We start from the raw sequence: 72,089 nt of genomic DNA, 5'->3' as shown, positions 1-72,089 counted from the left end.
ATGTCTGCCTACTAATGCTATGTAACTGTGTCCAACGATTGTTGGCTATACTCAAGGAGTATCTGTCTATTTGCAGTTCACTTGCTGAAAAGGTCATATATATATCAACTTTATCTTGAGTTATTTGGAGCTTAGTGCCCAGTCTGGCCAACTCATCTGCCTTACAGTAACCATCAATTTTCTTGTGGCCCGGCACCCAGAATAAAGTATATAGAGAAAAACTGTGCGAGTATTCTTAGTTGTTCATAAAACTCTACGATTACTCTCAAATAGTCTTTTCATTATTGAAGTAATTTCAAAGTTGCCTGGCTATAGGAATATCAGCAGATATTTCTGACAGTAATGACAATAAAAGTGATACTACTCTCCAAGAAAAGCTTGAGAGGTTTTTGTTTGGGGCAATCAGTTACACGAAAAACCTATACTCACACACTCGTTTTGCATATCGTCAGCGTTTGCTGAAAGGAATCGTTTTAGGTCCACAGCTATTCCTTCTTTATATTAAAGCAATGACGAATTTTCATATGACAACTTTTCATTAAATGTCGATTATCTGTAGTTGTTTGCAATGACTACAAACTGATTGATGCGTCCAATGTCCACACCCCAAAACTCCCACTTAGAGTTCAGTAATAAACAAAATTTAAATGCTACTAATAGGCGCATCCTTTTCCTTGTTTTCCGCTGGTCTCATTTTCGCAGGCTGACTAGCTGTCGTGCGACTTCTTTAACCTGATGTTGGAAAGAATCGGACGATGCAGAACTTAATCGCTCAGGCACAATATTTTATAAGAGCGCACAATTGTTGGCGTATGCCGATGATATTGACGTCAACGGTCTTAACAACCGCGCTGTTAGTTCTGCCTTCTCCAAACTGGATAAAGAGGCAAAGCGAATGGGTCTGGTTGTGTTCTGTCATCAAAAAAGCTGGCGGCGCACTCGCGTATCGGCACCCACGTCACTGTTGACAGCTATGATTTCGAGGTTGTAAAAGACTTCGTGTATTTAGGAACCAGCATTAACACCGATAACAATGTCAGCCTTGAAATCCAACGTAGAATCTCTCTTACCAACAAGTGCTACCTTGGACTAGGAAGGCAAATGAGTAGTAAAGTCCTCTCTCGACGAACAAAACTAACGCTCTACAAAGCTCTCAGCATGCCCGTCCTAACGTATAGCGCAGAAGCGTGGACGATGACAACATCCGCTGAAGCGACGCTTGGAGTGTTTGAGAGAAAGATTCTGGGGAAGATATGTAATATACGATACTATATATACTATGCTCGACAAGAGCACACTAAAAATGTTTAAGTTTCATGCAGAGTAGTCGGAAAATAATTTTTTGATTTTCGTTTGAATCTCTCGTGTATAGTCCATCACTTGGCTTGGGTTCATATTAATATCAGCAAGATGGAATGCAATACTAGGAAGGTGGCGTTAAGACATAAAATAAGTCTTTGTTGAAAACCAACGGCCAACTTAAGAGTTACAATTTTCTCTCCAAATATTATTCACCCTATCTTGAGTAAAGAAAAAGAAGGTTAAAAAGCATTGAAATAAGTAAAACAACACCAAAACTACAACAGTTTTGAGTATTCAAAAAAATTGGAATATTTTTTCCATAAGTTTGCAGTTTGAAGACTCGAGCATATTTTTAAAGCAAAAAGTATCGTCCAAAGATATTTTAAACTTAGTTCATTTAGACTTAGATATCTATTTTTTTGTTTTTGATCCAATATTAATTTAATTTTGGTCCAGCTCGTAACACTACGGCGTTTTGGCGACGTCTATCAAAACTTCTGCTTATATGGTTAAATATATTTATTGATTGCATAGGGCGCAACTTCTTTTATGAACTATTTAAGGCAGCTGGAGGTGACATGAATTAGTAACCAAGATTTATTGCTGCTAAACCCCTTTTTGGCGGTTGTCTGAAGTCAAGGTTGGACATCAATGTAAGCCAATGTGATATTGCAGAAATTCAGTCGGATATACTTTATTGTGGCTGAGCAGTGATAATTGAGCCTCTTAATGCAGTATGGCCTGACTTAAAATGAATATTTCAATTAAAAAACAATTTCCTTAATGTGCCAAACATAACTGGTTTTACTCCAATTCGACATCGAACTGCCCTTTTCGAAAAACCCTATATACAAAAGATTTCCCTGCACAGTATAAAATAAATGATCCGCATGTGCAAAATTCTTTAAAGCCTTTACATTCTTGCAGTTGGCACGTAAACTTAAATACACCCACCGTTTAACTGCTTCTTCTACCTTTATATCCTTATTTTGCACATCTAATTCAGCCCGAGAAAGACGTATTAATGTGTGAACGAAAATGTTGTGACTGAAAATATGTTACAAAGTGTGGGCGGTAATGCATACATCGCTGGTATAGAAAATTTGTATGTTTTCGTCAAGCAAAAAATTGAACAAAAACCATTTCTACGTTGAACTCAAGTAGCTACACTCCTTTTGCACTCGGTAAGCAACAGCTGAACACCACAGCTGCGAGATATGTTCGCATACCACAAAGCAATAAAAACAACAAGTGGTCTTGTCACTTATTACTGTAAAGTATTTTCTGCCCTTTTTGGGTTTTTTGTGCATCCCACGCATCTTCTTTTCTGCGATGCCATCAGCTGCGCGACTAACACAACACATTTGCTACGCATTTCCGCACCCATTTTGTAAGATAGAAATTTCTTAAGCTATCTCTCTATGATAAGGGATCTATGCTGTAGGAAGGCGGCCAAAAATATGTGCTTCTTTCTCTTTGGACCAAATTCAGTATGGAATGTACGTGGGATTGATTGTAAAGACTCTGTGCAGCTAATATGGACGTTGAACAGAAGGCACGCTGCGATAAATTTCTCATTGAAAATTTGAAAATCGTGGTGCATTTCTTAGAAAAAGAAATATTAAAAAATGTATTCCTAAACATTTGTTTTGACTTTTTTCGATTTTTAAAGTATGCCAGGTACTAAATAGACGCGTTTGGAATCGATGTATACCTTTGTGGACTACCTGCGATTCAGTTACGTTATTCTTTGAATACTCGTATTATTCCATTTTGGATAGCTGAAAAGACGTAACAATTTTCAAGATATCTTGCAGATTGGCTTACCTACACAAAACATGCTTAATGATGTGAAAAATTGTAACTTCAAAAGTTTTCCAAGCAGCCAGAGCTTCTTTCAAATTTGATAGGTAATTTCTAATAATTGACTTTAACTAAAAGCAGAAAAAATGGCACTCTTGAACTGACATTTAAAACAACTGAGCACAAAAAAAATATTTTTTTAAATTAATATTTAAAATCGTTTTTTTAATAGGGCTATGAATAAGTTCGTGCGGTTTTTTTCGAAATTTGAAACTTTATTGACGTAAAATGGTTACAAATTTAATATTCAAAATATTGTCCATCGCTTACTACTACTTTTTCCCATCTTTCTGGCAATTCACGGATTCCCTTTGTGAAAAATTCGGTCGGTTTTGCCGCAATCCACGAATCGATCCATTTTTTGACTTCATCGTAATTACGGAAGTGCTGGTCAGCCAGGCCATGTTGCATCGATCGGAAGAGATAGTAATCGGATGGCGCAAGGTCTGGACTATACGGCGGGTGGGGTAGGACATCCCATTTGAGCGTTTCTAAGTATGTTTTGACCACTTGTGCAACATGTGGCCGAGCATTGTCATGTTGCAAAATAACTTTGTCGTGTCTATCGGCGTATTGCGGCCGTTTTTCTCGCAGTGCTCGGCTCAAACGCATCAATTGTCGTCGGTAGACATCCCCCGTAATCGTTTCATTCGGTTTCAGTAGCTCATAATACACAACACCCAGCTGGTCCCACCAGATACACAGCATAACCTTCAGGCCATGAATATTCTGCGCCGACGTCGATGTTGAAGCATGGCCAGGGTATCCATACGTTGCCCGACGTTTTGGATTGTCGTAATGGACCCACTTTTCATCGCCAGTCACAATTCGATGCAAAAAACCCTTTCTTTTGTGCCGTTGAAGCAGTTGTTCGCATGCCATAAAACGGCGTTCAACGTCTCTTGGCTTCAATTCATACGGCACCCAATGGCCTACCTTTCGGATCATTCCCATGGCTTTTAAACGTTTGGAAATGGTTGATTGATCAACTCCCAAAGTTTTTGCAACCTCTTCTTGCGTTTGAGCCGGATCTTGATCGAGCAATTCCTCCAATTCGGTATCCATGAACTTTGGCGGCGCACCCTCGCGTTCTTCGTCTTCCAAGCCAAAATCACCACTTTTAAAGCGTGCAAACCACTTCTGGCACGTTCGCTCAGATAGAGCATGCTCACCATAAACTTCCACCAAGATACGATGACTTTCGGCTGCTTTTTTCTTCATATTAAAATAATGAAGAAGAATTCCCCGCAAAAACACATTATTTGGCACGAAATTCGACATTTTCAAGTGTGGTAAAAATATTGTTGTTTACGCTTCAAATAAAAAACTTATACTGACGTTTGTGCCTTACGACAGTAGCTCTCCAATGAATGTTTGGAAATGTGGATCGATGGAATAATAATCAAGTTACGCCATCTGTTGTAAAACCGCACGAACTTATTCATAGTCCTATTAAATTAAAGTCTTACCCATAATATCATCTAACGAAACTAATCAAAAATTACTCAAACAATAATCGACTCAACCTTCGAAAGCCACACTGGGGCGTGAGTTACCCCACAAATATTTGACGGGTTGTAGTTTGTTTATTTCTAACAGATAGAAATATACCGATAGCTGAGTTTTAGCAACGCCGATTGTACTCTTTGAATTTATGCAGTAAATCCTCAGTAGCTGGTGAGTACCGAATTCATACAGACCTAAAAAGAGAAAGAGTGAAATTTACCCCAGTTGTAGTTCGCGTACTTTTTTTGCACACACAGTGAACGTCAAAGGAAAGTGTACGCCATATATTGAGAAGGTCCTAGACTTCTAGGAGAAGATCCTAGACTATCAGCGCCACCAAAATAAATTATTTCATCATCTAAACCAGATAAAACAATTCCCACTTTCCATTTTTTATTTGGATACCGACTTCTAAGCCACATTGTCGTTATTGTTCTGAAAGAAAATCACTCCACTAGAAATCAAAGTAATACAGATAAAAATTCTCCTTTGACAAAACTAAGCTAAATATACAAGGTGAAGTTCAAAATCAAAAAGACTGAGCTGAAATATAAAGGGAGCTTTGTCCTGATAACTTCAAGTTTATTTATTCAAAATAGTCCTCCCGACTTCGATACACTGTTTCGCGCGATCTAAAAGCTGTTCGAAAGAGTGTTTCAGGTCATTGACCGGAATCCGGAATGTCCTTCAGAATGTCGCTACAAGCCTTTTTGGATAGACTCTACGGACGCACAAAAGTTTTCCTTTCATGGCCAAATGCAATTTTCCGAATAGATAGAATCCACAGAGAGCCTATCAGGCGAATACGGTGGGTGATTGATTTTTAAAATACGATTTCTAGTCAAAAAATTGTGGAACAAAAGTGGATCGATTAGAGGGTGCGTTATCAAGAAATAAGCGCCAGTTTCCTCCTTCGCATTATTCAGGGCGAGTTCGACAAATGCGATGCATCAAACGCTTCAAAACGCCAAGATAGAAAATTGCACTGACGGTTTGGCCCGTTGCACAGTGGTCCCGCCGCGTAGGAAGTGCGGTCATAAAAACTTTTGGCGTGATAAATGACTTTTTAGTATAGATTGACATTGTAGGAGATAACTACATCTATCTATAACGTGTTTGTCTATTCCTGTGATTTCGGATGATATGGTTGAATGAAGGAAACATTTTCGTGCTGTATTTCCATCATTAGAGGTGCCACTTCCTCCACTTCGTGGTTTGTCAACTATCAAACCTAATTGTTCTCTAAACTCCCTCTGAACAAATTCCTTTCTCTTAGCTAAAAGTACTTTTTCCTCAGATGAACGTGCTTGCCACCTTTTAAATTCGATTCTATATGAAACATGAATAAAGTATTCAAAAAATCTAATCCAAAAATGCAGGGGTAATAAACAAAATTCAAATCTACTGGAGTTTACTTGTTTGTTTCTACACTTTTCTAAGTCATTCATTTCTTTAGGTGTCGCACCACAAATATAACATTTACTCGTAGATGAGTCACATAGGTACAGATTAGACCCTATATCAAGCGCAATTGCAGGTCATCGCAGCTGGAAATTATTTTTCCTTAAAGAGGACATATGTAAGAATATTTTAATGTATGTTTCATTTGTGCAGATTCGTGCGAACTTAGTTAAAACTTTACAAACTTCTTATAAAAAAAAAATAAACTGCAAATTTTAAAGTACGTATTTCGTACGGTCTGAAAACCTATTAAATAATAATTAAAAAAGATAACAAAACGTTTAACATGTCGTACATACCTTCAACTTGAATTTCCATTGTACAACAGGTCATAAACACAGTAATGCTTAGAAAAATAACACTTCCCGGAACTGCGTAAGTACGGAGCGGAGACCACGCTAACTATCACTTTTCAAATTCTCTTACTTGGGAGGCATAATTATAAGTGAATTGTTTGTGCAGTTGAAATTTCTTTTGTACTCTAAGTTACTATGACTAATGAACTAACATTTAGCTAAATATTGTTGCATAGGTAATTTTAACATGACTATTTTCATTCAATGTCCTATGGCGGAACCACTGTGCGTTGGCATGGGGCTTGTCTGGGGCCTTCCATTCGGCACTTCGACTCATAGTTTCAGGTTCATGTTTGAAACACCACTTTTTATCATCAGTTCCAATGTTGTAAAGGAAGTTCTCGTCTTTTCTCGCCTCTTTAATGAGGTCTTTCGAATGTTAAATTTTGTGCAATTTTTAGTCCTCACTTAACTTGTGCGGAATAAAACGTGCACAGCCCTTTCGTAAGCAAAAGTGATCTGTTAAAATTCGATAAATCAATGTTTTGGAGATATTCAACTCCGATTCCATGAATTTAAATCATCGTTTATCGGTTGATTTTTAATAAATATCCGAATAATTCGAGGGAGTTCTCTGCGATTACTGATTGGGGGTGGCCCACATTGTTCATTGTCATTTATGCCCTCACAACCATCTGTGAAACGTGCAACCCACTCATGAACTCTAGTACGAGATAGACAATCGTCGCCATACACTTTTTTCATCAATTCAAATGTTTCGGTAAACGTTTTACCGATTTTAAAACAAAATTTTGAATTAGCTCCTTGTTCGCAACTAATTTTTGTACCGATGGCACAAACATACTGACACTTTAGACGCAATAACTTCGCTTCCACTGAACCGAATGCCACCAAGCTTTCACTGGAAGTCAGCTAGAAATGTAACTTCCAGCGCAATAACTCATTAAAAAGATGGTGCTATCAAAAACATTTTTATAACACCAGTCTTGTTTATTTTGAACTACACCTTTTAGGTACGTACATGCGCCACCTATTGGCAAGTGTTGACTATTCATTTATTTTTTAATTTTAATTAATTTTATACCAAGTGCAATTCAGACTATTACAGAAACCATATAACGCAACTAACTCATTAATAATTCACTAACTAATTTTTATGAATTTGCTATTTTTTGTACTCTTGCCATCTTATTTTTAGTTTATATAGTTTTCTAAACTCCGAGATAACCTTCTGATACAGTTTTTGCTTTAGAATGGAGAGCTTATTTCTGATAAAAATTGTCTTTTCGTGAGTAAAGTCTAACAGTTTTATTATATAATCTGATATCTTTGAAAATTAAATTAAACAAGACATTTTAAATTTGCTTTATCCAAATACTCAAAAAAAAAAGTATGAATAAAAACAAATGCAGTTTGTCGGAAAAAACTTATATTCTGGGGTCCAGTATGTCCTCTACGTCGAAAAAGATAGGTGTGTCTACCGTACGTTAAGTCGCTAGTTCGACTTTCCCGTTAACCCTGTAAATATAGAAATTTAAGTAGATTTCCTTAGATGTAAGAAACTTTACGCTGTTTGTATACACAACAATTTGTGTGTGATTTCCACAACACACACCTATGCAAGTACTATATGTTATGTACGAGGTGTGTTCAAAAAATAAGGTAAATTATCAAATTTTCGCGGGCTACTTGCATACGACTTTCGATTATTATTATTTTTTGAGGTTCGTACACTCATCTCGAAGATATCCTCACAGTTTCAGCACTTAAGTCTGTTTAGTTTGTTTATGAGAGGCATAAATAAGGCAAGTGTACGGCGATTTTCTGGTATCGAATAGAATGGGGATCAAAGAAATTGCATCAAATTTTATGTAAAAAATGGAATTAAGTGCTCAAAAAGGCATGAAATGGTGACACTGGCGTACGGTGAGAGTACTGTGAGTCAAAAATATGTTTACAAGAGGTACAAGCTTTACACAGAAGGTCGAGAAGATGTGAATGACGGCGCTCGCTCTGGACGCCCCAGCAAAATGTTGAGAGAGTGAAGAAAATCCTCATGAAGACTCCTCGAATCACAATTAGAGAAGTCTCTGAGGATCTCGGCATATCGGTTGGCTGATGTCATGCAATCGCTTCGCAAATTTTGGGCATGAAGCGTGTGGCAGCGAAGTTCGTTCCAAATTTGCTGAATTTTGACCAAAAACAACGTCGCATGAACATCGCTCAGGAATTGTTGAATGACGTCAACGATGATCCAGATTTGCTTAGAAGGGTCATAACTAGTGAAGAGTTATGTGTATATGGTTATGCCATCGAAACAAAAGCACAATCGTCCCAATGGAAGAGTCCAGGAAAGTCAATACCAAAAAAAAAACATGTCACGCTCGATCAAATGTCATGGCTTTGTACACTATTTTCTTCGATTACCATGGCGCAGTGCATCAGGAGCTCTTTTACCACAAGGTCGAACGGTAAATAAGGAGCATTACCCTGAAGTTAATTGATCAAACGAGATCATCAGAAGGGCAGTTCATTGGAACTGGTAATGCTGCCGCCGCAGAGGAAGACCGTCAAGCACATGGAGTCGGATGATAGAGATGAAGATGGAGAAGACGAATAAAACATGGAACGAAATTAAATTACTGGCACAAAATCAGGTCCAGTAAAAACAATTGGTTGAGGCCCTATGTTCCATATAGGAATAAAAGGACCAAATATAATTGCCATTTGCGTGAAGCAAAACGAAAAAAATGTTCAGAATTGTGTGAAAAAATTCATGGTTTATGCATGACAATGCAACTGCTCACTCATCTTTGATTGTGAGAGATTATTTGGCCAAAACAAACACCGTTATCATGCCTCAGCCACAGTATTTATCAGATTTGACCCTTCGACCTTCAACTTTTTCCTGCTCTCCAGGATTAAAGAGTCGCATGAAAGGACGGCGCTTTGCGACGATTGAGAAGATAGAAACCGAATCGCTGAAAGAGCTCAAGAACACTCCAAAAAGTGGTTATCAGAACTGCTTCGAGGATTTTAGAAAACGCTGGCACAAGTGTACGAGTATTATAACTGAGGGGCACTACTATGAAGGAGATAAAATAGAAATTGATGAATAAATAAATATTTTGTAATAAAAATGAAAATTCACCATATTTTTTTAGCACACCTCGTATGTATGTTCGCATAGACTACAAATGTGTAAGGTATGATAAGCATCTGGATATTTTCCTATCGGTTTATCCAACGCGAAAGTGATGCTTCAGTATACATCTACCGCATTTCAATTTTTTTAGCATTGGTGTGCACGTCTCCAATGTATGTGTGTATGTGTTAACGTGTGTATATACGTTCATATAGATGCATACATTCTTTGTTAGTTGCTTGGCCGAGTTTCTCCTCCAAATTGTGGTGTGCGCCTTAATGTTGCTATTAAAAATTGAGGGACCTACAGTTGTATGCCACTACTGACGGTTTTCTTGAGCAACTTTTTACTACCAACAGAAATGCACTGCCAGGCCGCGTTCGCTAGTAGATACAACTTTTTCCATAAGAAAACCGTCATAATCTCTGCATTGAGCATCGAACCCGGAACTAAACAAACGATAGTCAAGTATGCATCCACTCCGCTACGGCGTCCACTACAAATGCAAATGCATTTCAGTATGTTCGTATGCAATATTTGACTACAACGCGTTGGCGGAGATCGATGTGCACTGTAAAGGCCGTGTGAGTTTTGCTTTCTCTTTCACTCACCTCTCCACAATGTCAATATAGGTGTACAATATACAACTGTATGCAACTACTCTTGTATATGGCTTTGATTGGGCAAGCGAACTTTTAACGATGGCATCGCATCCTTGAAATCCTTGTTTGTATTTGTATTGAAAATTGCATTCAATGCAAGCATGAAGCTTCAGTAACGACGATAGCAACACGAAGAGAACAAAAAAAGATACCATGAACATCAAAACAATTTCACCAACTGATTTGATGATGAAGCATAGGCAAGTTGCCCGACAACAGTTCACTTGCTGTCAGTTGCTGTCTCTTCAAAGCGCCGGCTGATGCTCGGGCTATGCGAATTTTCAACGCCTGCTAACTTTACCGCAGACAAACATGTAGACAGTGTATTTATTCTGTGTCTAGATTTCAATTCTAAAATCATTTAGCTGCGCGCAACATAGCTTCAAATCTATTTAAAACGCAATAAACTTGACGTTCTATTGAACGTGTTGCATCGTGGGCGTGTGGTTGTGTGTGGCTTTGTGTATTGCAGTAGAAAATTGCCCACAGTTAGTAGCGGATTTTTAGTGCTGAGCGCCACCAGCTATTCAATTGCGTATATCAGTTTATAGTTGAAAAGAAAAAAAAAGGGGAAAATAGTTTCTTTTTGTTTTTGTTTTTTCTGTTCTTTTTTTTTTTTTGTTAAAGTATGTCTATTCTGTGAACGGCTTAGATAACAAATTAAAGTTAGTTTGTTTGTCCAGTGGAGAGTGTCGCATTCACTGTAGTCTGCGCTAGCATTAGAGGTACTGTGAGAGAAGACAAAGAAAGTTTTCTCGGTAAGCCTGTCAGACTGCACAATTTCTGAAAATTATTGCCAGTTACACTATGTCTGTAAAGTACTTTTCGAAAGCATTCAAAACTGCATATCTTTTACGCTTCCTGCTGTGTTTTTGGCGCTAAATTGCACTACAAATGATATCTAAGGAACTAGGAAACTAATAACATAGGACACCAAGGATATAGTGACAGAACAAAGAATAAAGAAGTTTATTGATTTCTTGTTTGTATTTGGAAATATTTGCATGCAATTAATATATATTTTAAACATAGTTTATTCGGTAGGTAAAATTTGTCATATATGAGGTATGTGACCGACCTTCACAAAGATGGCAAATCGCCTAGGCGAATGGAATACTTAAGATGGTGCCTTCCGATAACAGTCACTTTATTTTTCGTGATTTTGTCAAGTGCGACGTCATGCACCATAATAATACAAAACAAACAAACGCAAAGAAAATCAGCGAATTCGAAAGGCGCAATCACTCATTCCATCTTTCTCGCGTTTAGCCACCTCTTAGATACATTAAGATAACTTTAATGAGTTCAAACACAAGGTACAGCAACGCACATGCCTATCGAAGTATTTTCAGTTACTTGAACTGAAATAACGAGTCAAGCTCGTATGAATCTTATTGGGCAAACTGACAATGATGAGCTCCACGCGCCAGAAGTTATTGGGGTTGATGCTTTTTTTAGAAAAGTTGATGTAAGTCATGTTCGGCCGCCACAGCCGAATGGATCGGTACGTGACTAATATTCGGGAGAGCATAGGTTCGAGTCTCCGTGCATGAAAACATTGAAATGAAACAAAAAGCTTTTTCTAATAACGCTCGCACCTCGGCAGACAATGGTAAACCTCCGAGTGTATTTCTTTCTACATAGAAAAAACTCCTCATAAAAAACCAATTGTCGCTCGGAGACGACTTAAAACTGTAGGTCCTTCCACTAGTGGAGCACGCCCAAACACTTAACCGAAGTGTGATTATTTACTTTATTTATATTCGTCTATAGAAGTTATTATATTTTTCTGAGAGGAGTAGAGTAATATAGATATAAGATGTAGAATTATTACCCGATATGGCTAAAAGGGCGGTCGATTTTTTAGGGGAAAGTGACACTGATAATCTTGAATTGAGTGAATATGAACAGTCAGATGAATAAATAATGGCGTTACTTTGTACTCACATAATGCCGATAAAAAGAGAGTCAGCAGTGAAGGCGATAGTAGTGCTGTCAGTGATGTAGCTGCACCTATTCGATAACGTATGCGACAAGTAAGCAGCGAAAGTATTCAGTTCAGTCGAAGTGAACCTTCAGCCAATGTAGGGATATTTTGGGTAGAGTGGAGTTGGGGAGAGAAGGATAATATTCCGATAATGTGTCAATTAACAGAATTTTCGGGTGTGAATGCTATAGTTCCTGTTGTTTTTTTTTTTTTTTTGTGTTCCTTGTTCACTCCACTCGGAAGCATAGGGCCTCGATAAGACTCAGTCTTGCATTGGTTTCGTTAATCTATTTTGCTTTCTGGCAGAGTAGGTGATTAGTAGAATAGGGGATTAGGTTCCTGGTAGATTAGGCGAAAATCCCACACCTCTATGTATGTTAGAAGAAATATTGACTGAGGACTTTTGATAGATTATATCAGAAGAAACAAATCGCATGCAGAACAAACGATAAAAATGGTCAATATAAAAATTTCTAAATTGGCGCATTATGACTTCCTGATAATCTTGATGAGCTAAAAGTATATTTTACATGATCAAAATTCTTACTAATCAAAAGTCAAAAAAACTTCTACTGGTCAAAAATAGCAATAGTTGATACCTTAATATATAAAAATACTATGCCTCAGAGAAGATCTTTAGCTATATCTCGTTTCCTGCATTTTAAAAAATAACGCAGAAGACAATAAAAGTGAAAGAATACAGGTGAAGTCCAAAATAAAGAAGACTGGAACAAGGACATAAATGACAATGAACAATGTGGGCTGCCCAAAATCAGTAATAACCGAAAACTCCAGCGAAATTGTTCGTAAATTTATCAAATATGAACCGAAATCATAGTTGAAATTCATGTAATCGGAGTTGAATATCTCCAAAACAACGATTTATCACATTTTAACATTTTTAATTCGATAAAAAGTGTCATCCATCTCCGGTTAATATTCCATATCAATTTTCTCTCAGTTCTCTCAGTTAAATATTCAAGTTTCTGGTCCAAAATTGATTGCCGAAGAATTGTAAAAACTTTCGAAATTACTTTTCCTCTGTTTCAAGGAGAAACCAAAAAATGTTGACAGCAAAATGTATTGACAAGATAACTCACTTGCCTAGTCTGAACGCAGCTTAATTTTCTTGTTATTCGCCAAGTCTTAATGCACGCATAACTGCGTCTTGCGGCTTAGTATTAGAAGTGGCGGTTGGTTTTGTCCACCCATCGTAATTTGTGGTGGCGCGATGAGTGTTTCGCACTAATTCGTGTCTATTCATCAGCATTTGGCGACTGTGGCCACGCAACTTCTTCGCTAACAAATTAAAGACATTCATGCAGAGTAAACGTGGCAAACGTGGTTCTATATTTCTATGTATGTCTTCACGCCTTGTACAAATGCCATTTAATTACGTGTGCTACATAGGCGGGGTAAAAACAAACGAAAAAGATATGTTTGATGACGTTGGAAGAGTTTTGAAATAGTTTTTCAAGCATCATCATGAAATTCTATGCTAATTACAATATATTTTAAACGTAATTTAGTGGTTTGTAATGTAACACAGTTTTTCCAGAATTAGTTCACAGACTTTAAATGGTTTTCGGCTTAATATTTTATCAATGAGGCAGCTTAGTTAACCGTCGGCAAGCCAATGCTCAAGTTCATCAGTATAAGTGATATACAACTTGCGTTGAATGATGGTACAGCAACATTCTGGCGGGTGTTGACTATTTTGTTGTTTTATGAATATTCATTATTTTTTTATAAAAGTATAGCTCTTTGTTTAACAAGAGCCTTATAAATCCATAGAAAAAACTCCACAAGCCTTATAAATCCAAGAGAAAAAACTCCACAAGCCTTATATCTAAATTCAACGATTTTAATTAATAAAAATCTCTCTGCAGTTTTATAGCTTTTGCCTTAAATTTGTTTATCACAGAGTGCAAGTTTGAAGTGCTGACAAATTCCGTTGATGTTTCATGATTTTTTTCATTGCTGGTCTTGCTCGTTTTCATAAATTTTTCCCAAAAAATGTTTAAAAAAAACTTTTAACAAATGCATGCAAACATTTTGGAGATTCCAGGAAAAAAAAAATATATATAAAAAATAGACAAAATTTTAAAACAATTTCAAATTTGCCCTTTATTTGCAAAAATCGAATGAGCTATAAAACTGCATACCAAAAGTCTCTCTAAGAATTCTTATTAAGGTCAGTGGAAATGGAATGAATAGTTTGTGGAATTTTTGCATAAAATTTTAAAATAAAATTTAGATGGTTTTTCTTAGACAATGACTTTGAAAAATAAATTATAAACCAAAAAAATAAAAGCAAAAATAAAAAAGGCAAAACTTGTGAGCAGATATGCACAAGGAATACAAAAACAAGAAAGAAAGCCAAAATCGGTCAAAATGTTGATATGCTATCGTTTTGTTGCTGGCTGTATTATTAAGAAAAGTCGTGCGATAATGTTGTTGCAAATGGCTACCTGAGAAAATTGCAATACTAGTCACGAGTGTTTTCAAAATTTCATAAGCTTTCGCTCAGGCTGTAGTAACACAAGAAGTTAGTAATCAAGCAACATGGAAGTAGGTTAGGTTAGGTTAAGATGTCCCAATGGTCTAAAATTTTCCAAAAATCGATTTCTTTTTTTTGATGCTTCGAAAGTATAGGCTTTTAAAAACATACCGTTAAATTTTTGTAAGGATATCTTCAGTATTTTCGATTCTACAGCCGTTTAAGCAGGTAGAGTTAGATTCGTTACGCGGCGGCATCGCATCTAAATGGTCATCACCTTAAACTCAATTATCTCAAAACTACTTTTTTCGGCCTGCTGTTGTCAAAAAAACTATTCTACCGAATCATCTGAAATTTTAATATAATGTTCACAACATCAATGGCTATCGCCCGTACTAGAATCATATTATTATTTCTGATTATTTATTTTTCTGATTAAAAAACTGAAGAAAACGGAAATTGATTTTTACAGTAAATAAAAAGCCTAAAAAATTTAAATATCGTTTGTAAATTTTTTTTATTGAAAAAAAAAATCTTGAAAATACCCTAAATTTTCGAGCTCTAGACCACCGAGACCCACTTGAACTAAAATTTAAAATTTGTTCGTTGTGTTACCGTATAGGGGGAGGGGAGGGAAAAGGAAGAAGTGAGAGGAACCAGCAGGTCAAAAACAGGGGTAGGGGCTTGGATTAAAGGGTAAGGACCAGCAGTGGCGATACGTAACGTGGAATGTGGAAGTGCCTTTAAAAACATTCTGAAGTGCCTTTAAAAACATTCTGACTTACCAAATAAATTAACAAAAAAAAAAACAACAAAAACTAAAATATAAAAATAAATTACATATTACACATTCATTTACATACATTTCTAGTAATCTAATATAACTTATGCTTTTTCTTCTGTTTTACACTCTATTTACAACTACCAGCACACAACACTGCAGTGGCTTTATTCTAGCTCTTCACTTCCACTCCACTGATCTTTACTAGTATAGTCTGCTGTTGGGAAATTTTCACGCTTTGCTGAAACCCTGCAATTGTTGCCGTTTTGCACATTCTTATGCACTCACACATTGCCTTGGCAATATGGGTGTACGCCGTCGCCGGCCTCATCGTCGTCAACGTCATCTCCGTCACCATAGCCGTCAGCTTGCAGTCCACATTCATCTACGTCTGCCAGCCTGACAAGTGGTTAGCCAGCTTTTTCATCTTCTACTCCGATTTCCATTCTTACTTCGGCCAACTTACCCACTGAAAGTTACTCTGCTGGCATTGCCTATATCAGGCTTACTCGACACTTGAGCATCTTCACTAGTCTACTCGCCACAATTGCTTAAATGATGCTAAATAGCTGTTTTGTAACAAGGTTTTTTTTTTTTTTTTTTGCAATGTTCGTGTTTGTTGTTGCATCACGTTAACATTTCAAACTTGATGTTGATTCCATTATCAATGTTCGTTGGGCTGCTTCAAATAACAGCAACCAAGTTTTCTTATTCACCTCCATTTGAAGTGTGGAAATTTTCACTTTTGCTAATAATTAAATTTGTATACAAATTTGTAAAATTTGCCACTTTTTCAACAACCAATGCAAATACCACTACTTTACGAGTATTGCTTTATTTCTTAACAGCTGTTGTTGCTAGAAATTTAGATTTTATATATGTACATATGTAGGGTTCGAAAAGTTCGACTCCCCGCACTATGGACGATAAAAGGCATTTTCAGACCAAAACTCTTTTACATTTGCAAAAAACAACACAGTGCCGAATAGTCTTCAAAAAAATTATGTGAGTAAAAAACAAAAATTAAAAATTTGTGTTATTAGAAAAGCTTTGTTGCAATCTGTGGGCGCCGTAGCCGAATGCGTTGGTGCATAACTAGCATTCAAAGGTGCAGTGAATCAAATTTACGGATGTGAAACATCAAAATGATGTTTTCTAATAGCGACCACCCCCCGGTAGGTAGTGGCAAACCGCTGAATATATTTCTGCCATGAAAAAGCTTCCCATAAAAAACATCTGCCATTCGGAGTCGGCTTAAAACCGGTAGTCCTTGTATTTGTAAAAACATCAAGAGGTATGCCATAAATAGGAGGAGTGGCACGGCCATGCACCGGAAAAGTGTTTAAGCACCAAATATATACTTATACACATAAGTATTTCTGCAATCTGCTACTAGAAATTAAATTATTTATGGCTTATTTGAATTAATAGGCCATTATTGGTATTAGGTTAGGTTATGGTGGTAGTCGGTCCGTATGACCAACTCACTTAGATCTCACAGGTCCGTTGTGATACTACTGTGCGATACGGGAACCTTGTTTATTTACTTTCCTGAAACCATTTTGAGGCTCTTATGAAGCGCAGGATTGGTGTAATCCCCGCGCCAAATAGTTCTGTTCACTTGCAAAGGAAGTGCTCTACTGTTTCTTCCACCTCCTCATCTCTACAGCTTCTACAATATTAATAGGAAAATACTCCTAGGAATGCCTTCCAAATAGCCAATGGCCGGTGACATAAGCCACGACCTTCGAGATATCTTCTCTAGAGAGGCTGAGCAATTCCTTTGTCCTTTTCTTGTTTATTTGCGGCCATAGTAGCTTAGCTGTTACGCATGTATCTTCTTCTTCCCATGGCCTATTGGCCTCTTGGGTAATGTTGTTTTTTATTATTAGTTTACTCGTGGCCAAAGGTATTCCAAAGGTATATTTTCACGGAACAGTTGAAGAGTTGTACCTTTTCTGACTAGCTCATAAGCTTTACAGTTTCCCTTAATATCTCTGTGTCCCAAATAAGGCTGACCTTTAATAAGACGCTAATATCATTTAGGGTTGCTCGGCATTCCTGTGCAACCTTTGATTTTAGCATAGCCGCATTCATTGATTTAATGGCCGCTTGGCTATCCGAGAATATATTTATAGTTGGTTTTGTTACGGCATGAGTATTTAGATATGTAGCCACTTCTTTTATGAATAGAACCTCTGCCTGATAGACGCTGCAGTAGCCGGGTAGTCGAACGAATAGTTTCAGTCCTAATTTTTTCGAAAATACTCCATAGCCAATTTTACCGTCTAGCTTGGAACCATCAGTATAAAAATTTAATTCCCCCCTTCTCCATGGCCTTGGTGTCTGCCACTCCCTTCTTGACGGTCTTGAAGAGCTTTTCGAAGGTATTATTGGTATTACTAACTAGGAAAAGTGCAGGTCACCTGATTATCTCAAATTCTAACGTAATTTTGACTTTATTTCATTCAGTGATCAACAAACACTAATCAGTTGAATAAAAGAAACTTTTATTATTCACCGCCTTTAAAAATGTGTTTATGATCAGGATTTGCACCAGTTCGTTTCATAGTGCGCCGGCTGCATAATTCGTCTACTGCTTGCAGCTTTCGGTTGTTTTACTTTTTTACTCTTTTTTGATTTTTCTATATTTTTTATGTGTTTTTGTTTTGTATTTAGCAACTTCCTTAGCCTGATTTTTGCGGCAAGTCGTTTCCAGCCGCATCTTTGTGGCTGCTTCTGGTACTTCTTTATTTGGTTTTATTTTTTTGTTTTTGTTATTATCATTATTATTATATACCTTTTATTATTTTTGATTTTCGCTTTTTGTTTTTTGTTGTTTTCTTTGGCACGTTCTATGGTTTCTTGTAGGCTGTGGCTTAGGTTGTTATATTTTAATACTTTTATTCGACTAACGAGCCTCCTCCGCAGGCTTCATCCACCAACTTCAATTAGAGTGCGCACTTCATTCACATTCAAGCAAACTATGAAGATTAAGGCAAAGAATTTTGCGTTGAGTGTTTAACAATAATTTAGTTCATCTTGCGTTTCGAATTTTGAGCACGCAAGTGCATTGAATTAAAGTTTTTAAATGAAGGGATTTCAGAAGCTTTGTTTTGGTTATTTCATGCCAACGATATTTGATTTACAAATTAGCTTGAAGCCGCTTTAGAAAGAGGATTTTGAAAAGCTTTAAAATCGACACCTACTATTAACAAGTAGAGGAATAATATACAAGAAATTTATGCAGAAATTTAATTTTCCATGTTTCTTTTGAACACAAGAAACATGTTTATCAATGTCAAATGATACTTTGTTTACAAAGCATTTGAAATTGACGGATAAGTATATTGAAAAATTCAACAGCAACAGAAATTAATAAAAAAATAGCAAAAGCATTAAAGGAACCTACTCCTCAATTTCTAGCTGCGAATTGATGCGTTTGAAAGTTAAAAAGCCGCAAATGAACTTCCAAAAGGTGAGACAACAAATTTGGTATATTTCAACGAATAATCCTCAAAAATTTCGTACAAAAAGTTTGAAAAACTTGCTGGATCTTTTTACGAACTGACCAAAATACATTAATACACTCTCAGCACTTGAGTTGGCAAACGGTTTTAATAGGCTATATAATATGGGCCAAGTATCTGCATGTTTCGAAACAAGTCTGATATATCCGCTCTTTAAAAAAGGCGATAGGAAATCTCCCTCCAATTATAGAGGTATCTCATTCATGAATTGTGTTGCAAAGATAATGATGGGCATTTTAAATGAGCGACTCACAAGCTGGGTAGAAAATAAAAATATTATATCAGAATTTCAAGCAGGTTTCAGAAAGCGACATTCAACTGTAGATAACATATATAACCTAGCAGCAATAGTCCATATTAAGTTTAGGGAGAAGAAAAAGTATACGCGTTTTTTGTGGACTTTAAAGCCGCTTTTGATACTGTCCCTAGACAACTATTGCCATACAAGCTTCATGAAATAGGAATCTCCACCAAAATGGCAAACTTTATCGAAAGTTATTACAGAAATACATGTTCGATAGTAAAAGTAGGAGATGAAATGAGTGAAAAATTCAAAATATCGTCAGGAGTAAAGCAAGGGTGCCTGCTTTGACCTTTGCTCTTTGCTCTTTACTTGAATGGCCTACATGACTCCTTGGAGGGGGGACTCTTTATAGATGAGTTAAATATCCGTTTGCTATTATATGCTGACGATATCGTCATATTGGCAGATGAGGTTAGTGCTAGTGGAATATGCAAGTAAACTTATCTAAGTCAGCTATAATGATTTTTCGGAGAGGCGGTAGAATAGCAGAAAAAGAAAAGTGGTTTTTTCACGGCGAAGTTATACCAATAACAAAAGAATATAATTACTTGGGTGTAAAGCTAACATCAAAACTCAGTTTCAAGCAACATATAGAAAATATAAATGTTGTAGGGAAAAATAGCATAAATGCAACTTGGTGCACATTTCTTAGTAAAAATACAATTAAGTTGTCGGCAAAATGGAAACTGGTTTTAGCGGTGACTAGAGCAATCCAGAGTTATGCTGCTCAGGTATGGGGAAACTCGTTGTTTGAAGAAGTAGACAAAATTCAACTTTATTTTTTAAAAAGGGTACTTCATCTTCCGAGTAATACGCCATCTTATTGCATTCTTTTGGAGACAAATGTGTCAAGTTTTCATTTGTATACACTGCAGCTTCACTTAAAATATATATTCAAAACGTTATTGGATATGATGATAATAGATTGCCTCATATACTATCAAAAAAGATTTTAGAAAAACAGATATTTTGGGTTGAAGAAATTAGAAATCTAGCACAAAAGTTAAATATAACATGTAACTGGGGCACTTCAAATAAAAGAGAGTGGAATAGAAATATAATTTCAATACTAGAAAATATTCATGATTCGAACTTTATGGGAAAGGGCACACCAAAGCACCCGATATAAGGAATTAGACCATAACAACGCCAGAAGCTATTTAAACGATAATACTGGAATCTATAAAATTATGTGGATTATGAAAGCCAGATGTGATTTAATATACTTGGGAAGCCAAAGGGATTTAAATTGCACTTTATGTAACTTGCACTTTATGTAACTTAAATGAATTAGAAGACATCGCACATTTCTTAGGAAAATGCCCGATACTTAGAAGAATTCGTCAAAGATTTTTTGGAAAATATATATTAGTTTAAACCGAGATGAAATCATAGACATTTTAGATGGTGTTGGCCCTTCTGGATATAATAACTTATTTAAGTTCATCACTGGTGCTATAGAATATAGAAAATTAATTTTAAGCGAATTCAATACATAGTGCCATAGCATCATACATATGTACCATAAAATGTAAGATTTTTTTTTATCTTTTTTCTTCCGACAAACGACCTATTGTCACTGTCGTACGTTCTAATGTTAATGATTAAAAATGAAATGTAATGTTTATTTAAAAAAAGTCGAACAATAAATAATAATAATAATAAAATAATAATAATAAATACACTCTCAGCAGCATGCCTTCTTTTTCTTAATTGGCGCGAAGCAGCTCGCCCTAGTGAAGTTTAAAACAGTAAGTCCACATGGAAAGCAGCAAACGATGAGAAAGCCCACAAATGGAATGGAACGCGTTAATCAAAGTAAAGGAAAGAAACTTCTCTAATACTCATGTGGACAAATTTCAATCCCGTATGTCACTAAAGAAGCTTTGCATTTAGGTGTTTATGTAAAATAAAATCTTCAAAAACGTCAACTACCCCTTTTAGTTAAAAAAAGGTCCAATCGTATTTTGATTACATTACTACAACCGGACTTGGCGACTCAAAGCTAGCTATGTGCTTACGTGGAACCAAAGAGGGGTTTGGGGTTTCCAAGCCCAGGCGCACGATTTCTGAAATATTAAATATTGAAGCTTTTTATTGTATGTATATATCTGCATATGAGTATATGTAGTATCATTAGATTCGTTTATTCGCAATCTAAAAAAATGATTTTTAAAAATATATCTTTCCTTGGCTTTCAAATACTTTTTCCTAATAATACTACTAGTCTATACAAAATTGCTATACTAAACTTAAAATACCTTTATAAGATAGATAGATTAATTTATTTTTCACAAAAAATTTTACGAGACTATTTACAATGTTTTTCTACTCCATTTAGATGAATATACGGCAATCGCTTTGAAATTCGTATGCCGGAAAAATTAGGTAGGTTTTATTTACAAAACTTTGCATTCATAATATTGGTCTGGTTCGAAAGTATGAAATATGGAAGACGTTATTTGTAAAAATTATAAATCTTTCAATAGGGTGAACAAATTTGCACCACCTTGTAGAGGACTAACTCGATACTTTATTCCTATGAAGCATTCATTCGCTACCACTCAAGCCGATTATGATGGCCAGAAATAAATTTTTCTATAGAATCACAAATTCAAACCATTAACCCAACGTCAGTCACGCTAATTTTTACTATTGCCGTCCAGCGCTTGGAAGTTTGACCCCAAATTTAAATTAATTGCATATAAAATATTTTAGATTTTACTAATAACAAAACACATCGATGCACGTTTAAAGTGAACTGACAAAAGAGTCCGTAAATTGTGAAATCTAAATGTGAAATCTCTGATTGTTTTGGTAAACTATATAAAAAGCTCAGAGGTAACGAATTCATATATATTTTGTTTCTATAACTTCGAAGTTTTCAAAACTGAAATAGTCATGAAAAACAAAGACATTGGAAAAATCAAAACCAAACATAAAAGTTCCCTGGCCAATATGAAATATTTTTACGCTACGTTCTCCAATAAAATTGATTGGTAGTGACAAATATTTTATTCTCTAGGTATCTCTTGTTTTTTTATATTTTCTGTCTAAATTCTGAGAACAAAATTCACAGCTACGCGTTTTGCGTTCTGCTTCTGGGATAATTTCTTGTTCGCAAGCAAATTGTGTATAACATTTTATATCTATTCTGCTCCATATGGAAAGTATCAAATTATATGTGAATTCATAAAACCAATATCGGCGTAGAAAAAAATTAACGAAGACACATAAACGACACCTGGAGCAAGAACGGGCTGCTGAATAGTTAGATTTCATTCTGTCGACTACGTCAACACCTTTTTAGTAAGATTTTAAAATTAGTAAATTCAATAATTTTTGGAAGCTTTTTATGCGACAATTTTGTTACAACATTGCAGTTATCATACATTATGCAAAGTTGAGACTAGCAGCCTGGCAACATGCATTGCTACTTTCTACGGAAAAATTGTGAATTGCCTTCAATTGTTAATCATTCTTCATATCATTGCCACCATCGATGCCATCAATTGTTTCATCATCGTTTTCCGCTTCTACATTTTCACATTTTCTGTGAGGTTCTTGGTGCTAATTCAATTTCAAAGTAATAAAGGAACGATGTAACATAAACCGTTGAGTGGGGCGAAAAAATATCCGATGAAACTGAAAATGACTGCCTTTTATGGCAGCGATGTAATAATTTGGTGAAGGCCTATAGAATATGTTGAGCATAGCAGCACGTGAAGCTATAGACTGATTTGTAAATTAGTTTGATGCAATTGAAACTTTTTTGTGAAAGTGAAGATTTTTTTTCGCTCCACGCGCCAGACGGTGGGTTAAAGGGGTATTCTGGTCTAGAAATTTGAAAAAATCGATATTTTTTTTTGCATATTTTCGAAGTTTAGACTTCAAAAATATGCCCTTCAACGGATTTTTCATAATTCGAATTATTTTCGGTGGTACAGCAGATTTTGTGACGTGGCGTCTAAGCTGGCCGAGTGGAGCGAATCGCACAATGGACGGCAAATGTTACCGGACGACTTGAGGATTCGTTCTTTTCAGAAAATCTTTTGTATCCATGTATACATATACAGGTATGTGTATATACTTCATTCTTTATAATATTTATATACCTGGAAATATATCGCCGTTTAATCCAGAGTGAGTAGTGAATATTATGATCTAAGTTATTCTATTGGAATTGGAATTGTTGCTCAAACTTCAAACGCGATTTTCCCAAAACTACTTTTTTTGAGATGGTCGTCATGATATCTCAAGTTCTACTCGACCGATCGCTTTGAAGTTTGATAAGAATTTTTATTATACATGCGTCTATCGTACCTGCCTCGGATTTTGAAAAATTTAGGTTTGAAGTATTTTTAAAAAATTTGAAAAGGTAAAAAAAGAGGGTAAAAAACAATTTTTTTTTTTAAGTTGGCGCCATTTTGTGAATTTTTCTTTGTTCTATGATTTGGCGTAATCCGATAGCGACATCCTAAGTAATGAAGAATTTTTTTAATTTGTCTTAGATCACTGCAAGGGTTGGCATCATGTCAACTGTGGAGCACCATTTTTTTTGTAGCCTTCCATCCGCCGGCCTGTAATTGCACGATTTTTTAATTTTTTTTTTATTAATTTTTTTTATACTTTTCCAATATGAATGAAAACCATAAAAAAAGGATGGTAAAAATATTTTTCATTCTTTTATCTTTCTTCAAAAAGTGCCTAGAATTAAGGCGTCTAGACCAGAATACCACTTCAAAACGCGTAAGCTTTCGAAAGTGTAATCCCTTAAAATTATATTGGCGTAATAGGGATAAGTCTGGCTGGACTTTGTGCTCTTTTAAAAATTTCACTCAATAGTTACAGAGACTCCTTGAAATATCAAAGCAAAATTTCCTCAATCTCATCCCTTCATACCCTCGGAACACTCCGATCTTTTGACGGCGAATTAAAGTCATTCATTTAATGAGACTGTTTCTGTTCTATCAAAGTTCTGAAAAAATGATTCTGTGTTAATCGGAAGCGCACTCTTTAAAGTGCGTGGCATATCGGCATTAATTTTTAATAATTTTGAAGCGTTGCTCGTACGAATACGAGAAATTAATATAAATTTTGATGATCCAAAAGAGCAAAACAATTATAATTATTATTATTATTTCTTTTTTATTTTTGATGGGTGAGGTAGGGCTTAAACTGCCTGCACACTTACAGCAACCGTCGTCTACTGAGTTGAGTGGTGGAGCCAGTAACAAACTTCACCTCCACTTCTGGGGATTTGACATTTAAATACAAAGTTGCTATGTTCCTTTTGAAATACTTATATATCCTATACCTGCTTTCCATTCAACTTCCATTAGCTACTGATGATCCCAAAAGTATTTTCCCTATTTAAATGATTCGCATTGCACAGCTACCATTTTTTTACGCAGTTGATAAAAGCAAGCAAATCTCTCACTAAAGTCGAGTCGAGTTAAAAAAAAAAAATAACAGCGGTTACTTTTGGGCAGACAATGGCAAACCTCTGAGTGTATTTCTGCCTTGAAAAGCCTCCCCATGAAAAAATCTTTTGCTGCTCGGAGTCGGCTTGAAACTGTAGGCCCCTCCATTTGTGGAACAACATCAAGACGCACACCACAAATATGAGAAGGAACTCAGCCAAATACCTAACAGAAGTGTGCGCGCCAATTATTTATTTTTAAAGTCGATAATTCAAACTCATTTGTCATGGCCTATCTCGAAAATGTGACATATTAATGCTGGAGAATAAAATAATTTGTTAGATTTATTGTCGGAAATGCAAAATTGGCACAAAAAAAGGAAAAATGCATACATACACACAAAGTGCAGTAAATAAAAGAGAGCGTGATGAATCATTTAATCGGCAGCAAAAAAATATAAATAAAATATATGAAGATATTGCAATGCAGAAGCGCCGCCAGAGCAAAGTCTATTGAATTCAAGCCGCAATGAAATTGCAGCAAGCAAATTTATGGGCAGACGCAAATGTGAATACAAACACATTTGAATTATTAAATGGGAAGTGGCCGCTGCAGACAATAACCTGCCAGACACAAAGCGTAGAAAAACAAAAGTAAATTTTCTAAACCAAAACCAAAAGTGGACTTGTGTAACACATTTTGACCGGACTCGGTACTTTACTGCAGGTCACAGAGCTGCGAAGACTGTGAGGCTGTGCAAGCACAAGGCAAGCGTCAACGAAGAAAAGTTGTGTGAAAGCAGAAAAGCCGAAAGCAGTGACACCAATAAACTTTCGTCGGCGGCATGAAGCAAAAATGCCACCGCTGGCATTTGGTTAGGGCTGAGACTTTCTTGTCGCCGCCGCTGACAGCACCATTGGCATCAGCTGTCCTAGCTGCTGCCGCAAACGTAGACTCATATTATTTTCAAAACAAAGAAGTAGAATGTAAAAACAAAAGAAAAAAATATTTTCTTTTTACGAACAGTGGCCGCCGGTGCGACTCTTCACGACAACACACCCACATTTCATACTAAGCATTCAATCTCGTCCACTCACCTGGTTTGTTGCTGCTATTGTTGCCGGCTGAAATTTGCTGTTGTTGCGCTTGCTGGGATTGCTGCTGCTGCTGATTTGGTGGCGGCTGCTGTTGTGACTGCGGATGTTGACCGTTGTGCTGCAGATGCGATTGCTGGGCGCCACCTATGCCGCCGCCATTTGCAGCAACAGCTGCCGGATGTATGGCGAGCAATTTCGTTTCCGGTGGCTTATGTGGACCCATAGCGATCTGCGGCGCCCCCATCGCTATGGTGGGTGCTGGCATCATCAGTGTTGACATGGCCAGCATAATTTGCGAATGAATTTTGCCGGTTTGCTGGTTCAAAATTGCTACTCGAAAGAGAGAGAGAGAACGAGAGTTGCACTGCTGGTCTGCTGGTGGTGTGGAGTGTTCAAAATTTGAGGTTGCTTGGTGGCGGTGACTGGGCGCCCACTGGCAGACTACTAAAATATGTGGACGCTTATATGCAGTGCTGAGATAAAGGTCACTCACTATTAACTCGCTGCCTCACAGCCTCACAGCCTCACTGACTCGCTTGGCGCGTCTGGACGTTTGCTTCAAAAGCAATTCAAATGCTGCTACTGCTTTGGCATTTAACACTTCTGCACGCTTGTGTAAATGTGTGTGTGTGTGTGTGTGGGTGTAGGTGTACGATGTGTGGGTGTGTATGTGTGTACGGTTGCACTTGTACTTTTCAACTTATTGATTTGCTCTTAGTAAGAGTGTCAACAAACGTTGGCGACGGCAACGATAGCAACGACAACGCCGCACTTACAGCTTGCAAGGTGAATCTGTTGCTAAATTTCCTTACACTTTGCTGTTGGCTCACCACTTTTTTGCTGGTTTTGTGTGGACTTTTGCTACTGCCTTTGTTTTTGGGTAGTCTCTGAACTCCTACAAAGGTCGTCGCACTTTAATTTATAGCATTTTGAGCGTAAAATCTGCTGTCGTCTGCTGCAGCTTCCACTGTCTCACTGCCACCTTCCTTTGCTTTGCTTTTTTGTTTTCAAGAATTTTCGTTTGCAAAATGTCTGCGCCGCTAGATTTATAATGACAATTTTACCAATATTTTTACTGTCTCCCTTCTTGTTTTTGTTATTTTTTCTCGACCCGTTTTACATTCGCACTAAAATTTTCTATAGTAAAATTTTCACTTTTCTTTCAGTTTTCAATTGGTGGTTGCCTCACTGGCTGGAAATCTTGCTGGCTGTTTGGTGTGTATCTCGACTTGCAACGAGCGCCGCATACACAGAATTCGTTCCTGGCTGCACTCGTTTGCTCGACTTTTTCTATATACTACAAGTGTGTAGACCACTAAGTATGAATGAATGAATATGTGTGTATGTGTATGTATGAGTATGTTTGTCTTTCCGCCGTATTTTCTAGGTTGCTGCTTGCTGCCTTTTGCACTCTTTCTGCCTTGCTATGTTTTTACGCTTATTTTCTTCACTCACTTTCTCGTAGTGTGCCACACACACAAAAACATTAACACACACACACGGATGTACACTCTTTAACTGTATATTTTTATATATATAACGAGGGCAACAACATTGCAACGTTTTATATAGTCATTCAACCGGAAGGATGCTGCAACTCAGCTTTTATTACGTATACGCACCCGCCTCCGCCAAATGCTATACTACTCAAGTATATGAATTAGAGCGAAAATTTGCGCTGTCGAATTTATTATATAAATTTTTATACCTTTTTCAAGTAAATTATATATTTTTTAGCTTATCGATTGCTTTTCTTTTATAAAACTTTCTGTTTCTTTAGCCAAAAAAACGGAGCAAAATCAAAACACGACAGCGTTTGACGCGTTCTTTTGCAAAAAATTTCTCTGCATACAAGCGCGTCTAGCACCACATCAGCAGCATCTGCTGTCACTAATCACTGCCAGCTATTGGCGTGTATTAAAGTAAATGTCTGAACAAACTGGTTTTATTTTTGGCGCCCTCAACAGCACAAGTGTTGTGCGCCACCGGTCAGCTGTAGTTGTTAAGGCGGCGTTTATGAAACTTTTTTTATTTTATAGATTTTCCTGCGATTTAATTTACTTCGCGTTTTGCTGTTAAAATTCAGTGAAATGGGGAAAAATTTTAAAAAAGCAACGAAAAAAATACAAGTAAATAAATCAAAACTAAAGGTTACTCGAAAAAGAAACTTTGCTTGAAATTATTGGTCTAGAAAGTTTGCACATAATTAAATTTTAATAAAAAGCAAATGTGATGAAATTAGAAAATAAGTAAAAAAATCAAGAATTTAGTTTGCCAAATCTGTTGAATTTAAGGTAGCCTTTAATTGAATATTCTGAGTCACGAAAAAAAAAATTCAGCGTACAAATTTCATGAAACAAGCACAAAACTCGTTCAATGAAGTCTCCTTAAACCTAAGCATTCAAGTCGGAAATAAAATTCGGGAAAATTTAATATATTAATGACTATTAATTAAAAAAAAAACTTCACCTGCGCTTAACTTATTTCAGTTATAATTAATGGTAAAATTTTATTCACAAAAAAATGTTAGCAGCCTGATTTCGACTTCTGCAAACTATGAAACTTCGACAATAGTTTCAAGCTCGCTCGAATTCACTCCAAAATTTAGCTTGCATTAAAGTGAAAACCATTTAGGCAGATCGCAACTTGTAAAAAATTTTTGATAGCTTAAAAAGATGGCTGCAATAAGGTATTTTTCCCTAACCACTTAACATTTGCATAAACAAAATGCTTTATATTTATAATTTATTGATAAAAATAGCTCCAGTGCTTATATATTTGCACTGAAATTGTTTATGAAATAACAAAAAAAAATTTCAATAAAATCACACGAAGCAAATAAAAATTTATGGCCAAAGGAGGTTTTCCGAATGGCGCACGAATTTAAAAAAGGAGTTGTAGTTTTAAATATTTAAAAATTAAAAAATATTGAATCTAAATAGTTAACAAAATGAAGAAAATTAAATTTAAATAATAAAAAAATTAAAAAATACTTTATATAAATATTTCATAGAATTAAATAATTAAAAAAAAGCAAAAAATGTTATTTCGGAAATTAAAAAAAAAGGAATATCTTTGTTTACTCAGCATAAAAACAAAAAAAGTATTTTACTTACAAAACTAATAAATATATAATATTATTAAATAATTAATTTTATTATTTTATTATTAAATAATTAAATTAATGTCAATTTTTTTATTCAATTTAAAAAATTAAAAAAAAAACTATTAAATTTAAAAAGTTAAAAAATGTTAATTTTTTAACAAAAATCCAAATAACATGGTTCCAAAAAATAAATAATAACTCAATAACATGGCAGTTATAAATAAATTACTTAAAATATTATGTTTTATAATTCGTAGATATTATATAATAAATTTCAAAATAAATTCCTCTTCAGTCTTCACACTGTCGTATGCACTTTTTAGACCGAAGTATAAGCGGAAATCTAAAAAATTAAACTGTTTATATTTTTGTTTAGTCCCGTTATAACTATACTAATAAATATTTCGAAGTCCAGCTGCTTAGCTAATCTAAAAAAATTATTGAAGGCAAGCACTATTTTTTTTTTTTTTTGTATAGCAGAAGGCCTTTGTTGCCAGCGCTGTTAATAATAATTTGTTAAGTAATTTATTATTGCGCGAATACTCACAAAAAGAAATATAAAAATATATACTAAAATTTTTTTAATTGTTCACTCGTAATGGCACTTTGATAGTGGCGTCTTTTGAAGCTTTATTTATATTATTCATTTATTTTTTTTAATTAATTTATTTATTTATTTATTTATTTATTTATTTATTTATTTATTTATAATACAGGAATGAAGCTATAAATCGCCTAACTACAACATAAGAGCTCGAGTAACTAGAACCTTCGGCTTAATTATTTTTTATGTGCAATGAATAGCAAAAAAAAATTTTAACGAAAACTTCTTTGCACTACTATTCATATTCACTATGTCAAACTCTTAAGACATTTTTGTGACAATTAAAACTGTTTTTTGCTCTTCGATATTTTACTTTTAAGAATTTGATTTGAAAATATGCAGTTTTCTTGTTCTATGAGTTTATGATTTGCTCATATTGTAATACATTAAAACTCAGAGGGTTTTAAAAATTGCTGTTTAGGTATAGACTCAAAACTTTTTATTATTTTTATGTTAATAAGCTAAATGTGCAAGTAAAATCCCTTGATAAGTATATATGAAAATAAAAATATTTTATATAAAAAATATATATGAAAATAATAAAAATATATATGAAAAAATATTTCTGTTAAAAAAAAAATATTTGTAAAAAATATAAATAAATATTTCTATTTATTTTTTTATTTTCGCAGACCTCGTAAAAGTTGTGTCGTGCAAAGGTTTGTTGAACACACAAGAATTCGAACCCACTAATTTTTTTTGATAATATTTACTAAAAAACTGTATTACATACTTTTAGTTTTGGGCAAAATATCTTACCAAAATACTTTTCACACAAAATATGTTTTGGAAAAAATTTAAATTTTCTCTGTAAGAACACTTCTTACGTATTATTTGAATACAAGTATTATTTAAAAAAAAATTTTAAAGATGAAAAAAAAACATGTGTTTCATAATAATATAAAGTAAAAATTTAAGTTTATTAAAAACAAAGCAATAAATTGAAAAATTTCAAACTAAAAAAAAAATTAGTAAAAATGTAATTGTAATTTAGTTATTAAAAAAATTTTATTAAAAAAAAAATTTCTTTGAAAAAAATTTTATTTATAAATATATTTCACAAAAAAACTTCAATTTAATAAGAAAAATTCAATTTAGTAAAAAAATTAAGTTCATTATTTATTATAGATTTCCTAAAAAAAATTGTATTTAAAAAAATTTTACCCTTCATTTAATCTTTCGCAAGTACAATTATATAAAAAAATTCAATTTAGTAAAATAATTTAATTTATTATTTATTAAAAACTAAACAAATGGTATTAAAAAAAGGAAACTTTTTACATAAACTTTAAAAAATACAAAGTAAAAAAATTAAATTTTTCCATCTTCTTTAAAAAATAAAATTGTGTTAAGGAAATTCAGTTTAGTAAAAAATTAATTAATTAAATAGTATATAATTACACTATTTACCAACAAAAGTATTTGGAAAAAAAATTGTACTTTTTATTTAATCTTTGAAAACTATAACTTTATAAAAAATTGAGTTTAGTAAAAAAAATTACATTTATTAAAAAGATACCATATCTAAAAAAATTTTATTTAGTATTTGAAAAACACAATTTTTTAAGGGAATTCAATTTAGTAAGCAAATATTATTTATTATTTTTTATTTTCTAAAAAAAAATTATTTAAAAAAATTGTGTTTATAGAAAAGTAGACATTTTACATTATCTTTGAAATATACAAGTCTTCTAAAAAAAAATCAAATTTAGTGAAAGGATTTAATTTATTTTATTTTAAATTTTATTTAATATTTAAAAAAATATTTTTTTTTAAGATAATACAATTTGCTTCCTAATATTATTTTTTTTTTTTTTTACTAAAGAAAATTATTTTAAAAAATTGTATTAAAAAAAAAATTAAATTTTTAACTTTATCTTTGAAATATACAAGTCTTCTTAAAAAAAACTCAATTTAGTCAAAGAATTTAGTATATTTTATTTTAAATTTTATTTAATATTTAAAAAATAAATCTTTTTAAGAGAATTAAATTTATTAAAAAAATTGTATTAAAAAAAAACTAGACTTTTTACTTTATCTTTCAAATATACAAGTCTTGTAAAACAAATCAATTTCATAAAATAAATTTAATTTATTAACGATTGAATTTTTAATTCAATTTGAGCCTTTGAGTTTGAATTGGATTGATTTCTTTTTACTTTAGATATAACTTTTAAACTTTAAGATATAACATTAAAATATTTCATTGCATGAAAACTATTTTTTAATTAACAAAAAGACAACAGATATTCAATTAGCTATGTTTCATAAAAAATTAAATATAGTAAAAAAAACAATTATTTTAAATCGTATTTTTTTATTTAAATATTTTTTTTTATCATTGACACGAAAATATTCTTTTGCATTAAACATATTTTCTTTACTTAAGAAAAAGGCAGCAGTAATAAAATTATTTCTGTCAAATATTTAAATTAGTTTTGCCTCATTGCCGTGTCTCGTTTGTTGATTTAGTTTATTAATAAGTGTGTTTTTATATCGCTATTTAATATCTTTTTATTATTATAACACATTACGCCGTTTATTAAAAAAATAATATTTTCGTATTTTTATGTTAAAGGCCAAGACCAACCAAAAACCTCCAAAAAATAAATTTAGCTTATACTTAGACTTGAAAACTATATAAAGTATATTTTCTGCTCATTGTGCGCTCAAATATCTCATTTGAATGTAAACAATTTTTTTTAAAGCATGGAATTCTCTGCACCAAAACAAAAAGTTCTGAGTAAACAGTTTCTCGCCTCTTCGCAGTACTTTTAAAATCTATGCATTTTGTCTTGTACTGTGCGCTACTTCTGGCTCATCATTTCAATGACGCGATTTCCGCAATTAGAATGCAAACGAGCGTAATCACATTAAAGTACAAAATGGCGGTCAAAGAATGAATGAAAAAAAAAAAATCATAATTGTAAATAAATTTTAATGAAATGAAATTTTTCACGCTGCCATGTCATTGCTGGTTTCTAAGCTGTTGTTTTATTTTTTTCTTTTTTTTTTTGCTTTTTTTCAATACGTTTTATTATTACTCTTCAATATTATTATTTGCTATGATACCAGAGTGATAACTATTTACGAACGCACGAACAAACCGCAAAATTACCCCAACTAAAAACGCAAAGCGTACGTACTAAACCGTTAGGCGACGCTTTTCTTACTGAAACGCAACGCATTGGCCAAAATTGCAAAATCGTCATATCCAAGTCAAAACACACACGTCCCCACATATAATGCCAGCAGCCAGTCAAGCTGCGAGTTGTACGCTCGTCGCCAGCTGTGACGGTGACAGCGACGTCGACAGCGCAAAACTCTGGCTCGGTTCGTAACGAGCGTTATTTCAAATACTAACCAGTTGAGAACTTTTGTATAGCAAGCGAAACGCTGCGGTCTTCGATGCACACGAATACTGGACATCGTAAGTCGTGAGCCGTCTATTGCAAGCATAGAGTTTGCTCGACGTAACGGCTTTCGAAATTCGAAATGGCGGTTGCACTGCTTTCGAATGGTATTTGAAAGGATTTGCGAAGATTTTCGCCGATATTATTTGAATTCATAAGAGAAGCAATGGCAAATTGCGCGCAATACACTACAATTTGATTTATTCGAACTTAGAAATTTCGAAAATACATACAGTATTTTCAAATTCACAATTTTGCTGAAGCTCGAACTAAGTATTTATATTATTTGCTGCTCACATATCCGTTTTTCATGCACTCGCCTGATGCTGCCAGCGTTTCGCTCCGCTGTCGCGCGCTCTCACTCTCTCTCTCTTTGCCTCATAGACATGCTTCGCTCTATCTCCTCTTACCGCTGGCTGCGCTCATAAAATATTTACGAATTTTCGCTCTCATTCTCACTTGCATTGTGATGCGCTCACGCTCTCTCTTTTGCTCAAATTCGAATGGCTTTCCGTGCTTTCAACAACAAATATCACCATTGCCAAGCGCCCATCGTTCGTGTGTACCGTTAGTCAACAACATTTCAGTGTTTCGCTATTTCACCGACATGAAAGTGGAACAGGATTTGCATTGCCACACATAGCCGTGGCAAGCAACAATCATCATCGGTTTTCTACTTCGTTGCTATCAACTTCAACGGTTGGCTGCTAGCGGTTACTGTTTATACACTGCCGTTTTGTTGTTACATTTCTATGGGTGTACGTGTGCGTGTGTGGGTTGTGGAATGTTGAATCCTTTCGGTAATCGATTTCATGCAATGCGCCGACGCCATACCGAACCAAAGAGACATCGTCACTGTCATCACTGATCCAACTGTAGTCGGCTGGCAATATATGAGACGTTCCGCTTGCCTACCGACCCTAAAAACGAATAAACGAATTTCCAAAGCAGCTACTACATATAGCATGTCGTATGTGTACGTGTGTGCGTATGGTGTATTAGTCTATCCTATCGGCGCGCTTCTACCTCTGTTGCTTTTGCTGTTGCCATTGCTAGCTGTGTGGCTCGTTTGTATCCTCTTGGGGACTCAGGCACACACATTTGCTAGGCTTCGCAAAAAACGCGACTTGGTTTCGGCTCAACGGGTATTTGTTGCATTTCGCCTTTTACCTTTGCTTGCCACCGCTTTCGCTTCGTTCCAATTCTCTTTCATAGCACACTTTTCCCATTTGTGTTGGCTTTGGTTTAGTTTTGCGGTTCGGTGCCACAAATTCGCAAACGAATGAAATATACTTAGTTTTCGTCTTTGAATGCATGCAACCCCACTGAGATATGTACATGTGTGCGTGTGTGTGTTAGCCCCTCAGCGCTTGTCTGCACTTATGAATGTATCTGAATGTGCCACACGAAAATATTAAGTGAAAATAATGCAATTCTCAAAAGATTTCCATGCATTAGCATAACAAATGCCAAAACATTTTGTAGACTTTCGTTTATATTCGAGCCCCTGCGCTTCAATGCCTCTTCTCTTTGCACTTACACTGAAACGGAAAATACAAATGCATGCATGCATAGGCGCTTACGTTTGATTTATGCTTATTTACTTTTAATTTTTTATTTCTTAGATATTTCGTTAATTACAAATAGCCAAATGCATTTTTAGCTCAGTAAAGTTCGACTATTTTCCTTTTGATTTCTCTTTTGATTCAGTTCATTTCTGGACGTTCCCTACTCACCACAATTCAACACATCAGATTAGATGCTTATTCTGGGATGCAATATTTCCCCCTATTTTAGCCATTTGATTTCCTCGTCATGATTTTATAGCAACTTAGTGCGTCCTGCTATTAGGCAGTATAACAGCTTTTGGGTCTTCTGATTTAAATTTGGCGGTTTATAAATGTAGATAAAACTTCAACAAAAAATCACTTGCAAATATCCAATGGACTTCAAAGTACTTTCGTAGTTTTTAATTTATAATTTTAATTTAATTTATGTTTAAATGATTTTATTATTGTTTTGGCGGAAATAATCCATTCTTTTTGAGTAAGATTTTTGCGCAAATGGTTTCAAACTGTCTTATGGGGACTTTCAGCTCCAAACATGCGGGTAAACTTTGATCATTTCTGTGATTTTATCGACATTTTCGACGACGGGTCTGCCTGTGCGAGGTGCATCTTTAACATCGAAAATGCCTGAAGGGAAACGACGAAACCTAAATGGCACGTGATTCGGTGTTGCAGTATCAGCACCATAAACACCATTCACAATTTCAGCGGCCTGGCTTGCATTTTTTGCATTTATCAAAGAAAAGCTGTAAAATGTACCGAATTTTCTCTTTGTTGACTTCCATTGTTAACACCCTGTAACTCACCACTGAATGGAACAAATGAAAAGTTCTCTAAGTTCTCGCTGTTTTTTGATGAAAATATAATTTTATTCTGAAAAAATGGTTACAAGTGAATCATTGAAGGTATTGCTCATCGCTGGCTACTACTTTTTCCCATCTTTCTGGTAGATCTCGTATACCGTCGTGGTAAAAATATTCTTTTTTTTTGATGTCTTCATATGAATGGAACTGCTAGTCAGCTAGACCATGTGCCATCGATCGGAACTGGTGATAATCGGACAGCGCAATATCTGCGGGTGGGGTAGTATTTCCCATTTCAGTGTTTCCAGGTAGGTTTTAACGGGCAACGGCTTGGCAACGTGAGGCCGAGCGTTGTCATGCTGTAGATTCACTTTTCCTGGCCTCTCCGCTTATTGCGGATGCTTCTCGCGCTGTGCTCGGCTAAATCGCATCAGTTGAGGTCGATACCGATCCCCAATGATGGCTTCGCTTGGTTTTAACAGTTCATAATAAATAACTCCAACTTGGTCCCACCAAATACAGAGCATAACCTTCGCAACGTGAATACTTGGCCGAGGCGACGACGTAGAAGCATGACCGGTCAGTCCCCATGACTTTATTTTCTTTGGATTACTGTAATGAACCCAGTTTTCATCACCCGTCATGATGCGAAGAAGAAAACCCTTCCTTTTTTTCCGCTGCAGCAGTTGCTCACAGGCGAAAAGACGACGTTTAACGGTTTTAACTCATAAGGAGCCCAAATCCGAAACTAATCTCGGCACATTGTTTCACTTATAGCAGCATCTCCATAAACTTTTGTAGCTCTCGATGCGCTTCAGCCGCAGTCTTTTTCGACACAAAATCAGAAATTCTCACAAAACCAAAAGTATATGATACCAAAACAAAATCACTAATGTGGCGAATCAGTTTGCTTACCATATATCTGAGCTTGGTTCATGACATTAAGGTTATGTTAGAATCAACTAGCCCAGACGGCTGGCGGCATCTATTGATAATCAGCGGGAATTTAGTTGCGCACCTAATATCTGGAAGCTACCTTCTGTCAAAAACGAAGTTCCTCCATTTATATGTGGGGCATGCTCAGGAGCATACTTAACGCCCTTTTGCCTAAACTGTAGCTCGACACAAGCCTACGAAGTTTTCGTCAATAGTTTGAGAACTTGTATGGCTTGAAGGCTCCCATTGTTAGCCAGTGTTTCGCATTTAAAAAGAACGGAGAATAAATGAAGTCTGCAGTGTGAACGCTTCGCAAGTTATACAAAGCACGTTTTACTATCGTTAGTTTCTATAACTCCTCATTGGATCATTTCTTGACCGTAAACAAATCATCAAATTGAATTCTCGTTTAGTTCAATAGAATCGGTATTTCATTACCATTTGCTGTGAATTGTAGGCAATTTAAGATGCACAGATCTTACACAAAACCCAATATTTGTTTTGCTATTTAATTTGTTGCCACTAATTTTAGCCTTTTCTCTAACAAATATAATATGAGAATATAAGTCGCATGCCTTTTGGCTCGACACAAAGAACTTTTTATTTGTAATAAAACATTCAGAGGTTAAGTATTTTTACATTTCCGCATAAAGAAAAAAAAATTAAAAATGAAGTACGCTAAAGGTTTTATTTCAGCCTTTTATTTTAAAAATGTAATCATTTTCGAGGGCATGAGGGGAAATAGGTATATGAGGCAAAACTAATACTAAACCTAAGAATATAATAAGGCTATTCAACTGGCGGCCGCGTTTATAAACTTGTTTGTTAGGAATGCTCACGAGGTTCTCCACTCAATTTAGGTCTGGAATAACTACTGGCCCCCTTAGCACAGCAAATATTTTTCGACGCGGAAGACTTCTTTGTATGCTAAGTGCTGTGGTTGGAGCATTAGTCTGCTGATACGTTCAAGACTCGCCGTGAAATTATTTGGCGAAATTCACGGTAGCTAAAAGCACACCAGGCCATAAGAGAGAGACCGTAGAAGTTTCGCGGTTGTCGTGGCTCGCGAAAATCTCTCTCCAATACGGTTGACAATCATCAGACCCATCGACGTTGAAATTTTTTGCATTGCTAAAATTCATCACCTCAGAATTTATGATTACCAGCGAATTCGACTATATATGCTTTGTGACGTGGTGTAAGCTTCGGTTTAGCCTGTCTAAATTCGAATCTTCTCTCAAAGTTTGCTCTATTCTGCTCTTTGTAATATTGATAGAAAGTTTAAATCTAATTTGGTTAGGGCTGGTGTTTATATTGGTAGGTAGGTAGGTAAGATGGTAGGAGTACCCCAGGCACACTTCAAATAGCACAAAGTTTGGGAAGAGAAAACCATCTACAGCCATCTAGTGCTGCTGATGTAGTGGAGGAGAGGAAAGGGATCTAGACTGCAGAATTTCTTCAAGTCATCCCCAAAGGGCACACTAAAGAATCTCAAGGGCCTCGCCGCCAGAGCCGGACATTTGCACAGAAAGTGTTCAGCCTCTTTCAGTGCAGGATCCCCACAGCTTCTGCAATAGGGCTTGGGCGGAATTCTAAGCTTCTCCGCATGAGTACCGATCACCCAGTGACCAGTGAACACCGCAATAAGTTTGGAAATTTAATGGCGCGGGATTCCCATCACCTTAAGCGTTCTTTTTATATCGTATTGAGGCCATAGTGTTTCCGAAATAGCACACGATGAGACAGATGGAGATCTGTCTTGCGCTTTTTTTAGAAAGAAATTGTGTAATTTCTCTTTAACAACGGTCAAGGGGACACCGACGTCTGAGAAAGGGACAACTGAAACCGGTTCTGTCAACCCCTTCCTGACAAGCTCATTGGCGATTTCATTTCCCTCTATATTCCTGTGCCCAGAAACCCAGATAAGGGACATGTTTAATGCACTTTCGGGACGTTTGAGTTCCTCCTTACAGGAGTTCACCAGAAGAGAACTGCAATACGTCGACGACAGGGCATTGATCGCTGCTTGACTATCGGAAAAAATATTAATGTCTCCCACCCAACAGCAATACCGAAGTATTTTGCATGCTTGCAAGATAGCGAAGAGCTCTGCTTGAAAAACGCTGCTCGCTTCCGGCAGTATAAAGTATACCGAAATTCTGGCTGATTTAGAGAAAACTCTTGCTCCCACTCCAGATTCCATCGTGGAGCCGTCAATGAAAACAAATGTACCTATATCCAATCTGGCCTGCTCTGAAAGATAGCCCTAACACAACCCTCAAACACACAGTTTGCGGATGAAGAGATCAGTGCGAAGAACAAAGAAGGAAGGACAGATCTGCTTCAAGATGCTACTATGCCCTACAAGAAATTATCTCCAGAGGCCAATCTCATTCAACCTAATACAGAGTTTGATTGAAAAGTAATGAGCCATATTTTTTTAAGCAGTTTTATTAAACCTTTTGGCTTATACAACTAATATTCTGCAAAATAGGACCTTTGAGCGTCAATATACCGCTGGTAGCGGTCCTTCCACTGCAGGAAACATTTTTTTAACTCATCCGCCGGAATCGCGTTCAATTCGACTGTCACAGTTTTTTGGATCGCCTCGATGGAGTCGAAACGCCTCCCCTTCAGCTTTCTTTTTAGGCGGGGAATAGGAAGAAGTCCGGAGGGGACAGGACTGGACTGCAGGGAGGGTAGGGAAGCACCAGAACCCCGATCTTGGCCAATGCAAAGGTGCAGAGGAAGGCGATGTGCGCCGGCGCATTGACGTGATGAAGGGTCAAATTGTTGACGAGGTCGGTCCGGGCGACGCGGTTTTTCAGCCGAAGGATCACTTCTTTGTAAAATACCGCGTTTACAGTCCTGGAAGTACAAACTTCTTGTGGACGATGCCTCAAGAGTCGAAAAAGATGATCAGCTGCATTTTCGCCACTGCAAAATCCTAAACTCTTTTAAAACAGCTTTCACGCGCGGAACGATGTTGACTGCATCGCTGTTGCCAGCGAACTGGGACCGGTTTCTAGTAGCAGGGGAAGGTCCAACGATCATTTTCCCCCACCAGCCGCGTCTGCATTCTCTCTAATTTAGTGGTGTTGTAGCCTTTCTGAAGAGCTACCCACCAAACTAGGCAACCATATGTCAAAATTGGCAGAACCACTAAGTTTTACATCCAAAGTACGGCACGTGGCTTGAGACCCCAATTTTTGCCCAACATAGATTTACTGACGTAGAAGGCTATACTGGTCTTCTTAACTCGATTTTCTGTGTACATTTTCCAGTGGAGCTTGGGGTCAAGTATTACACCAATATACTTGACTTCCGATGCGAGCGTAAGACACTGGTTGTTTAGTCTTGGAAGCTTGAAAGGCGGAAGCTTGTATTTCCTGGTGAGTAGCATCAACTCCGTTTTGTCAGAGTTGACTCTGAGTCCGCAACTGGCAGCCCAACTACTGCGTGTAGTCAGTGCACCTTCCAAAATTTCAGCCATTACTAATGGGAAGGGTCCTGTGGCCATTAGGACCAAGTCATCAGCATTTGCTAGCACCTTTACCCCTCCCCTGCTTAAGCGAGTTAAAGCTTCATCAATAGGTACTAGCCAAAGGAGAGGCGAGAGGATGCCGCCCTGCGGTGTACCTCGATGTAAACACCTTTATGATTATATTGGCAGGCAACCAACGTTTTATATCTCCGTTGCACCAGCCGTCAATTTTCGAACCCGGTCGTTGAATTTTTCCATATCCATCAGTATTTTTCAAAGAGTTTGTGAGCTGATACTCCAGATTCACTATAATCTAGAACACTAGGGTGCTCTGAGGCAGAAAGCTGGGCTCCACTTGGCATAGTGGCATAGTTGGCATAGTTCTAAAAAGTTGTTTTCTTTGCATGAAAATTATTTACTTGTCAATGAAAACTACGCAACTTGTCTTAAAGAATCTTTTAAATAGTGAAATGTGTATGAAAATATTACGCAATTGACACAACAAGAAATAAAATTTTAACGAACGCACGTGTCCCTTAAACTGTTTCCATTAAGAAACTCAAATTTCAAGCAACACTAAAATGTAATGAGACTTGAAGCAAAACACCAAATAATTCACAAAACTACCGCTAGTTGTGGCACACATTTATACACATTATTAGGCAAATATTATGCAGCTATTTTTGAAAAAAAAATTATGAAGTTGCTTTGTCCCATACAGCTCTTTCGCTTATTGTATCTCCTGATGTTCGCAACCGACTTTGAATCAACTTTGTTTTTTTTTCATTGTACCCTGAATATCTTATAATCGTCGTGATATTAATTAACACATCACTTAATGTGTTCCAACCATTACCTTTTCACCCCTACAATCTCCATATTCAATTCATACGAATTTATATTTACATATGTATGTGTGTCAGTATGTACTATTTATGCGCCTTTCACTTAACCTCCAGTTAATTATCCAATTTGCTTGTCAACTGCATAATTTCTGTCATATTCTTAAATACACCACTACATACAAGTGGATATAAAATGTGAAACAACTGATGAATTTTCGCATTGGTACTTGCCTACATTGTCAATTGTCACTCATACGTCATGTAGGCCCCATATGAACGAGTCTGAATGTAGTCTGTTTGTACATTGTCATTCACCACTACAATGGCTACACACACAATAAATGGCTGGTGTGAATGTGGGTGCATACGAAAACACATATCCAAATGAATGCTTAAATGCACACTTGCATTTGCGTGGGTGCCATTCACACATTCATGCATACGTACATGCGTCCATACGTATACTGTGCATGCATTTATATTCTGCATAAAATCACGCCCATGCATCGGTCATTCATGACAACTCCATAAGCATCTATTATATGCTTTTCATATATTTATTATAGCAACAATTGTCGTGTGTCGTTGTTGATATTGTTCTTTGTCACAGTTACATTAAACTGTTGAAATGTGACAACAAAAATAATACAGCCACCATAACCACAACCACACCCACACTAGCCATAATGAAAGCTTTAATGTTGCAATGTTGCATTTTGCTTGTTTCTCGTTCATTTCACCTCTGCTTGTTGTTCTTTGCCGTATTTGTATTTGCCTACGTATAGTGCCACGTATAGTGGATGAATTCAGCACCTAGTTTTGCTTTTGTAGCGTTGGCTTATAGCTACGTTATTATAACAATAATAAGATTTCTTTAAGGCCATGCGAGTATATACATACATACATACATATGCATAAATACATACATATAGGTAACAAAATATTGCATTAACCGGCACAGTGTGTTTGTTGAAAACTTTTTTCACTCTGTTTTGCATATCAAAGTGCCCTGTCACTTTTACTTTGTTCTCTCGCAGCCTTTGTTTTTTTCATATTCTTTTTGATTGCGGAAAAAAGCGGCATTTTAGTAGATTAACCGACTACTAAGCTTCGTATATATTTCTCAGACCCATATTGTTATAAATAAATAAAGGCTCGTTTGAAGTCCTCTGCATGCTTTTGTGAGCAAAAAACCAACTACTTTCAAAACAATAAATGCATTGCAAAACTGGAATGGCAATTTCCGAGGCATGTGGCTAAGCTCTTATAGTGGGCTTTAAAAATGTTCAGGACATATAAAAATTATGATTATTATTAGTCGCAATTATAATAATTATAAAATTATGGATAAAAGTAAAATGTTGATTACTACTGAAGTATAAACTAGTATTAGAAAAACCTTGACCAATGAAATTACAATTGACCTAGCATTTAAAATTTCAATCAAAATTGCAATTACCATTACCATTATGATTATAGTTACAAATAGAATTACATATACAAACAAAAACACAATTACAACTACAGATACAAGAATGGAAATTACATCTTTAATTACAATAACAATTACATTTTAAAATAATTATAATTATCTGCTCAGTTCAAAGCAAAGAAGTTAATGACTTCTTCATTTCCTTAGAAGCAATTATAAAACTATTTTTTTCCACTACAATTCATTTCAAAAATGCATTACCAGTACGTAGTTAATTTTAATTACAAAATACAACTCCTTGTACTGGAATGAACAAAAACTACTTTAAAGCAATCGAAGCAGTACGTAACGAATTCCTCTGCTGTGAACTGAGTGAATTGATTATTAATTCCTTGCAATTTGGGATGGAGAATAACTAAATTACTAAATGCACTACTTTGACCAAGCGCTAGTTTTTATTTATACGATAACATTTGCAACTGCAAATGGAATTATAATTGCAATAAAGATTACAATTACAGCTAAAATTCCAATATCAGATACAATTCATATTGAAATTTATTACCATTACAAAGGCAGATATAATTTGTATGCAACTTATAATTACAGTTTCATTACTAGTATATAGGTAATTACAATTTCCATTACAATTTATTTAACAATTACTTTTTATGTACGAGCTTATTACTTTAATATAATTGAAATAAGAATATTAGTTGAAATAATAATTACTATTACAATTACAATTGCAGGTAGAATTACAATTCTAATTACATTTATAATTACCATTGCAATTACAGTTACAATTCAAGCCACAACTACTATTTAGCTACATCTATAGTTACAATTACTAAAATAACTACCTTATATGTTTGATTACACTATTGCAATTCAAATTACAAATACACTTTAAGTTAATATTCAAATTGTTACTGCAATTATTTTTATACATTCTTGCAGAATATCATTCACATTTACAACTACAATTATAATCACAATTCCAATTACGATTACAATTATAATAATATAACAATAATAATTATAATTTACGTTAGCGGTATAATTACAATTACAATTACATCCTTAATTACCATTTCATTTACAATTACAATTAAAGGTACGATTACATACGTAATTACCATTACAATTACTAATATAAATACTTTTTATTTTCGATTACAATATTAAAATTCAATTACAATACCAATATTCTTTAATATTATATTGTAGTTACCATTACAATCACTTTTATGTATTCATTACTACAATTACAATTGCAATTCCAATTCTGGTTGCTGTAGTAATAACAGTTAAATACAGTTACAATTAAAATTTTAATTACATTGTACTAACAGTGTAATTACAAATACAGGTATCAGTAATTTCCACTACAATAACAACTACTAAAGTAATTACTTGCTACGTACGATTACACTATTATATTATAATTAAATTACTACAATAATAACCGCTGAAATTACAAATTAGCATTACAAGTATTTTTATGCAAATTTGCAGTAACAATTACAATTGCAGATACAATTAAATTACCATTACAGTTCCAATTACAACTAAAATTACAATTACAATTCCAATTCTCATTACAACTGCAATTACAATTACAATTCCAATTCCCATTAAAACTACAATTACTATTCCAATTCCCATTACAACTACAATTACAATTACAAGTACAATTACAATTACAATTACAATTACAATTACAATTACAATTACAATTACCATTACCATTACCATTACAATTACAATTACAATTACAATTACAACTAGAATTACCATTACAATTACAATTACAATTACAATTACAATTACAATTACAATTACAATTACAATTACAATTACAATTACAATTATAATTATAATTGCAATAAAAACTAAAATTACAATTACATTTCCAATTCCAATTACAACTATTGTACAATTACATACAAATCCTAGCAAAATTTCACATTTTGTCACCTTTCAGTCAAGTATGCGCACATCTACACCCTTATGAATACCCAACTCAGAACCTACTTGTCACATAGCCTGCACGCAGCCATGTGTTGGTATGTATGCGAATACTCGAATACTCGTACGTAAACATACCATACATACATCCATACACACGTATGCATGTGTCTGAGTTTGTGTTCATAATTATAAGCGCCATTGCCGTGGTAACAATTGTTTTTCAACATTGTTATTCTTGTTGTTTTAATAATACATTTTTAAATACATGCAATGCCTCTCCGCTTTCTCCTTCACTAATTACTACCTCTCACCGCTGATTTCATGGTGTTCGTTTTTTTTTTTTTTGTTCGCCACTCACTACTTGCAACAAAGTGTTGGACGCGCCATTGTGCCGCACTCACTTTATTCTACCCACTTTGTAGCTATTCGCCCCTCTCAAACCGCTTCACCTAGAAATCAATTGTGTACCGGCGCCTGCTGTGACACCGCTTCCCCAGCTGCGTGCCGTGGCGCACTTCGTGCTTTCAGCTCCGTAAGTGTGTGTGGTTGTTGTGCCACATTTCTTATTTTCCATTTATGATAAATATAGCAATGATAATGCTCCCCGCTAAATTGCATGCAATTATATACTTTGCATTTTTTTTGTTGCAGTTTTGCCTCTTTTTCCTTTGTCGTGCAGGTCTTTTTGCAGTGGCACCTTTCGTAAAGCATTTTTGTCATATATCTGCCCCCAAACCCCTGAATTTATTTGGTTTTGTTTAATTGTAGGGTGACAACAAGTGTACAGTGCTGCCGCTTACATATTCACGCTCACATATGAAAGTGCTTAAGAGGCTCCTTGCCGTGCGAGTCAACCACAAACAGCAAGTCAACTAACCGATCTGTCGGGTCGAGCCGAGTCTCAAGCAAGTTAGGCTGCTCAGCTGGTGGGTCCTGTGCTTGCTTTGTTCGTTGCCTTCTTTTATTGTGTTGCCTTTTTCATTGTTGCTACTTATTCTCATTGTGTTCATTGTTGTTGTTGTTGTAGTTGTTTCATTGTTTTTGCCTTCTTAAAAGCCATTGTAATGGCGTAAAGTGCTTCATTAAAATCAAATTGCATAATGTGCTAAATTTTCTTGATTTACCTCTGCGTCGCCTGCTTCCTGAAAAGGTTAAGGTTCTTTATGGAAGCGAATTTCGACATAATTGGATAATATAATTAATTTTTTAGCGTATTTCTGAACATGTATATTCTAGATGGCGATTACGCGCATATACACGTTTTTATAGAAAATCTGAGTAGTATGAGAATTTGACAAATAAAAAATGCTAAAACATTGGCATTTTGGTAAAAAACTGCGAGCAATATTTGTATCCCAAAGATGATAGTTGCTTAGTGCCAGATCTGTTTCTTGTTCGGCAGTCCTGTAAGTAACCAATTTTTTTTATTGTCAGTTATCATCTACTTCACTATAGGTGTGTCTTCTTTGCGGTTCAGCAACAAATTGCATGTGTCATTTACATCCAAAAGTTCCTCTGCATCAATTTGTGCAATCGTCAGGAAATTGAAATTTGAAAGAGGTGAACCAAGAAGCACCGCGAGATTGGTAACTCCTAAAATACTCAGGCTAACAAGCTCGTCGTATTCAAAGCTCTGGAAAGTAAAAGGGCAGATAGTCAATGAGGAAAGGAGAGAAGTGACAGAGAGAAAGAGATAGATTTGAATAAAGGCAGAGACAGAGAAAGCTAGTCCTGTGAGATTTTTCCAGATTCTTTGGCAAATCTGAAAATATCCTCCAGTTTTTTAGAAAGAATTTTACTCATTCTAATGACATCTGACCTTAAAATTTATAGCAAAGGCAGGTTGCTCACAGAGAAATTGACGAGTGCTACTCTTATACTTAAAGTTTCAGTTGAGAACAGCCTCATACTAATAATTCCAAAAGTGTCTAGCTAATCTCCAGTTCCTCTGCAATGGAACGCATATTCGCATGCCGATCCAGTTCTCATGGTCTTCGACGAATGGCCTCATCTTTGCCGCTCATATTAGCAAAATCGAACCTTGGGAAACCCTCTTTATTTTTGCATTCAACGCTGCATAGAATTCATAAGCATCAGAAATTTTTTGGTAACTGGTTTTATTTGTTTTTTTTTTGCAAAGAATACGTTTTAGCTTAGCTAGAAAGAAAGGCAATACCTCCACTAAGGCGATTTTTTCTTCGCCTAAGTGGAACAACATCAAGACGCACGGACTTAAAATATGAGGAGGAGCTCGACCAAACACACTAAAAGGGTGTAAGCGCCAATTATGTTATAAGTTCTCGCTTTTTTTTCATGAAAATATAACTTATTCTGAAAAAATGGTTACAAGTGAATCATTGAAAGTATTGCCCATCGCTGGATATTACTTTTGCCCTTCTTTCTGGTGGAACTCGTATACCGTCGTAGTAAAATTATTCATCTTTTTTTGATATATTCATATGAATGGAACTACTGGTCAGCTAGACGCACATGGTCTATCGATCGGAACAGGTGATAATCGGACGGCGCAATATCTGCAGAATATAGCGGGTGGGGTAGGATTTCCCACTTCAGTGTTTCCAGGTAGGTTTTAACGGTAGAATCACTTTTTCATGCCTCTCCGCGTATTGCGGCCGCTTCTCGCGCAGTCTCAGTCGAATCAATTGAAGTCGATGCCGATCCTCAGTGATGGTTTCGCTTGGTTTTAACAGTTCATAATAAATAATACCAACTTGGTCCCACCAAATACATAGCATAACCTTCGCAGCAATATTCGGCCGACGCGACGTCGTAGAAGCATGACCGGGCAGTCCTCATGACTTTCTTTTCTTTGAATTGCTGTAATGAAACCATTTTTCATCACCCGTCACGATGCGATGAAGAAAACCCTTCTTGTTTTGCCGCTGCAGCAGTGGTTCACAGGCGAAAAACGACGTTCAACATCCCTTGGTTTCAACTCAAAAGGAGCCCAAATCCCCTGTTTCTGAATCATTCCCGAAGCATGCAATCGCTTGGAAATGGACTGTAAATGGATTGGCGGGTAACTCCTAATACTGAAGCAAGCTGTTCTTGCGTTTGACACAGATTCTCATTGAGCAATGCCTGCAATTCAGCGTCTTCGAAGGTTTTTGGCCTTCCTTAATGGGGACGGTCGTCCACATTAAAATCACCGTCTCTGAAGCGACGGAGCCAATCTCTGTACGTTGTTTCACTTAAAGCAGCATCTCCATAAACTTTTGTAGCTCTCGATGTGCTTCAGCCGCCTTTTTTTCGAATGAAAGAGAAAAATCAGCACTTCCCGCAAATGACGCTGGCAGCATCTATTGACAGAGAACTTAGTTGCGCACCTACTAGTACAAGGTGGCCATCGGGCACAGTCACTTTTGACATGCGAATTGGCCTTGCACGATCTTGTTAGCAAGATTGAAGCCGGGCTGGAAGCTGATGAATACACAAAGAGCATGTTCGTGGACATTGAGGGGGCTTTCGTTAATTCCACTTTAGGCTCAATAAGTTGCCCTACCGAACGACACGGAATTGATCAAACCCTTTAAAATTGATATATTCCATGCTCTCTGAGAAGGAGGAACTCGGATTTCAGATCCAAGCCTTACATCTGATAAATTCTTAAGAAAGTTTTGCATGAAAGAGCAGAGAGTTCTGAATAAAACCGACAACTGGTGCAAGAAAAACGGTCTTTCCATCATTCCCTACAGAACTACCTTAGTCTTGTTCACGAGACAACGGAAATTGGATGGACTTAGCCTTCTAGCACTGAAAGGCGTGGCACTAGATCTCTCTGAAAAAGTTTAATATCTAGGAGTAATCTCGGATTAGAAGCTGACTTGGGAAACATATGTTTCGCTCAAAGTGGATCGCGCATTGAGAATCTTTCAATAATGTCATAGAGCCCTTGGCAAAACCTGGGGACTGAAACTTGCTGTTGTCTGGTGGATATACACAGCAATTATCAGACAAATCTTGACTTGCGCTTCTGTGGTTTGGTGGCGGCGGATTATGGTTAAGTTCACACTTCGGGAGCTATTCGGGCTGCAAAGAAGTGTATGCTTATGCATTACGGGTGCCATGAGTACAACCTCTGGCGATGCCTTAAAAGCTTTGCTTGATTTTCTCTCCTTGGAGCTTAAGATGCAAAAGGAAGCAATAAAAGCAATGTGTAGACTCCATAAATATGGTTTCTGGCATGAAGAAGGAACTTCGGGACACAGAGAAATCTTTATGTTGCTATCTGAGCAGTATCCACTGTTTTTGGCATCTAAGGGCGACCTGATACCCATAGTTTCATTTGGAAGGAAGTTTGATGTCAGATTTCCACTGCGCGAGCAATGGAGCAATCGAGACTGCATTCAGGGAGGTTCTGGAGCCGGACGGTATTTATGCAAGTGTAATAGGTATCATTACACCATGTGAAGAGTGGCAACTCTTTTTGAAACTGAAACTTTTGCCATTCTTAAAGTAGTAGAATGGATAGTTGAGAGTAGATGGAACGGGAAACCGATTGTAGTCTTTAGTGAGACAGTCACGCTGCGCTAAAGGCTCTGGAGAACGCAAAGCAAACCTAAAAGATTGTTCGAGAATATAAGAAGAAGCTTAATTTTTTTGCAAAGCAGAATAAGCTCTTAGTTATATGGGTCTCAGAACACTGCAGATTTCAAGGGCCATGATTGCCGATGAATTGGCCAACTGTGGAGCAGTGGTTCCCCCACAGGAAACAGAGACAATAATCGGAATCAGTTCTACAGGATCATTAATTCGATCAATGACTAGTAGGGATTAAGTAAAAGCATTTCCTCAGTGAGTGTCTCGTATTTGCTAGAGCAAGGTTATGAATTTTGGGTCCCGATGTCATGAGAACAAGTAAAATTCGTTCTCTCAAATTGGAGGACACTTTCAGATTTATCAAAAAATCTGGAAAATTCTCACGGGTCTAACATTCCCTATTTTATCCTATATTTTTCCTACTGGTACATCTATCCTCTCCTCCTTGACTATATATCTACCCTTTCACTTTTCAGATCTTTAAGTACAATGGGCTTTTTAGTCTGAGTGTTTTAGGTGTTATCAAATCTCTCGGTACTTCGTGGCTCGACTTTTCAAATATAAATTTGAATTTCAAGGTGGAACTGATATACTTCCAATCGAAGAGACGCATCTGAGCAGCAGTGGTATTTCTGGGTACAGGATGTAAAGGCATAAATTGAGGAAGTTCTAAAGGTGAGACACTTAAGATTTGTTTATTTTTAGCTTAGGGAAGGACCCCACTTTTATTCCTGTAGCAAGGGAAGTGATTCTTGATCTCATTCCTTCCATTCCCTTCCTCATTCTTATACCGAGTCTCTCATTGGAGAATGCTTAATGCTTCTTCCTTTTCGGATCCCAGGTATATTTAATTCTCTCACACAGAAACTCGCCGAAATATAACCTCCTACAGGAACCGGAGGAAAGCATATTGCTGAGGAGAGACATAATTTGTGGGACCTACTTCCCGAAACACCGAAGGAAAATCGTTATCTCACGGAGAGGTGATCAACGAACAGGAGATTTTCACCACGCCTTGTATTAGTGCTCTCGAAAGCTCTTGTTCATAGGCAAACTACCATTCGGAATCGGAGAGAACGTAGGTTCGAAACTCCGTGAAAGACCAAAAAGGAAGAGAAAGTTTTTTCCAATAGCAGTTATCTCTCAAGGCAATGGCAAACTTTCGAGTGTATTTCTTTCAGGAGAAAGCTTCTCATAAAAACCTTTTTGCCGTCCGGCATCGACTTGAAACTGTAGGTCCCTCCATTTGTCGAACACACATCCAGGCGCACACCACAAATAGGAGGAGGAGCTCTGTCAAACACCTAAAAGGGGTGTACGTACCAATTAATTATATATTAAAAAAAAAATTCAATCGCATACTCCACTGCCAATGGAATTGTGAAAAAATCTGCAACCCTGAGCACTTTCGGAAATTAGTTTTGTTTGTTGCAGTTTAAGCCAACCATTTGGGAGCAAAGATTAGGAGTGTGCACCTGGACACTTCTAAAAAGCACACGCACCAGCACAAAAATTTATTGCGCATTTTAAATTAACTGCACTTTAAAAGTGCTTCACTGGTGCACTTCTCTTCACTGGTTTTATTCTCTCCAATTCTCGTAATTTAACCACTGTACTCGTTTTTATGTCCCCCTCAATTGCGTACCTGCTCAGTTCTTGGCTTAACGTTTCTATGATTATTCAACAAGGAGATGAGTCTAAAGAACAAATGGAATTTTTACTAACGAAATATTTTTACTCTTTTATTTCGCTCATTCACAATCATATGTGTGTGTGTATGTGCAATACTTGTATGTATTCTTTATATGTATGTGTGTAGAATAAGGTAGCAATATCAGCTTCTACGCCGCTCGCAGCAGTAATGCTTCTTTATTTTAGTTCAGAGTTGCTTTTGGAAGAAGTTTTAAAGTTACAGCTGTACTAAAATGGAGGATTTGAGTGAATTTTTCCATCAGCTGCAATAGCCATAGCATTAGCAGCAATTTCTCCTACTAATCCATATTCATCAAATGAAATGTCCAAACATAATTTCTTTGTTGAAAGTTTAGTGCTTGCCTGCTTAGCTCGGCTGTACATGGAAGAGGCTAAAGTGGTGGTCATCAGGTAAATTCAGTCATTCGCTAATGTGAAAAATCGTTAAAAACCTAATGAAGGGCTATAAAATTCAATGAAAATGTAATTTCCTGAAATTTAAGTTGAAATGCTTTTTGGGCGTTAAATGCATATTGCGACTCGGCTAGCAATTAATTGCGGCTGACGCACTGTGTGGGCACTTACTTAAGCACCTATATATGTATGTATGTATGCATGTTAATTTTTTTTTATGAACGAAAACACATTTGAAATTCGCCATGCGAGCAGTCGCTTGCCGAGAGTAAACTGTTTTTTATTTTACTTTCCTCTAAGACAAATTCATGTCGCTGACAGCAGTCGAAATTGGAGAAAGCTACGCAAGAAGGAAGGCCACGGAATTATTACAGATACATTACGGCAACTGTAAATGCGTGTTCAGTTGGATTGATATGACAAACCATGTTAATCGCAAGTGGAAAAGTGGGTTTGTGTTTGCGAAAAATCAATTAATGGCAATCACTTTAGACTAATAAGCTATAATTTTGTTTTCCTTTTAAGCTCGGACAGATTTCTGTCAAGTGCAAAACACAAAGTCTCTTTTTTATTAGAACACTTATTCACATCTTTCTGTTGATCGGCGTTGTAATCACCGAAGTGGTTTTGGCGAATTTTCTCAAGTCCCGCCAGTCTTTTATTACTTTTGCTACTTGGCGGCCGCCGTTGCCGAATGGGTTGGTGCGTGACTACCATTCGCAATTCACAGAGAGAACGTCGGTTCGAATCTCGATGAAACACCAAAATTAAGAAGAACATTTTTTTAATAACTGTCGCCCCTCGGCAGGCAATGGCAAATCTCCGAGTGTATTTCTGCCATGAAAAAGCTCCGCATACAAATATTTGCCGTTCGGAGTCGGCTTAAAACTGTAGGTCCCTCCATTTGTGGAACAACATCAAGACGCACACCACAAATAGGAGGAGGAGCTCGGCCAAACACCCAAAAAAGGAAGGGTGTACGCGCCAATTATATATATACCTGACACCAGTTAGACACATCGAGAGGGGACAAATCATTCTCCGCTGGATCTTTCCAACGAAAAGTAGATCTTTCTCTAACTCTGCTAACACCTGCTCCTATCACATCCAATACTCTCTGTGCTGGGTACCGCTGTCGTGAGAATGAGTAAGATTCGTTCTCTAAACCTGGAGGATATTTACAGATTTACCAAAGAATCTAGAAAATGGTCTCAGGCTTACCACTTTTATCTCTGTCTCTATGTATTCTCTCCTATCTCTTTTTCTGATACATTTCTCCTTCTCTCCTTGACTATCTACTCTCTTTCCAAAAAGCTCTCAATGCATACAATGGGCTTTTTAGCCTGAGTGTTTTAGAAGCCACCAAATATCTTGGTGCTCCTTGCCTAGATCATTTCAAATTTTAATTTTTCAATTTCTCTGTGCTGGACATAACTTAGTCAGTGGAACCTCTATGTCTCTTCTTCTTTCATAGCGTTACAACGCGGAGTGCGTCAAAGCCTTCTTCAAAATGCTCCTCCAAAGCGGTCTATCTTGAGGTTTTGCTTCGTAGTTACGTATTCCCAACTTCTTAAGATCGTGTTCCACTGCGTCTATCCAACGGTTCCCCGGTCTGCCGTTGGCCTTCACGCCTGTTAGCTTTCCTGTCAAGGCTTTCTTCGCTATACAGTCAGCAGGCATACAGATGACATGACGTAGCCATCTTATGCGCTGTGCTTTAATAAAAACGTACAGCTGCCCCGTTCTGAGTTAGATCGTTAAGTTCAGAGACCAATCGAATTCTATAGGTACCATCATCCATTCTTATTGGGCCAAGGATCTTCCTTAAAATTTTCTTTCCGTTCTGGCAATCTGCGCGCACTCATCAACCTTATGATTCCATATCTCAGAACCATACGTTAGGATTGGTCGAATAAGAGTCTTGTACATAGTGAACTTTGTAGCTTTAGACAAAAGTCGGGACTAGAACAAGTTAAGGTGGGCGTAATACGGTTTGTTGGCGGCGTTGATGCGATCCCTGATTGCGGAAGTTGAATCACCGCTACATGCGAACATAACTCCTAGGTACTTGATATGCTGCACTGCTTCAAAAGTATAGGATCCCACATGGAAATTTTGCATCTGTGCAGGCCGCCTCGATTTCAACCGATATTTGGTGTTGCACTCGTTGACAAAAAGGCCAATACCATTCCCAATTTTTTTAGTTTTTAAGAAAATTTCTTTTAAATCATTCCTATTTCTTGAGGGAATAGCGATGTCATTTGTGCAAGCACATATTTGGGTTTTTTTAGTTTTCAAGGTACCACCCTTGTTGACCTCCCTTACGACAAAGTGCAGCTTCAAATTGAATATGACTGTTGATAAGGCATCACCTTGTTTTACACTTGATTCAACAAAGAAGCTCACTGATTCCTTTGAATGATCACTTTTGCTTGTGTATGTATTTGTGAGCGTTGCGCCAACGAGTCTCATTAGTTTAGCAGGTACTCCAAGAATAAGCAGGATGTGCTGGCTGCCATCTCTGTAACACTGTCGAAGGCTTGTTTGAAATCTGCCAACAGGCAGTGAACATCTAGCCGGTATTCATAGTGTTTTTCAAACATTTGGCTAAGAATAAAACATTGGTCGATTGTGGACTTGCCGCTACGAAATCCGCATTGGCAGTCTTCAATTATTCTTTCAGCATATTCGTTGATTCGCTCATAGAGAAGTTTTGTGAAGAGCTGTTAGGCGGTATTAAGCAGTTAGATACCACCATAGTTATGGCATACTTTCTTATCACTTTCTTGTGTACTGGGAAGATTACGCAGCCTAGCCGATCAGATGGTATGCACTCTTTTTTCCATACGTCCATTACTAAATGGTCAAGGCACTTATGTAACTCCTCAACACCTTCTTTCAGGAGCTCAGCCGCTATAGAGTCTGCGCTACTTGCCTTTCCATTTCGAAGTTTTTTAAGGGCCACTTGGTCCCCAAGTTGAATACTCGTCTTGATGCTTATTACTTAAAATATTGTCAAAATGTTTTGTCATCTTTCTAAGATTTCCTGGTCTGTTTGTAATATATCACCGTTTTCAGAGAGTGGGCCCACTTGGGCGAAAGAAGTTTAGTTCATCCTTTGTGATACCATTGCAAGGGGGAAAAGAGGTGAACGTAGAAGACGATAGGTCGAAAAGGAGAGGAGTGGGGAGGGTTGAGTATTTGTGGACTATGAACGGTGACTAATTTGCGGTTGTGTGAGCTGTTTTATGCTGCTGATGAAGTTCATCAGATATCTGATATCAAGACCGCAGGCGCAGAAAAGAAGTGAGTACCAAGATGCTTAAATCTTAGTTCCGCGAAAGCGAAGCAGCTAAGGAGCAGGTGCTGAGATGATTCCGCCTAAGCCTCCATACAGCTGGCTCACAAAGGACTCGTAGTAGTTATGAATCTCACGGCATGTATATTCCGGGGATAGTGCCCCGTGAAAATGCCCACGAAATTCGAGAGCTGAAATTTTGTAATCCTCTGAATATTCCTCGAACGCCTCCGATCCAAACGTGGTCATAAGGACTTCGCGACCTTACACGTTCGTATACTTGCCCAGTGCCCGCTGAGTTAGTGCAAAGCCCATCCTTCCAGGAGTAGAGCGCAGGTTATCAAGGGAATCCTGATCCTCTCCTTTCGCGGTCACACTACCTCACAGACAGGCCCCTTGTCTGGTCAACTCGTCGGCTTCGCAGTTTCCAGCAATGTCCCTATGATCAGGTACCCAGATTATTCTTATGTCAAAGAATTCTGATGCAATCGAAAGTGAGACCAGGTATTCCCTGACTAGTTTCGAGTGCACCATAATAGAGCCTAGGGCCCTAATTGCCGCTTGGCTATAGGAGTAAATATTTACCTTCTATACAGTTATTACGCAAGTAAGTAGCCAGTCAACTGCTTCTCTCATTGGGGCCACCTCTGCAGTGATACGGCAACCTGAATTTGAGTGAGTTCGATGGGAAGCTCTTTGTAGAATACTCCTCCTCCAACCCTACCGTCCAACTTCGAGCCATCCGTGAACAGGTTAACCAAGCCCTGTCTCCAAATATTGCGCCGGGTCCACTCCTCCCTTGATGGAATGTGGGTGCAGAAAGTTCCGTTTGGTTTAAGTGAGGACACACTGACCCGTCGACGGGGGGATGAACTCAAAGTTTTTGAGGATGGTTGAGTGCCCATATGTGAGATTGAGTTTATAGCCCAAACACCTCAGTCTGATTGCGGTACGTGCAGCAACAATTCGGCCTGCGTTGTCTATAGGTAACGCCGCACAGAGGAATTTGCGATAAGCTACTTTTGTTCAACAGAGTGGACTTAAGACTTTTAACTGGCTACTTTACAGGCCAACGTAGCCTGAGATGTTACTTATGCAGGCCACAGACGGAAAACAAATCGAAAAAATCGGTTGAGATTCCAACATTGATTGACACGTGTATGCGACCGTTGGCAAATCGATCAAAAATTGCGAAAAATGTTTGTCAACTTGCAATCGGTTGAGTGCGCGTGGCGAAGTTAATGATTTTCGCATTTCTTTTGAACTTTTGAAGTGTGCACATGTCCGTCCACGACAAATGGCAATATTAAACAAAACGTTTATTGAGGAACTCATAGATTTGTTTAAAAGCCAGCCATCATTGCGGAAAAATAAGAGCGATGAATATAAAGACAGAAATATTAAATTAAAATCGTGGCAAATTTCCTTGGAAAAATACAAAGAAGTAGATGCAAACGCTAATAAAGAAAGTGTAAAAAAATCCTCCTTTTTTTCAGGCACAAGTAGACTACACATGGGCTGAAAAATCCCAGGCCTAACACATAGATGATACGAGTTGTATTGCATTCACTTCTTTTTCAGTTAGTACTTGCCTTAAAAAAAACAGCTGTTGAAATTTCATGATATTCTTTTCATTGGTTCGTGAGTTATTGTACTAGGAGTGTCTTTTCTTTTGTTATTCTCGAAACACTGAATCAAAAGAAATTTCGTGTTTTAATATTACACTGCCTCTTGTCATTTGCTTTTTGAAAAAATATCGTTCAAGTAAAGCAAAGACTTGAATAGTGTTATGGCGGCTCCACTCCATAGGAAACAACAATAAAACGATGTTTTGCTGACCTCAAACGTTGTCGTACAGGCGCCCATGATGCACAACGCAGTGTACGTCCAAATGAGGCGGTAACTCCAGAAAACATAAAAAAACCCGCAAAACCGTTTTGAGTGATCGAAATTTGCAGTTGCGTGAGTTAGCTGACATCGTAGAGATATCAAAAGAATGCGTTGTCTTTATATTGCATGAGCATTTAAGCTATGAGAAAACTCTGTCCAAGTCTGCTCACTGCTTACGAAAAACAAGAAGGTGTTGATGATTCTGAGCAGTGCTTGTCCACGATTAAATGTAATAAACCGGAGTTGTTCCTTCCGTATGTGATATTGGATGAGAAATGTTTCCATCAGTTCATTCTGGAATGAAAACGATCATCATCTGAGTGGACAGCAACTGGTGAACCTCCCTTGAAGCGCCCGAAAGCACAACAATCGGCTGGAAAGGTTATGGCCTCGGTATTTTTAGAAGTCCGTGGTGTAATATTCGTCGACTATCTTGGGAAGGGAAATACCATCAACAGTGAATATTAAATAGCATTACTGGAACGTTTGAAGGCCGAAATAGTAATGAAACGTCCGCCTAGGAGAAAGAAAAAAAGTGTGCTTCATTAACCTAAATCGATTGAACTTCGAATTGCTCCCACATCCACCGTATTCGCCTGATTTGGCTCCCAGCGACTACTGGCTGTTCGCAGACTTCAAAAAAATGCTCGCCGGTAAGAAATTTTGCTGGAATGAAGAAGTTATCGCCGAAACTGAGGCCTATTTTGAGGCAAAAGTTAAGTAGGCGCTAGAATGTTTGTGTTGTTCTTCATAAAGTTTTTTTACGTTGATGAATAAAGCTAATTTTGAGCTTTGTTAGGCACGGCACTTTTCCTCCCATGTGTTAACATACATGACAGTAATTATTTCCGCATTCGATGTTCACTCAGCAACAAACAGCGTGAAACCAATTATTGACGATTATAAATCCGGCGAAATGAGTTTCAACTGATTGTATTGATTTATTTTCCTGCCGATTCTGTGAAATGAGTTCTGAAAATTGAGAACACATACAATACTTTGTAAATATCCTGCAGAAGGTAGAAAACGGCTACACCACCTTGGTGGTATTGTCGTGCATTTGTATAAATTGTGCGGCCACAAATCCCAGAATGTGCTAAAATTTTTAAAAAGCCTTAAAATATAGGGTAATTCAGCAGGCATTGTACAATAGATAATAATAGCATATTTTAATTTTTCATATAGAAGACAGCCCAATTATTCTTATTCCGCTCGTCACTCTGCAAGAGTACTACATATAAATTGGTTCAGCTGCTTCGGAGTTTATCGGGAATAGGCATAAGTACACACATACATATGTACATACATGTGCTTGATGCCTATGTTAAGGGGTCCCGGTGATCTGGAACTCGAAAATTTACTGTATATTCAGGATTTTTTTTTTTCAATAAAAAAATGAAAAACGATTTTTAAATTTTTTAGGTGTTTTATTTAACTTCTTTTACATACAAAAACTAGCAAACCCGTCCCGCTTCGCTGGGCACACTAAAATAGAATAGATATGGTTTAGAACAGAAAAGATATGGTTTTCATATTATTTATTTCTTTATTCTTTATTCATGCGCTTTGGCATAAACAATATTTTTTGTTTTTCTATTTGTTTTTGAGTAAATATATAATATTATATAATGTTGGTGGCTTCCCAACACGTGAACAACCAACGTATAGTTGACCATGGGTGAATACTGGTTCTTGTAAATTCAGCCCGCATATTTCTAAAGTTTGCCCTTGTGATTTATTGATAGTTATTGCAAATGCTAAACGAATGGGCAGCTGCAAACGCTTGAATTCAAATGGCAATTCAGGTGGAATCATTGGAATTCTTGGTATTAGAACGTCTTCATTCTTGAATTTGCCAATTAAAATAGTTGCTTGGATAACATTATTCATCAATCGTTTGACTACTTCATTTTGTTCTTGATGTTCTTCTGATGTCGCTTTATTCCGGGCATTTCTCATGCGCCTATTATTATTTGTCGAACGACCAATATTATTACGTGATTGTCTTAGCATTTGTACTGTAATAAACATGATTGTAATTATGGTATTCTGAGATTTTAAAACATGTTTTTTTTTCAATTTTGTGGATTATATTTTCGATGCATATGTGTCTAAAAGCCCAAGTCCACATGGTCAGGATTATTTAATTTTGTTGTGATTTTCTTAAATCATCTCTTTTCTTCTGAAAATTGTTGACAATTTGCATGATAAGACTATTAATTTTTTCATCAAAGTTATGCACTTTTCGTGCTCTTCTTTTGCATCCTTTAACAATTTCTTTTGTGTTTTCATTTTTTTTACCATTTTTTTCACTCATGGTGTATCGTAGCTTATCGCATATGAACCGAAAAAATAAATCCAAAAACATAATTTCATTTGAACATTCGGATTTCACATTAAGTTCTCAAATTCCGTAAGAAATTATTCGCTGTTCCAAAATCCACTCCAAAAAAATTCACAAACAATTTTTACATGTTGCACTTACGCTTTTTCCTTATGGCATCCAAATCAGAAAGAAATATTGACACATTGTAACTCACACTGTCAATTTGACAGTTCAGTTCTGCCCCAAGCGTTAAAAAAGTAAACAACATTATGGCTGGTTCAAAAGAACGCTGTACGTGTTGCCGGTGTTCCGAATTACAACCAAACTTTATGAAACCCATTTTCAATACTTACTTAGCAATGTGTGTAAGTTTGGTTTAATTCGGTGCAAAGCCGTGTCTTGGCATATATTTCGAGAACCTAGTCATCAATAGGTATGAAAATTACCCCTATTAAAGTACTTATCAACAGCTTTCATTTGATATCCATATTGTACAAACACATTCTAGGGTCCACGTTTTGGTCTCTATCTCGAGACCCTAGTCACGGAGCGGATGGAAATACTCTGAACTAAAGCATTCACCAACAGCTTCCATTTGATATCCATATTGTACAAACACATCCTAGGGTTACCCGGGTCCACGTTTTGGCCTATTTCTCGAGACCCTGGTATCCGATTCCTAAAATTTTAAAACACAAACCTTCTCCACATGTGTATCTTCAATGTGGCAAAGTTTGGTTAAAATCGGTTGAGCCATTCTCCGTAAAGTTCATCACAACGCGAAAAACGGCTGAATTTTTATACAGGGTGGCTGATGAATTTTGCTACATTAAGAAACTCAAATAACTTTTTTTTTAGTGTATGGAATTCATTTATTTTTTTTCAAGTTGAAGGTCATTCAATTTTATTAAATGTAGCTTAACTAGTTTTAAAAATAATTGAATTTAAATGCCCCCCATGCTCGTTGACACAAGTGCGGCATCTTAGTAAAAAGTTGTTCATTGCTGCTTTGAGAGTTGCGACAGGAATAGCCGCAATTGTTGCCCGAATGGATTGTTTTAGTTCATCCAAATTTATTGGCTTTGTTTTATAAACTTCTTGTTTACATAAACCCCACAAGAAAAAGTCAGGTGCAGTAAGGTCAGGCGACCTGGGGGGCCAACGAAATTCGGAGTTTCTTGAAATCAGTTTATTGGGAAATTTTCGTCGCAACTCTGTCATAACAGTCTGGGCTATGTGAGACGTTGCCCCATCTTGTTGAAACCACACAGAGTTGAAAGGAATTCTCTTTCGGCGTAGTTCTGGATAGAAAAATTCTTTCAGCATTTTGAAATAACGGTCTCCAGTAACCGTAACGGTGTGACCATTTTCTTCAAAAAAATAAGGCCCGACAATACAGCGTGAAGAAACCGCACACCACACTGTCACGCGAAGAGGATGCAATTCCGTCTCGTGGAGTATCTGTGGGTTAGAAGTACTCCATATTCGACAATTTTGTTTGTTCACATTGCCGTTTAAATCGAAATGGGCCTCATCAGACATGAAAAGGCAGTTTAACATGTTTTGGTCTTCTTCCACCATTTGCAGGATCTTCTGGCAAAATTCCAAGCGAATCGGCAAGTCTGCTGCATTCAGTTTGTTAACCATTTGAATTTTGTAGGGAAATAAGTCTAAATCTTTGTGCATTATTGTTTGCAAAGACTGTCGGCTGACACCAAGTTGAGCAGATAAGCTTCTTGTTGAAACCCTTGGATTGCTTTGTATAGCTGCAGCTACAGCAGCGATCGTTTCCTCCTTCCGAACTGGTGGGTTTCGATGATAAGGCCTTCTTGCGACTGTTCCTTGCTCAGCAAAATTATTCACCAGTCTCATTATGGTCCATCTGCTCGGGGGATCGCCGCCAAACATCCGCCTGTACTCTCTCTGTACCAAAACTACGGACTCCAGTGCGTGATAGCGGCGGACTATCCAAATTCTTGTTTGCGTGTCCCAGTTATCCATTTTAATAAATTTTAAAGATCAATCTGCAAATTAAAACAAAAATGGAACAGATAACTTAAAAAGAAAAAAAGTTATTCAATTTTTTTTTGGTAGCGGCTTTCATCAGCCACCCTGTATATATAGATAGATGAAGCGGCCTCGGTAGCTTAGCGTAAGTTCACTAGCCTGCCACCCCAGAGGTTGTGGGTCGAACTCACACTTTTCCAAATTTACCTACTTTCCCTGTTTCTAAAAACCAAAAAAAAAAAAAAATATTCCAGCTCCACTCCTTACCCCACAAACTTATCATTTCGAACTTTAACCGGTACAAAACTTCGCGCATTATTTCCATTCTGGCTGCTAAAATAAGCAAAAAATCAAAGAAAAACAGACAGTTAAAATAAAAAAAAGAAAGAATTTGTCAAAATGGCGCGGTTTTGAATTTGACTCCTGAGAAATCGGGTTTTCTTCTCAGTTTTTTAAACAAAAACAAAAATAAGAAATAATTAAAATAAAAGTATGATTCTGGTACGGGCGATAGCCATTGATGTTGTGAACAACATATTAAAATTTCAGACGATTCGGTAGAAAGTTTTTTTTTTACAACATCAGGCCGAAAAAAGTGGTTTTGAGATAATTGAGTTTAAAGCTTTGAGAGTAGCCGCGTGGCGAATCTTACTCTACCTGCTAAAACTCTACAGCCGTTTCGAAAACACTGTGAATATCCTTCCCAAAAATTTCACAGTACCTATATTCTTAACCCATCTTCGGCCGCTACAAGAATTCGACATAATTTTTCCATTTCCTTTTTAGTCAGTGCTTACAGGACCATAATCAAGAAAAATTACAACAAAAAAAAAAAATTTTGACCATCGGTGTTTTAGATATGGACTGGTCGAAAAATCGACCGCTGGCCACAAACCGTCAAATATATTAAAAAAAAAAAAAATACTGATAGAGAATGAGACGAAAGCAGCATTAGGAGCGGGATAATTATAGGTTCTTTATAATATTGCTATAAAGCTCATATCTTATTTTCTTCATTTTATTATTATTCATCCTCAATGTTTTCAATTTCAACAAATGATACGAGTGGCTTATGATAGCTAAAATATGATACAAATGCTTTGGTTTCGATGTTGTCAATGAAAATATTTACGAATATAAAAATACGGACGCAATACAGCACACGCGGTTGCTATTATGAGCGTCGTAACGCGTATAATACACAGACGTACTAACATACACGCAAACATTCGTAGGACGCTTGGTTTGAATTTTTTATACATATGTATGTATGCTATACTATGGCCTAGCCTATGTACGTACATACATATTTGTGTTCTGAACTTCCAGCAAAACAATGCTTATTAATATACACATATGCATCTACATACAACCGCACACACAGGCCACTCACTTTATTCCTGTAAATGCGTATGTCGTCCAAAGCTAAGATTCTATGCCTAGCGACTACAAGAACAAAATGCATTATTAGGCGCAGGCGTAGCGGCCATCATCCTAGTTGCCATAGCGCTGAACAGTCGCGGCGGCGCCGAACAGTTTCAACTATTGTACTGTGCAACAAAAACTCATCATCAAAAAATTGATTTATAAATTCGAGCTCATAGTTCTAAGAGCAAGTACTTTCATTCATAAAACGAGCCGCCCATATGCTAATTTTCTCGACAATTCGAAAATAGTCAATATTGGAATATTTCGCGTAGAATTATTTGCCAATATTAAATTTTTGTCAAGTCGAGTGCCCCATATATGTATGTAAATATATGTTTCTAAATGCTCGACAACCGCAGCTGCCTGTTCAAGGTTACTGTACATTAGGCCGGGTCGATTTGTGGGAAGGCAAAAAATCGCCCATTGCTCTGTGAAAATCATATTCTAGGGATCAGAATAAGAAATTTTGCCGAAGGAACCATACCTCTAAAACGATTTCTGATGTCCTTCAATATGGGTCGAACTTTTTAGTTTCTTTTCTATAACTCACATTCATTCATTTACATATGTTCTGACTAAATAAATTTCTTAAGAGAAAAAATAGATAATATTATAAATAAATAAAAATAAAGAAAAAACATAGCCATTTAGCTGATTTTTTCATGTAAAGGCCAAAAATGGTGCTATTTTGAAATTGGGGGACATCAGAATTCGTTTTAGAGGTATGGTTCCTTTGGCAAAGTTTCTTATTTTGATCCCTAAAATACGATTTTCATAGAGCAATGAGCGATTTTTAAATCGACCCGCCCTACTGTACATGCAATGCTGTGCCTATGAATGTGCGATGTGCCTATGAATGCGCGCTGGATTTATTGAGAAATTTTACCGTATGTTTTGCTGTGGCGAGGCACATATGTACATACACACAACATATATACATATATCCGTATATATACATACATATATAAATTCACAAATTTAAATTTGCTTATGCTATCCTTCTGTGTGCCTGGTAATGAAGCATTTTCTATACATACATATATATACGTATATCTTTTTTCTTCTTTTTTTGGTGTCGCTTTTTCGTTTCATCGAGTCTCAAATCACTCCCAACGATTCTAAAGAAGTTTTCACTTCAAAATACAACATTTATGAAAAAAATTTAGCTCACGAAGTCAATTTATTTCATTTTATTTCAAATACAAATATTTTTTTGTTGTTTTATTGATAGAAAAGTCAGCTTACAAATTTTTATGATAATCATCAAAACATTTAGTATGTAAATGAATATTGCATTTTTTGCAAGTAAAAATAGTATGTTTCTTGCAAAATTTACACCACCGAAATTTGTTTTCAATGCTTCTCATGACGGCGTGTACCCTTTCATTGATCCGATGAAGGTTCGATGGACCTTCATCTCCATGTTCGTTTTCAATATTCAATAATTCTGTTGTGACTTTGGAACGAAAATCAAATTGTGAGAGTGGTTTTATCTTTTCAATTTTTGCTATCATACAATGAAGCATTTGCCCATATTGGCCACCACCATTTTTTCCCTCTCATACATATTCCATAATTTGCCACCGCATTATCATGGAGATCCACACCACCCCTGCCATGATTATACTATTGAATAACTTTTGGCTGCGGGATAGTGATAGTTTGTTTTTTCTTCCGGCAATATCTTTTAGTGCTAATAATTGGATTGATTGTGGACTGTTGACAGCATTATCATTCCACCGAACAGTCAATATTTCTTGCTGATGATCAAGTACTTGGTCAAATGTTCCTCGTATTTATTTTTTTAAATTTCTCAAAGGAGAATCGCCCATTCTATTTTCGCGTTAGTACCAGTTGCAAAAAATCGACGTTCGTTCAGAAGGCACATTAGATGGTATGAAGAGAAAAAAAACGATCAAAGAAAATGATGTGACACTCAGGGTCAGATACGTTGGCAAGCAAGTCTAAGACTGTGTTTGCGCCTAGACCAATAGTTTTACCGTGAGGGGTTGCTGCTCCCCGAACAATGAACTAGAAAATAAGTACCCACTTTCAGAGCATAAGCACCATGTTTTAAACCCAAACTGGATTGGCTTTCCCTTGATAAACATTTTGCAGGAGTGGCGTCCAAAGTATGGAATCATCTGTTCGTCTAGAGAGAGATTATAGCTAAAGACTCCAAACTGCATAAACTTTTTGTTGAGAGCGTCAGTAATAGGACGAACCTTCGCAAAACGGTCTGCTGCGTTTAAATTCGTGTTGTCAGCGAGATGGAAAAACTGCTTAATTTTTTTAAACCGATTACGACTCATAGCCTGCTTCACAATTGGAACCCCCATGTCCGGTCGAACAGACCAGTAGTGGTCAATGTGTGGCAAAGTATAGTACCCCGATAGGTACAATATTCCAATAAACCTACGTATTTCGATTGGCGTGATGTTAATTGGAGCATTGTGTTGGTTTGCATACTCATTAGTGAAAGTGGTAATATTTGTGATAATATTATTATCAAAAAACAATGTAAAGAGATCATAGGGGGATTTTGAGCCTACAAAATGGTGCAATTATAATATATACGTATACAAAAAGGATTGATTGCTTACCAATTTCAGAAAACATTTCTTCCACAAAGATACTCACTTCCATCTCTTTCAATAAGAAAAACATATTGCATTTGTTCTATCCTACATGACAGTTCCTGGCCAGCGGTCGATTTCTCGACCACTAAAGTTTACGTCCATGAAACAGTAAAAAATATTGCAATATCGATATGTTACCTTTTTGATTCTCTTAATTTAATCTATTCTCTTCACAATAAATTAGTAACAATGATTTGTTTTTTTTTGTTTTTCATTATTTTTTCATCTGCACAAAAAACACGTAAAAATAGTGATAATTTCATTCTTTTACAAAAATCTGCCCTGAACCTTTTTTTCTTAAAAAATTATGCTCTAGAAATTAACAAATTCCAAATTTAAAACTTCTGAAAACTGATCAATAAATTTATATTTAGTTTCTGAGATATTGGAGTTCGAAGTTGGTGGTCGAAAAATCGACCAGCTGCCGAAAATGGGTTAAAATCCTATACTTTCGAAATATCAAAAAAAAAAATCAATTTTTTTTTATTCTAGACCCCTTAATTCGTACGCCGGTCGTTCAGTTGGCGTAACAAACAATTTATGTACTCGTACTTTCGCCTTGCAGTACAAAATTTATTTGGCATGTACTAAATAATTTTTTATGATTAACTCTTAATGGAAATGCCAAAGAAATTTTTACAATAACACACATTTTAGCAGGAACTCATATGCACATACACGCACACACATGTACACATAAGTAGATGCATATGAGCTTTTAAGCAGTGTGACATCTACTTTATCCCATATGGTTGCGTATATGCCGCAATGGCAGCTGCCAGCCAAACAGCAGGATACTTTACTTTTCCACTTCCTCTTTATTAAATATAGTAGTACATAGATGCGTGCACCAACAATCCTCTACTTATGTATGGACTTGTACATTTAAATCACTGTAGGTGGCTCAATTTCTCGCTCGTGACCTTGCCACGCCACGCCAATGCCCTTACGAAGCTTCACTTGGCTGGCTTACTGACTTTGTGCTCCCATCTGATACACTTCCATACCATGCGCTTGGCTTGGCTTCGCACAAATTATGGCCCAGAGTGGATGATGGGAAAATTTTATTATTGGCGGCCATAATTTTGCATCGCTTCTCTACACTGTACAGTGATTTTGCCATTTTCTAACGCCACTACGCCATTACTCACGCGTTTATTCTCCTTTGCATTTTCTTATTTAATTTCTTTTTTCTTAGCTTTGAAATATTTAACTTATTTTGCGCTACGTTAAACGTTGTATCTTACCGAGGTTTTGGCAGGGGTAACTTGGAATATGCACGCACAAGCACACGCACGGGCAATTGCTTGTGTTCCACTGCCTCGTCAGCCTGCATCTCACGCCGATAGCCCATTTTCTCATATACAATAATTCATGCAAGGATTTTCTTAGCTATTCCGTCCGTGTATTAGTTTGCGGCCAAGCATAGTTTTTAGCTTGGGAAATGCCACACATACATACACACACGCATACAAGTATTCATATTGTACAAGTGTGCGAATTGTAGGAATTTTGTTCAATGCACTACTCCGTTCACTGTTTAATATTCGCAATAAAATTTTTGAATTATTATTTGCTTTAAGACATTTTATGTGCGTTATTATGCACCCTGCCTGATTTCGCAACTATTTCATGCACAGTTTACAGCAACAGCCGCACACAGTCAAGCAATTGGGTGGCGCTGACACACACTTTCTAAATTTATTTGCATGTATCATTAAATGTATGTGTGTTTGTGTGGTTGCGCGCTATTTTATGTGCCAGTAGTGCAATCTATATTGCAAAGATACGAGTCATAAAAATTGTTCTATTTCTCTATACTTTATTGCCTTACAGCTATTTTCCATTTATATATGTATACATGCCTATAACTTATATTGATAAACTTTCGTAATATAAATAACTAAATGATAGCGGCTGTAAATTGGAAAGAAATTGCGTGTTCACATAAAAAGTACAATGAAACCTCGTTTTACGAAGCTGAAGGATATCGACTGCGTGACAATTATAATTAAGCCCTTCTAGAAAAAGGTTCTTCCGAAAAAGTTTTAAAAGCGGAACAGACTCAAAGCGCGCATGAACGATACACTGTCTTTATACCGCGGAAATAAGAAGAATGTGGCATAGCCATATGCCAGACAGGAGTATCGCATAATATAGGCCATGTAAAATTTGTTTTTTGAATCGGCTATAAAAAAAAAAACTAATCAATATTTTTTCCAACTTTTTTTCTTTATTTTGAAGATTGAACATTGTCATTTATAAATGACAAATAATATCGTTCAAATGATTGCCACGACTGGCTTTACAGTAGGCCATTCGATCAACCCAATTTTTAAGCACATTTTCGATTGTTCGGGCTCCAATTTCATGAATGGCTACTTCGATTTCGTGTTTTAAAGCATCAATCGTCTCTGGATGGTTCGCATAGCGTTTGTCCTTAACGGCTCTCCACAAAAAAGAGTCCAACGGGCTTAAATCATAGCTCCGAGGCGGCCAATTGATATCGAAATTTCGGCCAATTATTCGGTTTTCAAAAAACGGTAGCCAAAAGTTCGAGTGTAACTTTGGCAATGTGACAAGTTGCACCGTCCTGTTGAAACCAAATGTCGTCCATGTCATCCTCTTCAATTTTTTGAAACAACTCGTTGAGCATGTCACGGTAACGCTCGCCATTTACTTTAACCGCGGCTCCTCGCTCATTTTCGAAAAAAAATGGCCCGATGATGCCGCCAGACCAAAAACCGCACCAAACAGTGGCTAGTTGTGGATGCATTTGCTTTGATTTTCTGAGCCCCAAATCCGACAATTTTGCTTACTGACGTAGCCACCGATGTGAAAATCAGAAAAGAAGAAGAAGACACACCTCTTTTCAGATAGGCTTTCAATATTTCCCAACTTTGTTCAAGCGTATAGCGTTCCATTTCGTAAAAACCAAACCTTTAAGGCAAACGCTATATGGCCTACCCTGTATTTGGTTCTTCACCAGGTCTGCTACCATAAAAGTTGGCGTCGCCGGTGCTGTGGCCCGCGTACGTTTAGCATTATTCGCGATAAAGCTGCTATAGTCGCTGATGCTTACTCCAGGTGTATTTTAAAAGATAACCTCCTGCCTATCATTATTCCCAGATATTTTACTGCTGGTAATGTCGTGATGCTGTGATTGTCAACTTGTATAATTGCCATCTCTACTTTTTTCTTGCTCGATATGGGAACGGACTCCGTTGTTTGCTCGGCGAATTGAAAGGCGTTTTGCACCAGCCACGGACGTTATGCTCCGACTACCTTTTTCGAGGATGTCGCTTAGTCCTTTAGCCATAATAACTACTGCGACATCGTCAGCAAACCCGATAATGTTGGCTCCATTGGATATATTGAGGCGCAGAACACCATCGTACATGTTGTTCCAAAGCAATGGTCCAAGCGCTGAACCTTGCAGGATCCCGCCTGAAACCTTGTAATTCTTTCTGCCTGCTATTGTGTCGTAATCCAGCACGCGTTCTTCGAAATAGCTTCATATAATTGCTCGCAGGTAAGGGGATACTCCGATCTTTTTCAGTATGTCCAAGATTTTGGCTCAGTTTGCGGTGTTGAATGCATATTTACAACCAAAGTTACTGCTAAGCAATACTCGCCTTTGGCACCTTCGAGCCATCGGGTACCACTTATCGCCTGTTATGCAATTTTTTTTTGGCGGTATTCGCAGCGTCAACGCCTTTTCTGAAACCAAACTGCTTGTCAGCTATTCCCCTGGCGGAATCTATCTCGTTCTCGAGGCAATTGTAGATTATTTTCTCCAGTATTTTACCTGCTGAGTCGAGTAGGCAGTTCGGTCTGCAGCTAGACGGTTCCATGGGAGGCTTGCCGGGTTTGCGCAGTAGAACCAGCCTTTGTCGCTTCCGTATCGATGAGAACGTTTCCTATGCGCGGCATGTATTAAATTAGTATACGAAGTTGGATGGCTGGGCGAAGACAAGTTTAAGTATCTGGTTAGGCACCCCGTTTGAGCTACTTATTATTTTCGAGTCTCTTCCCAGCTTGAAGAACCTCGTCTGCTGAGATTCTGGGAAACTGATGCGCAGTTTGTGTGGAAGTTAAAGAAACCTACTTTCTTTGTTTGGGTAAACGTGTGTTTACCAAAGTGTGCTGATTCAAGAAGATCGGGTGCTTCAAATTTAATTGTTGTTTTTGAAGTTTACATTCGTTTAAGTCAATGCCACATATAATTGCTGAGTGATAACTTTGAGTATAACACTCACTAAGCTTCCACTTAGACTCTCTGTAGATGTTAGCGCTGGCGAAAGTGATGTTTATTATTGAACCGAAGCCATATCCGCAGCCATTTTTTTTATAGCCCAAAATTATTTGCTCGTCATCATCATCATCATCATCAGGTAACGATTACAGCTCAGGGTGAGCTTTAGCTTCATCCACAATCCTCTTTCAATCTGCACGGTTCATAGCAACAAATCTCCAGCTCCTAACTTGTAGGTTTTTCAGGTCGGCTATGGCTTGGTCAAACCACGGTCACCTTGGACATCCTCGGGCTCGGGTCATCAGACAATTCGTTGATAAAGAAGAGTTTTGGAGGCGGCTGTCTTCCATGCGCACAGTGTGCCCTAACCATCGAAGCCTTTGGGATTTAATGTATTCACGACGCCTTCTCCCTGGCATAAGTTTAGCAACACCCTTCGGAGTACTTTTCATTCGAAAACTCTTAAGCTACTTTCGTCTTTGCTTGTCAATGTTCAGCACTCGCAGCCGTAGGACAGCACCGGTAGTATTATTGACTGGTAGAGGCGGAGTTTACATTCACTTGTGAGCACTTTGGACTTCAGCAATTTTGTGTGGGCGTAATATGCTTTGTTTGCTGCCATTATTCTGTCTTGTATTGTGTCGGAACTACTGTTGTCATTTTTTATTAACACCCCCAAATATTTGAAGTGTTGAACACCTTCAAAGGTTAATGTCGTTTCTCTTCGCTGCGGGAGACCTTCAGATATTTAGTTTTGCCTTCATTTATTCTAAGGCCTGCTGATTTTGCACGACATTCAATATTACAGAAGGTTTCAATGAGATATCTTTTGTTCCTTGCCACTATTGCGATATTATCCGCGTACGCGATTGTTCTTCCTGAGCGACTAAAAAGGTTTTCAAACTTCACTTCGTTTTTTATCGCATAGTGAAGAAGGAGATTAAATAAAGATATAGAATGCGAGTCGCCTTGTTTTACGCCACAGGAGATTTCGAAGGGCTTTGACACTGCTTGTTGTACAACTAATATACTTTTCCAGTGGTGTTAGTTAGTGTTGCCATGACCAGCTGAATAAGTATTTGCTCGTATTGTAAACACCTCAAGAATTCGCTATATAGAGATTTTTACCAGAATAGCTGCACTATCACCTTATTCAGATATCGTTATGAAAATGGCGATATGGTAAGGGTTTTCCAATAACAGGCGCTATTGGTGAATGGATTGCGATATCGAGAGATGGTTAACGATTTTTTTATGGCCGGAATTGGATGGTATTGATCTGGACAAAGACTATTTTCAACAAGATAGCGCTACGTGCCACACAAGCAACGAAACCATTGATCTTTTACGGAAAAAGTTTCCGGACCGTGTTATCTCTCGAAGAGGTGATCACAATTGGCCACCGAGATCTTGTGATTTAACACCTTGTGACTTTTTTCTTTGAGGCCACATGAAAGTGAAGGTCTACGCCAACAGTCCAGGGCCGATTCAAGGCTTCAAAGATGGAATTCGTGAGGCTATCGAAGGCCACTTTGCAATTCGGTTATGGAAAATTTGATGAAAAGGATATTGTTCTGGGTCACGGTAGTGGTGGTCATTTGCTGATGTTATTTTCCACTATTAACGGCATACTTTCCTCTTTATTATATAATGAAATAAGCATCTGATCATTTATATTAAAAAATATAATAACATTTTTCTTTGAAATCAAAATAACACCTCTGTTTGGAAACCCCTATATTTCGAAACCCCACTGAGTATGGTTCTTGATGCTATTTTTTTTTTTTTTTTATTTCCCCCTATGAATATTTATGGCCCTTTTTATATAAAAAGCTTCGAAAAAGCGACTTTATTTAGATACTCGATGATACTATTAATCCTCTTTGGTTTTTCATTACATCAAAGTTTTATCAAGCTTCCACTCTATTTGTTTCAATCTAAACATATTTGACACTGATTAATTGTCCGTGTGTTTGTGCAGGCCAACAAGGATTATGTAGCGTTCAATTTATATTTACAGCATATCTTTTTAAGGTATATCCTGCCCACCCTTACCAGAATACACAGAATATAATTATAATTGGAAACATTTGCAATCATTTAAAATTCATTTACTTGTAAATAGAAAATTAAAAACCAATAATAATAGCCACGCATTAATTACACCATCCCAGAAATATGAATCTAAAATACATTCGCGTGTGATTAATAGACAAATGTTGATAAAATTGATTTATTAAGAAACATGCAAATGGTTTATTTATAAACTAATTCGAAATGACAAAAAAATATAAAATACAACAGCTTTATTTCAGATAAGTAAAGTGTAACTAACTATGTATTATTTACACACCTAACTACACTTTTAAAGTATTTCATGATTTAATTTCACTAATTGCTTTCGATGTTCTTGTTTATGGAAAGGTGGAACTTTTTTTCTTCAAACAAATAAAGGGTTTTCCAATAAGAGGTGTTATTTTGATATTCAAATAAAAATGCTATTTTTTCAATATAAATGATCGGAAGCTTATTTCATTATATGATAAAGAGAAAGGTATGCCGTTAATAGTGGAATATAACATCAGGCAAATGACCTCCACTACCACGCATACAGAACAATATCCTTTTCATGAAATTTTCCATAACCGAATTGCAAAGCTGCCCTTGTCCTCGATAGCTTCATGAGTTCCATCTTTGACGTCTTAAACCGACCCTGGGCTATTGGTGTAGACCTTCTCTTTCACGGAGCCTCAAAGAAAAAAGTCACAAGGTGCTAAATCACGAGATCTCGGTGGCCAATTGTGATCACATCTTCGAGAGATAACACAGTCCGGAAACTTTTCCCTTAAAAGATCAAGTTTCGTTGCTTGTGTGGCACGTAGCGCCATCTTGTTGAAAACAAACGTTGTCCAGATCAATACCGTCCAATTCTGGCCATAAAAAATCGTTAGTCATCTCTCGATAGCGCAATCTGTTCATTCATAACACCTCTTAATGGAAAACCCTTTACTATATGTTGTTGTAATTTTAATATTTTTCGTACCTAATTTGTTTGTTTGCAGGCGGCCGCCGTAGCCGAGTGGGTTGGTGCGTGATCACCATTCGGAATTCACAGAGAGATCGTTGGTTCGAATCTCGGTGAAAGCAAAATTAATAAAAACATTTTTCTAATAGCGGTCGCCCCTCGGCAGGCAATGGCAAACCTCCGAGTGTATTTCTGCCATGAAAAAGCTCCTCATAAAAATATATGCCGTTCGGAGTCGGCTTGAAACTGTAGGTCCCTCCATTTGGAGCTCGGCCAAACACCTAACAGAAGTGTACGGGCCAATTATTTATTTATTATTTTTTTTTTTTTTAATTTGTTTGTTTTATGATGATACAATTTCATGGAATATCCCATTGCACGGCATCGAATCATATTTTGTCCAAAATACATTTTTGATATTTAAAATCACGAATAGAAAATCGAGTCAAGTTTCATTTTGCCCAATTATATTTTTATCAGCGTTGGTCGGTTGGTTGGTGAAAGTGGTGATT

At 36.7% G+C, this 72,089-nt stretch overlaps 1 protein-coding gene across 1 annotated transcript; it reads right to left on the bottom strand.

The window, feature by feature from the left end:
• Positions 1 to 18,458: 18,458 nt before the first annotated feature.
• On the bottom strand, positions 18,459 to 28,102 carry LOC128855069 (mastermind-like protein 2). The gene is made up of 2 exons (XM_054089671.1): positions 25,879 to 28,102; positions 18,459 to 18,508 (listed from the first exon to the last, which is right to left on the bottom strand). Exons 1-2 carry the CDS (start codon positions 26,165 to 26,167, stop codon positions 18,459 to 18,461), a joined length of 339 nt encoding a protein of 112 aa, XP_053945646.1. The 5' UTR covers positions 26,168 to 28,102.
• Positions 28,103 to 72,089: the final 43,987 nt, after the last annotated feature.

Source organism: Anastrepha ludens, chromosome 2 (genome assembly GCF_028408465.1).
Source record: "Anastrepha ludens isolate Willacy chromosome 2, idAnaLude1.1, whole genome shotgun sequence".
Taxonomy (NCBI): domain Eukaryota; kingdom Metazoa; phylum Arthropoda; class Insecta; order Diptera; family Tephritidae; genus Anastrepha; species Anastrepha ludens.
This window is presented reverse-complemented; position numbering and strand designations above follow the sequence as displayed.

What these genes read in the sequence shown, in the direction of transcription:
- LOC128855069 (XM_054089671.1), bottom strand. Translation starts at nt 26,167, where the DNA reads ATGCTGGCCATGTCAACACTGATGATGCCAGCACCCACCATAGCGATG. An exon ending in CAATAGCAGCAACAAACCAG is followed by an intron (nt 18,509 to 25,878) that starts GTGAGTGGACGA and finishes TAATCTTCATAG; the next exon opens with TTTGCTTGAATGTGAATGAA.